This window comes from Podarcis melisellensis (genome assembly GCF_964234715.1).
Source record: "Podarcis melisellensis genome assembly, chromosome: 4".
Lineage (NCBI taxonomy): Eukaryota > Metazoa > Chordata > Lepidosauria > Squamata > Lacertidae > Podarcis > Podarcis melisellensis.
In genome coordinates, this window is record NC_138531.1 from 80,832,490 (window position 1) to 80,904,578 (window position 72,089).

The 72,089-nt window shown below is 43.1% G+C and overlaps 2 long non-coding RNA genes across 3 annotated transcripts; one reads left to right on the forward strand and one right to left on the reverse strand.

The window, feature by feature from the left end:
* Positions 1–31,350: 31,350 nt before the first annotated feature.
* On the reverse strand, positions 31,351–56,177 carry LOC309369001. Of its 2 annotated transcripts, XR_014167995.1 has the most exons (4): positions 55,044–56,177; positions 47,679–47,956; positions 42,410–42,626; positions 39,842–40,777 (listed from the first exon to the last, which is right to left on the reverse strand). It is a non-coding gene; the product is annotated as an uncharacterized lncRNA (long non-coding RNA). The 2 variants fall into 2 exon arrangements; XR_014167994.1 differs by lacking the exons at positions 47,679–47,956; positions 55,044–56,177 and adding an exon at positions 31,351–31,507 and having other exon boundaries at positions 40,178–40,777; positions 42,410–44,326.
* Positions 56,178–62,255: 6,078 nt separating this feature from the next.
* LOC309369004 lies at positions 62,256–63,248 on the forward strand. The gene is made up of 2 exons (XR_014168000.1): positions 62,256–62,525; positions 63,009–63,248. It is a non-coding gene; the product is annotated as an uncharacterized lncRNA (long non-coding RNA).
* Positions 63,249–72,089: the final 8,841 nt, after the last annotated feature.

Here is a 72,089-nt window from a genome sequence, read left to right on the forward strand (position 1 = left end):
AGTTTGGGGCCAGGTTGATCTTCCTTTGCTGAAGTTCTTGGTAGGATGGAAGTTGAGCAACCAGCTAGTAGCCATTGGTTTTCTCTGGTGGGTCACCATTCTACATACATGCCCAATCTCCTCTTTGCAGTTACAAGACAACTAATAGCTGAAGCTCTGTTGGTGCCGAGTGTGAGGGAAACACGCTTCATGCAGTTGTTCGTTCTCTATTTATGGGCTAGGACTAGGCAGGTCTCCCCTTTGCAATGTTTTCCTACTGTTTACATTGGTATCAGCTTTCCTCTCTCCCCACCTTGCCCCTCCCTCACCCTCTAAAATGCCCCTGGGGAATGTTAGTTGTTTGCATTTATACCCAGATCTAATACAAATCACGGGCATGTTATGCACTTTGTTTCACAGCTGAAAACAGGGACTGAAAATGTCACGCCCCTGTTTCTATCCCAATGCACATTTGAGACAAGTTTCATCTAGTCTCCTCCTCTTGGAAATCTAACTTCTAGAGTCCTTGGGAAGGAATCTGCACAAACAAGATTTCAAAAAGACACCCCCTCCCCGCCACAAGACAAACAAAAGGGACAAAATAAGAGCAGTGATTTACCAGGTAATAAAAATAGGAACTACCCCAGGCAAATTAAGACAGCTGGAGCACACGGTACACAATTTCCTCTGACATAAGTGAGGGTGACTGGGCAATGCATGAAATGAATTTAAGAGAAAACCAGTGGGAGCTGCAACAAAACATTGCAGCATGGAGTGCTCCTGTCAGTCATGCCTTTTTACAGAATACTCTGTTCTGTTCTCCCCAATGTTCTCAGCACATGCTCAGTTCTCACTGTGCTTTTTTAAAAACCAGCTAGGTTTCCCCTACCCTTAAGATGATTTGTGTTTTTGCAACCCTTAGAGCATGCTGATAATTCCCCTTTCATGTCTCAGTAACTCTGTTTTGTTTCCAGTCCTGTTGGCACTCAGCTGCGGAGTTCTCCATTAGAGGCAGTGACAACTCACACAAGAAACACTTAACAGAATATGGCTAAGTGCTTTTGTTGGGGGGCTCTCTGAGTCTTTTATAGCTTGAAAGGTTTTGATTTCCATTTGTCAATAGTTCTGGGTTGCCGGTACATAAACCAACAGCACTCCATCCTATTCCACCCCTCTAAAAATACACTTTTGATTCCATTTGAAAATCTCACCCCAAAAAGCATCATGGCTGAATGAATAATAATCTAATTCTCGGCGCTTCCTTTCATTCCATCTGCCATTCATTCCCTCTCCCTGAGCACCTATACCGGCCACCAGCATAATGGCTGGATACTGAAGAGGAATTTAAGTTCCATCATATTTGCAAGTCCAATGGCACCTGAAGACTGGTTATTAGCCAGCTGGCAGGAAGTCTGCAAGAAAGCTCTGTCTGCAATTCTTTTTTTAAAACTTGGTTGCTATAGCATGGATATTAAGCTTTTGACTATCTGGCTAAAGTTCTGTCAAGAGAAAACTACTGCTTCTACTGATTCATACATTCACATTCATCACTTGATTGCTGGAACTTCAAGCGACGAGTTGCCATGGTCTTTGGGGCACCTTGTTGTTCTCCCAGTACTTTGAATTGCCACCCATCAGTTTTCTGTACCACATTGTACTGGTTTTGATTGTTTTAGCTGCTGCATTTTATGCTGATTGTAGTTTCTTTTTTGCTGGGCTATCAGGCATTGGGATTTATTTCAGTGTTATAATTTGTTTTTTAACTGTACAGGATAGTCTGCGAGTATCATTAAACAATATAAAACAGGAATGAGGCGTGGGATAACAATAATACAACAAGCAATCCTTTTGTGGGCAGAGAATTTAGGGGAAGCATCTCACTACATTTCTTTAGGAGGAAAGTAAATTCTCCAAGTTTTCCTGATGCCCAGCATTCACACCTCTTAACTCACCCCAGTGCTGTGATGAAGCAGGCCACTGGTAGCTGAATCTTGCCCACCACTCTCAATCTATGAGATTTTGGCCTTGGGCTGCAATCCTGTGACTTACCTGGGAGCAAACCCCTTGGAACTCTATGTGCCATCAAGCCTGCTTTCTGAGGGAAGAACTCTGTGTGAGAAACGGCACTGTCACCAGTTCTGCTCCTCAATCTGATCTGGGAGGGGGAAGAAGAGCTCTTATGGGGAGAGACTGCTCTTTCATCAAACAAAAGGCAGCCAGAACCAGTATGTGATGTTGGAGAGGAATTGCTATTCTTCTAGACAGCCCAGATCTGCATAGACAGAACTATATAACTGCACTATAATTATAAACTGAGACTTGACGAACTTTTGTTTGAGCTTGTTTTCCTCTTCTCCCTCCTATTCCATTCTCCTCTTGTGCCATGTCTTTTAGATTGTGACTGAGCTTAAGGGCAGGGACCGTCTTAGGGTTGATCTGGGATGTAAACGCCATTATATATATATATATATATATATATATATATATATATATATATATATATATATATATATTTGTTTTCGTAGATTTTCACGGGTACAGGAATGCAGGTTTTGGTGTCCTCGGGTGTCTTCCCGTGTAAAAGTTGGGGTGTCTAGGCGACGTTTCGACGAGGTCTCACTCGTCATCTTCAGGCTGGTGCTTTCGGCTTCTTGTTACTGGAACAGAGCAGGATCTCAGTGTTTGAGTTCCTATAAATACTGTTGAGGGGGTGTGGTGTATAGCCTCCAATGTTCTGGGCAGAGAGGAAGTTCCCAGGCTAGTGTGCCTTTTCTTCTTTTGTTCCTTAATTACTTGAGGGATATCTTGAGTGATTTCTTGAGTGATATCCTGAGTACCACTTAGGTGGGTCATTAGGTGTGGATTAGTTGCTAAAGTCTTTGTGTCTTGACCTCTTGAACTTTGTGAAGAGTTTTTCTGAGAAGATGGCTGTACTGCACTTAGTTGTGCTCTGGCTTGGCTTCGTGTATAGGGGCGAGCTGTGGTTTTGTGGCCTGTGTCAGCCAGATCTGTGTAGGGATTGCAGGGGGGTGCAGCATCCGGAGGTGCCACCATGGTTTGGCTACTGGATGGTGTGTGTAATTTATCTGTGGAGAGGGTCTGGGTTTGGGTCTGGTGTGGTTGATTGGTGATGGCGTTCTGTGTGCCTCTGGATCTGGTGTCAGTTTTTGTGGGGAGGGCTAATTTCCAGATGTCTGGCAAGCGGGATGTGTCGTCACGCTTGTTCATGTTGTGAGGGTGTTTCTCTATCTCGATGGCTTCCATGATTATTCTCTTGTGGTGATGTTCCATGTTAAAGAGCAATTTGGAATCTGCAAAATTAATTTCGTGTCCTGTTTCTTTCATGTGTTGGAAAAGAGAGGAAGTTTTTTCTTCTTTTTTGACGGCATTCTTGTGTTCTGCGATACGTGCATTTATTCGTCTGTTTGTTTGTCCAATGTACGTGGCTGGGCAGACTTTGCAGGGTATTTCATAGACCCCTTGGTTTTCCAACTGGATTTTATCCTTGGGGTTTCTGAGGATATTGGCTATTTTTTGGTTGGTGCAAAAGGCTGTTTTGATATTGTGTTTATGGAGGATTTTGCTAATTTTATCTCTAATTTTATCCGAAAGCACCAGCCTGAAGATGACGAGTGAGACCTCGTCGAAACGTCGCCTAGACACCCCAACTTTTACACGGGAAGACACCCGAGGACACCAAAACCATATATATATATATATATTTAAAAACTCAATAAGACTAACATTTGAATACACATGTGTAGAACTGCACTTTGGGGGTACTTTTGTTTTTAGGTGACAGTGCTCACTAATTTCTGCTAGATATGATAAAAGGGACCCCTGACCATTAGGTCCAGTCACGGATGACTCTGGGGTTGTGACGCTCATCTCACTTTATTGGCCAGGGGAGCCGTCATACAGCTTCCAGGTCATGTGGCCAGCATGACTAAGCTGCTTCTGGCAAACCAGAGCAGTGCACGGAAATGCCGTTTACCTTCCCGCTGGAGCGGTACCTATTTATCTACTTGCACTTGACGTGCTTTCGAACTGCTAGGTTGGCAGGAGCAGAGACTGAGGAACGGGAGCTCACCCCATTGCGGGGATCTGAACCACCAACCTTCTGATCAGCAAGCCCTAGGCTCTGTGGTTTAGACCACAGCGCCACCCGCATCCCTGATAGTAAAGTAGTTTATGTTAATATGATGTACTTTCGAACTGCTAGGTTGGCAGGAGCAGGGAACGAGCAACGGGAGCTCACCCTTTCATGGGGATTTGAACAGCTGAGCTTCTGATTGGCAATTCCTAGGCTCTGTGGTTTAACCCACAGCGTCTTCAAATATCTAAAGGGCTGTCACATGGAGGATGGAGCAAGCTTGGTTTTTCCTGCTCTGAAGGCCAACGGATTCAAGTTACAAGAAAGGAAATTCCAACTAAATATCAGGAAGAACTTTCTGACTGTGGAACAGACACCCTTTGAACGTGGTGCTTGCTTGGAAGTTTTTAAGAAGAGATTTGATGGCCATCTCATGTATGATCTAGTTGAGATTCCTGCATTTCAGGGGTTTGCACGATGTGACCCATGGAATCTCTTCCCGCTTCCAATAGTTCTATGATTCCATCACAGTGGAAAGTTGTGTCACGTTGCACAAATTTCCCTCACCTTTTCATCATCTCTCCTGGAACGTATCCTTAGATTCACCATGATTATTTAAAGGATAAAGCAGTACTTGTGCTTCTATAAAAACTTTTACTTTGGCAAATTCAAAATATGGTTAAGGAATCCTGGAGAGATCATAGGGCAAATAGGGTGGGTTTTTTTGTTTTTGCAAGAGAACAGTTTTTCTCATTACAAACCACTGGAGGGGAAAAAACATTAAAAGCCATCCAAATTTCACAGGTTCAGGACATCTGAAATGAACCCAAACACCACTTGTGTTTCTATTGGGTTTTTTAGTTTTGTTTTGAAATTCTGAGCTATTAATACATAGTATTTCTTTGTGACTCTTTTATAGACATTATGTCATTGTTCTGCCATGTTTTACTATTGACTAGTGACATTGTTGCCAGATATTATAATCATGCCATGATGCTATGAATGGAAAATGCTAAAATGTTTTCGTGGGGCAGGGTGGCAGTTTGGCTCAATGCAAGCGATCCTGCATAAAAAGTTTCTTTTAAAGTATCTGGCATGTTATATAGCACTGCTGCTTCGTAAGGCAGGGCTGGGCAACCTGCAGCCTCCTAGATGTTGCAGGACAACAATCCCCATCAACCCTGACCAATGGCTGCGGGTGATGGGAGTTGGAGTCCAACAACATCTGGAGGGCCAAATGTTCCTCAGACTTGCCCTAAGAGGACACAGGCAGCTCAGGGGGGGTGGTCAGCAAATGATTCACTTGTAGGTGCTGCAACCTGAAAAGCTTTTAACCTGTATGACTGGGGTCTTCTTAAAGTCACTTTAGGGCCTTTTTGGAACAGGGATAGACAACCTGATGCCCTCCAGAAGAAGTGGACACACGTGACAGAGCTTTATAAATTATTTTGATTCATTTTCTTTTTATTTCATAAGAATTATGTATGGTAGGGTAGGAGAACTAGAAAAAAAAATATCCACATCTGGCAAACAATACGCCCCTTTGGTTTCAGATAGTACATGGGTTGATGAGTCTTAATTTCACACAAATTCCACAGCCCTCTACTGGCTATGATAGCTCACTTACCAGAAATAATGTATTTAGTGTTCACTCCGGAGGTGTGTACTTGATTGTGACCAAACAAGTCTCCTGGTGTATATTTGGCTCTGGGAGGCTTGGTTTGGTCAGAATCAGGTATACACTTCCAGAGTTAACACTAAATACATTACTTTTAGTAAATGAGCCAACATAGTCACACTAGAGGGCTGTGAAAATTTGTGTCCCAGGCTTTTTAGACTCATCTACCCATGTATTTTCTGAAACCAAAGAGGTGCATTGGTTTGCCAGATGTGAAATACATTTGCATTATTTCCAGCTCCGCTACCCCACTAATACTGCTTTTATTTTTTACTAAAATCTCAACGTGGCTTACAACAAGAATAAAACAATAACATCACCAATAAAAAACAATTTAAAGCAACTATTTAAAACATTTTTAAAAATAATTAAAATCCACAATGAGCTAAAAACCAGATGAAAATGCAGGTGGGTAGTCTACATGTCTGGATAGATTTGTCCAAAAAAACCATTTTTTTAGCAACCACTGGGTACAATTGTACCTTGGATGTCGAATGGAATCTGTTCCAGAAGTCTGTTCGACTTCCAAAACATTTGGAAACCAAAGCGTGGCTTCTGATTGGCTCCTGCAGGAAGCTCCTGCAGCCAATCGGAAGCCGCAGAAGCCCTGTCGGATGTTTGGCTTCCAAAAATAGTTCGCAAACTGGAACAGTCACTTCTGGGTTTGCGGCGTTCGGCAGCCAAAATGTCCAAGAACTAAGCTGTTCGAAAACCAAGGTGTGACTGTAAATTTTAAATATGTTGAACATCATTGGGCCCAGGACAGAGCCTTGCAGCACCCAGCTTGACACTGTGGCACCCTACAGGACATCTGGTAGGAATATGGCTGCTCTACAGATGGGCTTTTGGTCTGATCCAGTAGGGTCCTTATGTCCACCTGGAGAGGGGCAATTCTCTCCCCAATTCATCCTCAGTGTGCTGGTCCCGGGGGCTAACTGAGAGGCGAGGTCCGAGTCCAGTCCAAGGTCAATGGTGCAGTATGAAGGCTGTCAATCAAAGCTGTAACTGGGTCCAAGGCGGGGAGTTGGGTGGGATCAGGAACTCTGGCAAAAGAGCAGGTCAGGGTGCAGGCAGGAACAGGCTAGCAACAACGTTGCTCCTGCAACCTGGGACTGGGGCTGACTGGCTTTTATCTGCCCCGAGGCATAGGGCGGCCCCAGTCCACAGGTGACTCACCTCTCCTGGCCTGGAGGCGAGCACTCCCCCTGCAGGAACTTAGTTTCCTCCGCCTCTCTGCCCTGAGCCTCTGCAGCTCAGGAGAGGCTGGAGGGTTACCGGACCCAAAGGCAACCTCAGCTTCCCCTGACGGGGCTGAGAGTGGAGCACCTGCAGGCAATGGTTCCTCCATCACTTCAGGCGCCAGAGCAGACTCAGCTGGTGCCTGCACCTGAGGATCCAGCACAGGTGAGGACCCTTCAGGCTCAGCTGGTTCTGGAGGCGGGGACTCCTGTGCAGGCTGGGATTCCTCAGGTTCAGCTTCTGAGTCTGAATCCTAGGCCATCACACTCAGCTTGCACAATGGAAAGTTCCTCACCGTCTCCATAGCCCCCGTCACCATCAACTGCACTCAGTGGGAAAGCCTGGTATCTCCATGTTCCTTCCATCCTGAGACCCCACACCTCATGGATTGAAGGAGACAGATGGCATACCAGACGTCTAGCCGGTGCAAGTGCACTGTGCATCACCCTCAGAAGCATGTGTCAAGCAAAGGGCAGGAGTTCACCTTGAGCAGACCTTTCCTACTTCACCTGGGGGATGTTATTGTTTGGGAGGCTCTGAATCCTCTCTCAAATACCGTTAGCATAGCTGAAGCAAATGCATCAAATGCCATCCTCATCTCTGCAGAACTAATGGCTACCAGAAGTTTTCTTGAGCGTATGACATAAAGAGAATGAACTTTGCCTTATCCATCCTTGGAATTCCAATAAAAACAAGAAGTCTCACTTCCTCATAATAGAGGTTGGGGGCTTGAGCGGGGGAGAAAAAGAGGGGGAAACCACACGCTATATACATATGGTGCTGAATGACATGTGAGTGAAATGTGGGAGAACATAAAACAAAATTACAGGAAATGTTACTTGAGGAAACATGTTTTCATACGGCAAGAAAATCGCATATACTAAACCTTCTATTACTCATTATTAGCTAGCTACAGATCTGGTCTACGAAGGAGACACGGGGCCTGCGTGCTGCGGGCAGGGCGAGGGGTGGGATAATAAAAATGACATTTAAAAACATGTGGTGCTAAACCAACAGACCACTACGGTTTGCAATCTGCAAATCGTTTGAAGATATAGAACTGGTTTCAAGATTCTGGGGACAGCGAGTTGGATCTACGTTAAGTCAGTCACACTTTAGTCCCATCAGAATTATTTATTTATTGTATTTATTACAGTTGCTTATTATACCCCCCCCCCCACCACCAAAAGTGACCCAAGGTGACTTAACAGCCAAATTATATACAAAGAAGTAAAATCGCTTAAAATCCAAATGAAAAACAACGTACTGTTCAAAGTTCCTCAAATGTTCATCCAGCTAGACAATAAAAAGGACCATACCCCATTAAAAGATGAGCAGCACAGTGGAAGTTAACTTCACCATCAAAAGCCTGGGGAAATAAATATATATTTGCCTCAGTGTTCGAAATTCGCAAGGTGCCAGGCTCATTTGCACCTTCCAAATGGCCACCTCATGAGAAGAGAAGACTCCCTGGAAAAGACCCTGATGTTGGGAAAGATGGAGGGCACAAGGAGAAGGAGACGACAGAGGACGAGATGGTTGGACAGTGTTCTCGAAGCTACCAGCATGAGTCTGACCAAACTGCGGGAGGCAGTGGAAGACAGGAGTGCCTGGCGTGCTCTGGTCCATGGGGCCACGAAGAGTCGGACACGACTAAACGACTAAGCAACAGCAAAAATCCTCCACTTGCGACCAAGTGAAGATCCCCAGGCTGATGTCTGGTACCTGATGTCTCCACCATCTGGAGGTAACCCCAAACTCTAGAATGAATGCAACAAGATTATCAATGCTTGTTCCTTTCAGGTTGGTGGCAGACATACAATTGGTTTTGTGGAAAAGTTGCTTCATTTACAGAATTGTATTCCTGCTGCTATTTAAATTCTATGAGTTGTTTTTTCTTCCATTTTAATGTTTTCTTAGACATTATTTATACCAGCCACCTCAAGCTTTGAAAGAGGTGTGTATAAATCAGTCATAAAAATGAAAACATGGTCCTCTATGGGAATTCGTTAGCATATCTCGGCCTGACATGTGCATCTCCGCTGTCAGTGTATGTCATATAAATGCCAGGCATTTTATTTATGTATGCATTTATGCACTGCTTTCCATTAATGAATGAAACGTCCAGCTACACTGAGTGATTATGTTTCGCCAATACTGATGAGCTAATGGAATAATTTATCTCGGCCAATTGAAAAGAAAAAAAAAGACTGATACAAATCAACCCCTTGTTAACGCAGAACTCACTTCTCTCAAGTGATTGTCAGAGTTTAACTTCTTCTTTATTCCAAAGCTGAATTTATTAAGCTCTTCTTTCTTGCTTTAAGCTGCTGGTGGGAAACCTTTATATGTCTGGGGGCCACATTCGCTTATGGACAACCAGCTGGGAGGACCAGATACCAGTGGAGGCAGAGGCATAAAGTGAAAGAAGCCAAAGGCACAACTAAGCAGGGCCATGGATATGACTTATGCCTTTGTACAGTAGACTGCATCCCAACTGAAGTGTAGGTGGGTTCCCAAGAGGCAAGACACAGTGATAACAGCATGTACCTTATTAAACTAACAAAAATGGACAACAGGGGCAAAGCAACTGCTTATATACATTTCTGAAGGCCTGGGCCACTCCCACTCGTAATGTGATTGGCTGTCTAAACTCCCAAGCTGCGTATCATAACTCAAGAGTTTAAGGGCCAATGGCAGAGGCTCAGATCCTGAAAAGTCCTGTGACTGGATATCATGTACCGAATCGGAGCACAGGGGCTCAGAATCCTTAGTCCAGACTCAAGCTCAGGCAAACCACTGAATACATAACACCAACCGCACAAAGGTCAGCGGTTTCTACACTCACATACATGCACTTCTACATCCAGACAAGCAAGAGACATTAATACAGCTTAAGGTTATCTCCAGCCACGGAAAAGCACTCAAGTGGAGAGTGGAGCTGGGCTTGGAGAGAGGAGGTGTGGCTCAAGGCCAGATAGTGGAATTTGGAGGGCCACATTAGACTCCCAGGCTTAAGGTTCACCACCTATCCTTTGCATCTGCATATGAGAACAGAAAGGGATATGTTAGTGCTGTACCAAATATGTATTTCTCTATTGCTGCCCTGTAGGCTTGCAGTGGCATCCCAGGGCACCAGCCTACATGACCACACCTCTCTTACTTCCTTTAAATGTCTCCTCCAAACCAGCATTCTTCTGTGGACACAGAATAATGGCTGCCTTATGAGGGGAAAAGCCAAAGGGACAGTGGAATGGCGTTTCCTGAAAGAAGGCATGGCTGGCTTTCACAGTACAGTTGTACCTCGGGTTAAGAACTTAATTCGTTCTGGAGGTCCGTTCTTAACTTGAAACTGTTTTTAACCTGAAGCATCACTTTAGCTAATGGGGCCTCCTGCTGCTGCCGCGCTGCCAGAGCACGATTTCTGTTCTCATCCTGAAGCAAAGTTCTTAACCTGAGGTACTATTTCTGGGTTAGCGGAGTCTGTAACCTGAAGCGTATGTAACCTGAAGTGTCAGTAACCCGAGGTACCAGTGTAACAGGAGCATCCAAAACTGCAAGTCCCACTTGTGAGTCACTGTTAGTGAACTAATTCACCGAGTATAGATTCGTATGTTATCAAAATTGCATTATACACACACAAACACACACACACACAACGTGATGTCAAGTATATATTATACGGCCAGATGCTGTGTCACTGAGCATAGGAGAAAAAACTGAGAAACCAGAGCAGCACTTTCTCACAAGGGTTTTGTGCTGACATGACAGCGCTTGTGGAGTTCAAAATCAATGCAGCTCCCCTGCTACTCAGTTTAAGATGAATCCGCATGTGTTGCAAATGGAATCACATAAATTATACAAGTTGTAAGTAATTGTTTCTCGTGCCTGCTTCTGGCACAGCAGTTAACCATGTACTGACAAAGGACTGCATCTCGGGCCATTCATCCTTGTTTCTCTTCATGTACCTGAAAGGCGTAAGTAACATCAGAGTCAACCCAAAGATGCATCTTTCCCTTGCAAACATTAGGTGCTGAAGTGCCGCTGTGGTTTGTTATTATTTATTAAACTTCTATACCTCCCTTCAGCCAGGGCGGTTTACAATATAAAAACACAAAAATGCTAACCACTGTAAAAAAACAAAAATAACACCCCCCCAGTTTAAAAGGCCACATAATTGTTTAATTAGCCAAAGGCCTGGGAGAAGAGGATTGTTGTTGCCTGGCACCTGAATTTATGTCACAGAGGCACCAGGTGAGTCACTGTTTAAGGAGAGAGGGATGTGAAACAACTCTGCACACCTGGGATGATAGACCTTCCAAGTGTCCCTATTTTCTAGTGGCATCCCTGATTTGATCCTGAAATGTCCCACTTTTCCTCAGGATGTCCCTGTTTTCACTGGAGAAATGTTGGAGAGTATGGAGTTATCTGACCCCCCGAGCCATCTGAAGGCAATCCCGTATAGGGAATTATTTTTTAAAAATGTTTAATGTTTTAAATATGTTGGAAGCTGCCCAGAGTGGCTGAGGCAACCCAGTAAGATGTGAGGGGTATAAATAGTAAAATTATCATTATGGAATGGGACGTCCCTTTTTTCATTGGAGAAATGTTGGAGGGTATGGAATGGGAATTCTGTGCCCCCCTGCCAGCTGATTCCCATCTGAAATGTACATTTAAAGCAATGTCTTACTCCTTTATACAGCCATGACTTCTCCTGAAGAATCCTGGCGGTCTGGAGTTTGTTAAGGGTGCTGAGAGGGGTCAGGGCGCCCCTATACTCCTCACTGAGCTACAAGTCCCACAGCGGTGGAACAATCAATCCCTCTTCCCAGGGAACTCTGGGAATTGTATATCTGTGAGGTGAATGGGGGTCTCCTAACAACCCTGCAGAAAGTAAAAGTATGTAAAGGTAAAGGACCCCTGGACAGTAAAGTGCAGTTGAATTTGACTATGGGGTGCAGCATTCATCTATGCTTTCAGGTCGAGGGAACCGGCGTTTGTCCACAGACAGCTTTTCCGGGTCATGTGGCCAGCATGACTAAACTGCTTCTGACACAATGGAACACCGTGACGAAAGCCAGAGCACACGGAAACACTGTCTACCTTCCCACCACAGCAGTACCTATTTATCTACTTGCACTGGTATGCTTTCAAATTGCTAGGTTGGCAGGAGCTGGGACAGAGCAACAGGAGCTGACCCCGTCGCACAAATTCAAACTGCCAACCTTATGACTGGCAAGCCAAAGAGGCTCAGTGGTTTAGACCACAGAGCCACCCGCATCCTGATATAAAAGTATGTAATTCACATTCAGCAGTGAGGTTTTGGGGAAGGAGAGAAGAGTATTTGCATTTAAAAGAATTAACCCTTGTGCCAGTTTCTTCCTATTAGCCTCACTGAGGCTGCATCCACCTCAAGAACACTGGGGGTTTTCGTTTACCTCTCACAGAGCTGCAATCCTGACACCTTTAACAAACAGCAGTTCCCAGGAATTTTTTTGGGGGTGCTGTGCTTTAAATGTGTGATGTGCACCCAGCCTCATGCTTACATATCTTAAGAAACAGCTTGTTTTGCTATCACTGTAACATGACAAATAGATCTCCTTTATAAACTGCTTAATCAAAGATCTCTCTAAATGGTGACCTTTACTTAAAAGCCATCTAAGCTCCCCAAAACTATACACATAAAATAATTATCTTTAAAACAGATCAAAGCAGTAAAACTTTAAAAACAAATATAGGTAAGTAAATTGTGTGTGTGGCTAGCCTTGCTGAATATTTTTTTTAAAAAAAATGGTTTTCAACAGGTGTCTAAAGCAATATAGGTAGAGAGGAAGCTTGCCTAACTAGCAGGTAGGGGTTCCCATATAAATTAGATAAATCCTTTTATGACAATATGCAAGAGGACAAGGGGTCTCATACTCAGACCTGCACTCCTCATACCCAAAAGATAATTCTTGCACTTTAGGCAATCACGCCATGTGCTCATGGGGATGGGCCATTAGTAGAGTATTTGCTTTGTGTTACGGTATGTACTGAAGTTCTCACCCTGGGCCAGCAGGGGGATACTGTAGATAGTTTTCACTCAGGTCCACATATGCAAGTAAGGGATTGAAAGTGATGTTCAGTGATTGGATAGTTGCAGAAAGTTGTTACAGTTGCGTTGTAGTGGAGTTCTATATAGTTACAGAAAGTTGTTACAGTCGCGTTGTATGGAGTTCTATATGTAGTGGAGCTCTATATAAGCAGGCTGGCTGAACCCTTCAGTTCAGTTCTGTTCTGGCCTGTGAATAAACAAGAGCTGTTTGAAGAATCGCTGTGTCGTCCGATATGTTCACCCACAACTTAACACTTTGCATACGAAGACCCTGGGTCTCCAATCCATGGCATCTCCACAGAGGGATGAGAGAGAGAGAGACCCCTCTCCAAAATCCCAAAGAGTTTCTGCCACTTCGCAGAGACAACATTGAGCTGGAGGAATCAGTGGTGTGAGCTGGCATGAGGCAGGTGTGTTCCTAGAAGCTAGCACCTGACACTGCCTTAATAAAGTGCGGCAAAAAAAAAAAATGGGCCATATTGGCAAGCTTATTGGAACACACTAAGATGGTGGAGCATTGAATGCCAACATACTCTCCTTCTTCCCCCTCCCTGTTCAAGCATGTGTGATGCCAGGAAGGAAATTCAGGCAAAGTATTATTAGATATATAAAAATATGACAAGACCACCGTGCGAGGGAGTAAGTTTACATGTGAAACTTGTCCTTTTAATAAAGCCACTGTAGAGAGATTTGTAATTAGGATAAAGCCATTTCAAACAAACCCGCCCATAATATTGAGGATCTCCATAATGCATGTTGATAGGCTTTTGATTTGCGATTTTGAAATGTGCTAGAATAATATACAACAAGCTGGCGAACAATGGCGGAATTGTTCAAAGGATACAAGGGAAATGTATTTGAGAAAGTCAAGCAATGCCTCAGGATCCTGACGGAAAACAAGCTTAAACAGAAAGTGATCTAACAGAAAAGTCTAGATGGAAAGAATATTAATTTTCTTTGCCTTGGCATTCCTCATGACACATCACCTCACAAGTTGTTCATATTAAATTAATAAGCTTCAAACCAGCCATACCTCAGGTTTGCGTTGACAGGCCTTTTCTATAGGTATGCCAGACTAGAGAATATATGCAGTTTTGGAATGCCTTTTTGGTCACCAACGGCTTGCAGTATTTAATCTGCACCTAACACATTTTCCCTGGTGCCATCATTTACTGCTATATTTACCTGTACAGGTGTCGCCAACTTTTTTAGACCTGTGGGCACATTTGGAAACTGTGGGCACTTTCACAGGCACTACACACACCACAACCAAAGCACACACCACAACTTTGCGCTTGGTCCGGAAACTGCAGTTAGCAAAAGTATTCTGACAAGAGCAAGATCCTGCCAACATATTTACACCTCTGTTCAGATACCTGCACGGGCTGCAAATTTGTTACCGGGCCTTTTTCTCTCCTGGTTTTTTTTTAATAGAACTGTAGGAATTGCAAATGCCTTCTGTCAGAAGAACTGCTGCTAAATCAACAAGGTGAGTTTAAATAGGATGATAGTGTTTGTTTATTTATTTATTAAGACCTTTTTTATATCACTGTTCATGTTGCATCCTATGTTGCTGTGCAGAGGAATAAAACATATTAAACAATTTAAGGCAATGAAAATCCACAAAACAATGAAACACAGCAGTGATCCAAGGCAATATAGAACATGATGCTATATGCTGGAATAATTAAAAAACAACAACAGTAAAAGCTTCAAAACATGCATTTCCAAAGCTATTTCCCATCAAAATATGCTTGTTAAAATAATGCTTTTGTTTGAGCTGAGAACTGAATTGGAAAAGTCTGGAAGCCCAGGTGCCCAAGTTTCTCTCTTCACTTCAGTCCAGGAGACGTGGATCAGGGAATATTGGAAGTCACAAAGCCTAAATTTCCTCAAGCATTCCTTTCCTGGGTTTATATTATTGTATTTAGCAATATTTATACACCACTTAATTAAAAAAAACACTTCTAAGCTGTTAACCTAATATTAGAAATATTCATTAATATATAGTGATAAAAACATACTTTTTTTAAAAAATGGGCCAAATATAATAATCAAAACAGCTATGAGCTGAGACCCTCTTTCAGTATTCCCGCTACATTGAAGTCTAAAGCTGGATCTACAGCAATCTTTAAAACGTTATGAGAACAATATTAGATGCAACGTTCTATAACGTTTAACATGCATTTTCCCTCTGCTGGTAGCTAGCTGCTCTGCAGCGCCCTCCCGTGTCACATTGTAATAATGCATTGTTAATGTTATAAACTGCAAGTGTAGATCTGCCCTGGGTTAGTTTACCACCAGAAGGAGGGCCTTGTCACTGGCTGCAGAACTCCCTCTCAAGAGAAGCTCAGATATCAATATAAGAATAAGTAAAATGAATAATTATTATACTAACAACCTTGTAGTTGATGCTGCTCAGGAATTCTAATGAAAAAATCAGTGCGGTTTTGAAACCAGTCGTTTTTGGAATCCCCCTTTAGACTCTTGCAGTGGGCTTGAAAAGGTCTGCATTGGAGCCAGTGTGTGCTGGAACATGGAAGACAGGTCTTGCATATGTGCCTCCCCACCCCTTCCCCTGAATAGGGCTTTTGGGGCTTCGCATGAGGCATGAAGAAGGAACTTGTCATTTAAGCACTCCTTACAAGCTCATTTTCCAAACAAGAATGGAACTGGTTTTGACTTCATGGGAATGGGTTAACAAACCAGAAAGTCTCCTCTGAAGTTGGATATGTGAAAAGAGGTGGGAAGGAGAATAGGAAAGGAGAAACATTTGAGGTTTAAGGTGCTGGTTTTAACCTTTAAAGCCCTATATGGCCTAGGACCCTCATACCTATGGGACCGCCTCTCCTGGTATGTCCCACGGAGGACCTTACAGTCTTCAAACAAAAACATCTTGGAGATCCCGGGCCACAGGGAGGTTAGGCTGGCCTCAACCAGAGCCAGGGCTTTTTCAGCTGTGGCCCCGATCTGGTGGAACGCTCTGTCACAAGAGACTAGGGCCTTGTGGGACTTGACATCTTTCCACAGGGCCTGCAAGACAGAGCTGTTCCACCAGGCCTTTGGCCAAGGCAGAGTCTGACCCCCTCCTTTGGTAATCCTCATAGACCTCTAGCCCAATGGTTGCCATTACTTTAATTCTGAATTGATTTAACAATGAATTGATTTTAGTATGTATTTTAATTAATCAATTGTGATTCTATGTAAACTATGTTACTTTTATTGTTGTTAGCTGCTCTGAGCCCGGCTTCGGCTGGGGAGGGCAGGATATGAATAAAATTTTATTACCATTATTATTATTATGCCTGCTCCAACAAACCACGGTTTCTTGGACTGAGAACCAGTGGCGTACAAAGGCAGGGGTGAGGGGGACGGGACGCCCCGAGTGCCTCCTTGGGGGGTGACAAGATGGCCCACTGCCTTCCCCCCCCAGCTATAGAGCAGCCAAGGGCGCATGCACAATATCCGTATGGGCTGCCGCACGTGCGCAGTCCTGCCCCGGGTGCTGGAGAGGCTTCCCCTGCCACACGGTGTCTGAAACAAGCCATATTGTCTTAATTGAGGCATTAGTTTTAGATCTGCAAAAGACAATTTGGTCATTAAGGCACTTGTAAAATATGCAGTTGCTGTATACTTTTTTCTTCCTTCCAAAGCCTCTCTTGCTTTAACAGCATTCATGTGTAACACGAAAGTGCAAGAGCGAAAGATACGTGATACGTTTCCTAGGACTGCGAATGAAAACGCTGTTAAGATTTCTTGATTTCCCTCAGCCATTGTCTGCTTGAAAGCCCAAGAAATAAATTCTCACCTAGAATGTATGGAGCTGATTTTGCGTCAAACTTAATTTTCGCTCAAGAATTTAGGAGTATTCCCCCACATTACTGTTGAACAATGAAGAATTTTAAAAGGAGGTTAAGAGATCAGGATCCCTCCCTAGGTTCCTCTAGAAACACATGACTGCATTTGAAAGCTAAAGGTGGAAGAAAAGAAAAAAAAAAACCTTGTCAAATTTGGGAGTATCCTGTCAGCTATAATTAGAGGTGCCAACTACTGACAAAAAGCAGCTTTGCATGAAACTTCTCCATGGAAACAAAGAAGCTTTGCAAGGAAGGTGTCAAAAAGCAAGAGGGTTTTTCTTTCTTCCTTTCCTTGAGCTTTGGAGCAACAATTCCTTCAATAAGAATAATGGAAATCCAGCGTAAGTATTGAAGGTTTGGCTTTACAGTTAATTTGACAGCTACTGCATTTGATTTCTCTTTAGTATCACAAAAATCTACAAGTGATACCTCACAAAGCCTTACAATCCCTACACATAAGAAGGGATGAGAATTATTTACCTCAGAGACCACATTTTAATACCTTGTGTCTGGTCAGATCCACTTTTACTACACCTACTCCTGATATGTGGCTCAAGAGGGCATTCTTATTCTTATTTAAATTTGTATACTGCCCTACTCCTGATATGTGGCTCCATGAGGGCATTCTTCTTATTATTATTATTCATATTCTTATTTAAATTTGTATACTGCCCTATACTAGCAGGTCTCAGATGCTTCACAACAATATAAAAACACAAAATGCATAATAAAACCAAAACCAAGAACAACCCAATAATCCCCCCTTCCCTGAGTAATGGAGCCCTCAGGCTGAACAAGGTTTCCTGCAATATCACAGCCCCGTCCGCGCTATACATTTACAGCAGTATTATGCCACTTTAAACCACCATGGCTTCCCCCAAAGAATGCTGGGAAATGTAATTTGTTAAGGGCTTTATGACTTTAAATAATATGACTTTAAAGTGGATTAGACAGGTTTATGCTGCTGCTGCTAGCCAGCCTATCTGTCAATTTCACTAGGATCTCGCCCATCTTACAAGGAGGTCAGTGTACAGTGCATAAGAGTTTCCTCGTGTTCTTCTCATGCCTGCCCTGTGAGGTAGGCCAAGCTAAGTAACCATAATTCCCAACTGCGCTTATTCCCAGATAAGCAGGTACAGGATTTCAGTCTTACAGTGAGATTCGCTGGATCGCTACTTAGAAATAAACACCATTAAGTTCTATGAGACTTACTTCCATGTATGTATGCAAACCAGGAATGGAAAACCTTTTATTTTCAATGATTTCAGCATCCTATGCATGCTTACCTTGGAAGTAAGTCTTATTGAACTTAATTGGACATTTTTCGGAGTAAACGTGTAGGATTGCACTGTTCAATATTCAGTTTTAGCAACGGGATCGGGAGTGTGGGAAAAGGTTTGGAAAGAACAAAGTGTCAGCAATTTAGAAACATATTGTTAATCAAACTGACTCATGCTAATGGTATTGAGTCACTTCCCATGGGATTTATATCAATGGATATACAAACAATGCAAAGAGGAAATTATGTTAAACTTTCGAGTTCCCAGCATTCTAAGAGTCTGGGGTTCAGGTTAACTGTAAAATGGGAGTTGGAGACCAAGACTCAACAAAGTCTCCAATTTGCCCTACAGGTATAATCATTATTTTTCCATGAACAGTTTTTGAACTCTTCTACCACATTTTGCTTGTTTTCTCTTTGGGAGGCCCAACCCTTCCTCAGGCTCCAAAAATTATGCTTTGCAGAGATAAAGTCATCATAACACATCTGTTAGACCGTAGATAGCAAGTCATTGATCTGCAAGATGACTTCATAGAGATTTTTTCCCACTTGGTTATTGCTCCTTTATGAGAGGAGGAAAAATAATTCTGCAATCAGTGGGGGTGTTTTAGGGGTGATTTTTTATTTATTTGTATTTTTGGTAATTGAGTCTTGCAGTTATCCCAATGCTTGGAATTAACTGGTTTGGTTTCACAAAGTTCACTGAATTGTTTAAAAAATCTCAGAGCTGTACCTGAAAGCAGTTCTCCTAATTGCTGGGTGAAATGTTCATTTTGGTGTTGATGAACAGTTTCTAATTCATCTTCAAGTTACAAATCCTTCACCCTGAGGTCCTGGCAGGGGGAAGTTACGATATTAAAACACAATAATAAAACATTTAAAACAACTAACAATCACACAAAAATAAGTTGGGTCCTAAAAATATATTCCTCAAGTGTTAAAAGGTAGGGTAAAGAGCTGCATCTTCTGCTGATTAATTCTTATTATAGAATTAAAGTTACTTAATTCTATTAAATTGGGTTTTTTATTCTTTAGACTATGGGCCTTTAAAGATCATAATTGTGGGATAAATAAATAAAAACAATTATAATAATAAATTAAAATAATCTGTGAATTAAACTAAAATACTGAACAATAAATTAACAATTCACTTCCCAATGTTTAGATGTTTTCTTAGTCTCCTTAAGTATATTTTATACTTTTGCAAAGCGACTTGTAACATTCTGAATGCTGGAAAAATGAACTGGAATTGAACTGTGAACTGAACATGAACCGAACTAGTTCATCTTGTAAAGGGAAGGCCGTGAAGTGGAACTGATTCATTTTGGGATGTGCTGAACTACAACTAGTCCTTTTTTAAAATGAACTTTCCAAGCTCTGAATTATTCACAAATATTATGCAAAGAGGACTGCCTTTAAAATGTTATATTTCTGAACAAATCTTGTCCATGCTTTGGAGACCTGTTGCAATTATTTTAATGCCAGAAATAAAATGGGGAGCAGAGAACTTTTTAGTTTTTGTTATTTCGAGGTAGCTTCAGACTTTACCTTATGCCTCCTCATGGTATTGCAATGTCTTGGAGGACTTCTCCATAAGACCTGTTAATTGAACCTTTTATCCTGATTTGCTTACACAAAGCTTATGCAGTGGTTAGTCTATGCTGGTTCTTTAATGAGCATCTGTTCTGATTTGTTTTTAGGAAGCTTATACAATAACGAGTATATAAATTCTGATTTGCTTGCATGGTGTTTTTAGTAAAAGGCGAAAGATTTATACGATCTGAAGAGAAACCAGAGTATGCTTGCATGGTGTTTTTTATGTCTTCCTGTTAATCCTTTCGTCATTCCACATTTTTCAGTACATTTCCCTATGACATTCCTAACCACAAAAAGTCACTTTTTTTTTAAAAAAAAAGAAGGATTTGTTGTGACAAAGCACTTTAACATACTTCAACAGCAGAAAGCTAAAATTCTGGTATGGAGTTGAATTCATCTTGCAAAATACTGACAGCCTGGGAGACGCGTTGTTGTTGTTGTTGTTGTTGTTGTTGTTTTAGAAGCCCAATTAAGGGAATCATGTGCAAAGCACATATTTGCAAATAGGGTTCCTGATCCAGCAGGAAAATGGTGTTTCCTTAGGCTGCAATCCCTGTGTATACATCTGCAAGGAAGTAAGCTCCATAGCATGCAGTGGACTTACTCTCAGAGAAACACTCATGACATTGTGCCCTTGGGCATGCTCTTGGCTGGGAGTAAGACCCATTGAGCTCAGTGGGAATTACTTTAGAGTAGGCATGCACAGGATTGCACTGATCTAGAACACCTGCACAAGACAGCTTCCTATTGATTTACGAGTGCCACCATTTTGAAAACAGCTTGGTTCCCCATTACTTGGAGAGGATGAGAACGAATTCAGGGACTGCTATAAAACAGAGAGTGCACCAGGCTCTCTTAAGAACAAAGTGCGTGTGGCCAAATGGAAAGCTCTACTAAAGCCAGTAAGCTTCAGTCTTGTTCGTGGCCTTAATCCATTCCTTGATTAATGTCACATTTAACCTGGATTATGGATGTGGTTATGAAGTGCTTTAAACAAAAACCAGACCGAAATGGAGAAATAGCTTACCCAAGCCACTGTGCTGTCTAAACACCAGAAGATTGGAGATATTGGCATAGAACTATGTGCTACTTATTTTATATTTAATTATGCACATGCTTTTCTGCCACATGAGTTCCAGCAGGTAAATATATATTCAAACACTCCATGATATCCCATGCTTTCAGTCCCTCAGTCCTCCTAGATAAGGGATGGGGAACCTTTGGCCCTGGGGGGCCAAATGTAGCCTTATATCAAGAATGGGGAACCTGTGGCCCTCCAGATGTTTATTAGACACCAGATCCCAGTCAGCATTGCCAATAGTCAGGGGGTAATGGGAATTGTAGTCCTGCAACATCTGGGGGACCACACCGAATCATTTTCAGAGGAGGGAGAGAGGAAGCATGTAACAACAACAACAACAACAAACAACAACAACATTGGATACTGATAAATTCTGAAGTTACAGGAGCGAGAAAGTTCAGTTCAACATATGAGTAGAATCAGGAGAAATTGTGCAATTTGTTAATAATTGGGTTTGGCTTTCCGGAGTGTAGTTCCAATCTTTATTTGATTAATGTGAGTCTTTCTAGCATCACTGAATTCTTGTTTCATTTCTTTTCAAATACCCAGGCCTTCAAAACATGATAATGGAAATAAAAATGCTGTTGACTTTCTTTTTTTGGGTTTTTTTTTTTTGCTATGTTTTGTTTTGTTTTTTTTACTTCAGTTAGGCTTTATTTCCATTTCAAAGCTGAATGTAAATATCAAAACCAGCAATACATCTGCTTTGTCTGTTCTTTCTGCCATGTATTATTTCCTGAATGAAATGTATGAACGTGTCAAGGGTCATCTGGGGATAGCAAATGCCTGCCTTAAGTTAACCCAGTTGATGTGTATGGACCTGAAATCGTTGCAATGCACAGTTTTAAACAAGCACATGACTCTGTGAGAAAGAGTCACTATGACAAGTTTCATCTCTCCTCTGTTTGGGGACTTTAATAAATGCCAATGCGTTAGTTATTCAGAACCAGAAGTTATGAAAAAATTGAGTCTCATCTTATGACAGGAGCACTAAGCAGTCCTGGTCCCATTCCTGACATCCCAGGCAGGTTCTGTTATTCTTGTACGATCTGCAGTGCTTTTATGAAAACAGAACATATATACACACTCAAATGCACCTATCAACACAGAACAACTTTAGTTCCCAAATGGTTTAGCAAAACAGTCCAGCAGTCAGCATGGAAAGAAACAGTGCTCTTTACTAGGGATGGAGGAGAAATTCAATACAGTTCAATACAGTTCATATGCTAAGGCGAACCTACCTAATCCACACTTTCTAGAATGGTTTGCAAACAAAAATGCGCCTATCCTTTGAAAATCACAATTCTCAAAATTTGATGATGCAGTCCTCCAACCTAATAATGCATACAAAAATGGGTATATTAGGGGAAATGTGCATAAAATGTGCATGTCTTTTTGAAAGTAATTCAAAAATGCATTATATTAGTGGGTATTTGCTTTGCGAAAATGTATAGGTTAGGCAAAATTTCTTTTAAATGTGGCTATTAGGAAAAGCTTGCACTAAAATGTTGATTGGTTTTTATGAGATTTTAAAAAATCTCAAACTGACACGGATATGTGGAGAACTGAATGACATTTGGAAAAAGGAGAAAAGGAGAAAAAACTGAAATTGACAAATTCACCCGTCCCTACTCTCTGCGTAGGACAAAACAGGTATTGAATAAAGCACGATGAGCAGATGCCCAAGACTGCCATCATATGCACATTTGAGAGGAGGTGAATTTAGTGAGACTTACACCCTCAGGAAACATGAAAAGGACCAGGCTGTAAGAGATGTTGTGAGCACCCAGTTTTCAATTATGAGATCCAGATATCAAAGGAAATTCTAAAGTAGTGAGTTTTATGCACCACAACTGTTTGTCATATCATTTGCATTGTATAATTCCCAGATTAGTGTGTTCAGAATAGGAATGGTCAGATCAAGATAATTCCGGATTGCACCACTTTTGCATGTGTTCATTATTAAGTCTGTTTCCACATTATTAGTATGTAATATTCAGAGAAGAGCAAGATGTGATGGGCAGGGATGTTTTGATCTGTTTTGATCTGTATACTAGTCCAGAAAGTTTGGATTAGGTCAGCTCATAATACAATATGAACAAACCAAATCCCACATGCACCCCTGTTTGGGAAGAATGGCACAGCCAAATAATAATAACAACAGTAATAATAACAGCAAAAACCAATCAGTGATAGTTTAAGGGTTGCCCTACTATTTCATTCCTGGCAGTGGTGTAGCGTGGGTTGTCAGCACCTGGGGCAAGGCAAGTAATTTGCGCCCCCTAACCCGTGGATTTGCACCCCCAACCCGTGGATTTGCACCCCCTAACCTGTAGATTTGCGCCCCCTAACCCTAAGCCCCAGATGTTGCGCCCGGTGCGGCCAGCCCCCCCTGCACCCCCCACGCTACGCCACTGATTCCTGGAGTGAATCATGTCTCTGTTTTCACTAGATCATATGCTGATTGTCAGGATAGATTAATTTTTATATGTTTTTTCTTTCATCTTAGTTGCAATGCTTTTAATAATGTTCAACTGTTTTTATCACTATGTTATGATTTTCTGGCTTCGATTAAAATAAAGCAACTGTCAAAAGATTTAGCCAAGGCTTAGGAAAATGCAGTCTTTTATCAGTTATTGATTTATTTCCTGTCATTGCTGCACATATCAGTTTGATTGATGACTACGCATTGATATTATGAGTTTTGAATCTTTCTTGTTTGCAGTTGAGCTTGAACTAATATTAACCTTTTCTTAAAATCAAACTTAGAGATAGCGTTCCATGTACCTTTTCTCCTTTTCTCCATTCGCATCATGGGAAGCACACAATGGATGGGATTCAACTGAATAGTCCTACAAGCAAAAGATCATGCAGGACTTCTCCTAGTACAATGAGGTTTCCCCCACTTTCTTCATCCTGTCTCCCCCCGCCCCAGGGAAATAGGTCAGAGGGGCTGGCGGAACCCTCAGAATAGCACACTTGCTCTGATGGAACGGTGCTATGTTGAATTCCTCCCACTTCCGAATGGGTTAAATCTAATGCTAGTCCTACTCAGAGCAGACCTATTTAAATTACCGTATTTTTTGCTCTATAAGACTCACTTTTTCCCTCCTAAAAAGTAAGGGGAAATGTGTGTGCGTCTTATGGAGTGAATGCAGGCTGCACAGCTATCCCAGAAGCCAGAACAGCAACAGGGATTGCTGCTTTCGCTGCACAGCGATCCCTCTTGCTGTTCTAGCTTCTGAGATTCAGAATTTTTTTTTCTTGTTTTCCTCCTCCAAAAACTAGGTGTGTCTTGCGGTCTGGTGCATCTTATAGAGCGAAAAATATGTAATAAGCATAACTAACTGAGGTCCATTCATTTTAGTAGGTATTATCTCAATCCAGCAGAAGATGAATCTCTACTGCCTGTTCTGCCTTTCGACTGATTCAGAGCACCTCTTTCTTGTCTGGATTGAGTTTCAATTTGTTCACCCTCATTCAGACCATTACTGATGACAGACATATACTCTCTCTCTGTGTGTGTGTGTGTGTGTGTGTGTAATATATATATATATTACAAACATACATAAAACAATTATTTAAATAGGTGCCTGGAATGAGTTAGTCCTTCTGCAAGACATGCACAGATTTCAGAGACTAGAGCCAGAGGACAGATTATGCGGAATGAAGAAGTTGGCTGAAGTATTAAAATTCCACATCAGGCTACAGTGGAGTCCATGTGTGTCATATATTGGAATGCTCTACTGCCTCTTTTTTCTTTTTCTTTTTAAAGTCCAGTTTGTGCATCAGAGAGATATGCTGTGCTTAACCCTCTCCCTGATATATTAGTTGGGTTTTGTTTGCTTTTTAAAGTTGAATAGTATCCTAAAATAGGATACTGGTATTCCCACTGACATATACCAATAAAGCATTTGGAGGAAATGTGTGGGGGCTTAGTGAAAAGTGAGTGCGGTGATACACCAGGCCCCACCCTCTATGTCCTCAAACAGGCTGGCTCCCTTCAGACTATTCTGCATCGGGAGGAAGGCCTGAAAGGAGATTTTCATCACAATTATCTGGATGTGCTTAGAATTCTCCACACGATTTGGAACCCTATTCAAGCAGGACTCCCAATCAAAATTGAGGTTCTAGGCCAAGGGATAGGGACCTGCAAGTCTCCAGATCCTCTGACTCCCTACTAATATGGCCCAAGATGCGGGACTTTGGGAGTTGAGTTAGAGTCCATCCACATCTGAAGCTGCTTTTAGATGAGTGCACTTAAAATCTCCCCCTCAAGTGCTTTTTGTATCTTTAAACTCTAATAACGCTTCTTGCTCACCTGTACGGAGGGAAACATGTGCATTAGAAGCATCTGACTTTCACCTGGTTGGAATGTAGCCAACTATATTATTATTTATAATTATTATTATTACAATTAATTAATTGCCTTCCGGACCACTGCGTCAAGATGACTTACAAACAAGAAAATTAAAAAAAATACCTTGTGGTAAAGACCCATTAAAGCAGCTGGGAAAGCTGGAACAAAAAAGGCCTTCAACCATTTTCTGAATGTGCAGATAGTGAAAACTTGTTGTACCTCAACGGAAATGCTATTCCAATAGGCAGCCACATTGAAAAAGAAAAACCCTGCTCTGAGTTACTGTGGTGCAGGCTCTGAGATCTTGCAAAAGAAACTCTCATAAACCACAGTGATCTATCAGGTGCATAAGGGATAAGTCAGCCTCCCAAGCAATCTGGTTCTGAACTGTAGAGGGACTTATATGATTACAGGCATTTTGTGGCATTTTGGTGTCACTTCCAAGCTCGGCCGATGCGTGCGTGCGCAGTGGCGCACATATTGGACACACCTAAAATGGTTGTTGTCTGTACCAACGTGTTGACAAGCATAAGAATAAGTGTTGCTCTGCTCATTCATGGCTTAGATTTACACACTTGCGCCCGTCTGATCTCACCCACTCTGGCATGTTGTCTACCGAAGGTTGCCCATGCGGGAATGCAGACCTCAGCCTGAAAACGCTTGCCATTTGTTTTGGAAATCCATAGCTACATCATATTGCAACTCCAGAACTGGATCTTTTTTTAGAAACTGTGCAATCTTGTGTGTGTGTGTGAGAGAGAGAGAGAGAGAGAGAGAGAGAAGGAGCTTGTGGTTTGTTGAGAAGAGGAGCAAGGGCAAAGAAGATTTTTGACCTATAAGATGCCTCTCATCATCTCATCCCAAAAGATGCTGGCAAAGTGAGCAGGGGGGAAAGGTAATGGAAGGCTTCCCAAGCAGCACCAAAAACATAGAACATCTGGTCTTTACTTAGCATGAGAGGGAGAGAGGAAACCACAGGGAAGCTTACCACAAGATAAGAATACTCTGTGCGAATGTGTGAACAAGTCTTCGGATGACAAGTGAGGAATGAGAAGCATAAACAGTGTTGGGAGATTATGAAATGTTTAATGGTTGCCTGTGTGAACTTCTCGAATTAGAAAAAAAAGTTATTGCAAAATGTTTCTTTTTATTTACAAATGTATTGATATGAAATTTTAACAACCCCAGAAACTATTAAGAAGCATCTAGTGGGAGAGAGTAGCAGTCTACTCCCCACCACCAAATGTTTGGCAGTGAAAGAGCTGTGGAATTGGAAGGAGTCTGGGCTTTCAGACAAGTGCCTGTTGGCTGTCCTGTCCTAAGAAAGCTGTTTACTGGCAAGGATACACACCCAGAGTGAAGACTTTGCTCACTTTCCCACCAAGGTTCCCTCCCGCTCATGATTAATTTTTCAGAAGTAATTTAGGACCACAAGTTCAAACATAAATTACTGCAAAACTTAAAAGGACTACATCTATATTTCTCTTTTCTCACTCTCTCTCCCACTTCTTCTGCCACAGACAGACTACATCTACATACACATTTAAAACATTCCCCCATCGTGCATCGCTCACTCTCTGACATTTATTCAGGGCCCCAGGCTGCAGGACCCAAACCTCTGCCCTGAAGCGTGGCCCTAAAAGTGTCACTTTCAATCTGCTGGGGCTGCCACCGCTGCATAAATGCCTGTTATCCTGCTGTTAAAGCACTGCTGCTGCTGCTGCTGCTGCTGCTGCTATCATTACTTCTGCTGCTCCTGCCATGCTGACAGCCATGTTTTGAACAATCCTAATCCATTTAGGGCACAAGGAAGAAGGCTTTTGCATGCATATTGACAGTTTAGATATCTTATGTAGGGATAGATAGAAGGAAAATTTGGTTCTGCTAGTCCCGATCTACTAGTAGATCTCTGGGTGATTTGTGGCAGATCAACAATGTTTTCTGACTCCCTAACCACAGAAACAACTAAGAGTGTTCCTCTCTTCTCCTAAATGAAGAAGATACCTATTATGTACTGAAGTTCTCACCCTGGGCCAGCTGGGGGATACTGTAGATAGTTTTCACTCAGGTCCACATATGCAAATAAGGAATTGAAAGTGACGTTCAGTGATTGGATAGTTACAGAAAGTAGTTACTGTTGCTTTATAGTTGAGCTCTATATAAGCAGGTTGGCTGAACCCTTCAGTCCAATTCTGTTCTGGGCCTGTAAATAAACAAGAGCTGTTTGAAGAATCGCTGTGTAGTCTGATATGTTCACCCACAACTTAACAATACCAGAAATGAAGAAACCAGGGGAGTGGATTTTTTGTCTCAGTTCTGACAGTGGAAACAAATTTGTAGGCTAATATTATGCTCAGAGACACCCTGCTCTTTTCCTGCTATGCACCTGAGCTGGTATTTTGCACCTGACTCCACCTTGGGGTTCAAGCTTTCAAAAAACCCCACAACAGATTAGATCGAACAAGTCTGCAGTCTTCCCAGTTCTAATCTAGTGGAATTCTACAGCGGTAAGTAAGCATAAAGTATAGGGTGACCATTTAGGCATCTGCTGAAACAGAGGAAATACATCAACGAAATAGAAGACAAATGAAGACAAGACACACACACACTTGCACAGAATATTAGCATGCTAACCAATAGGTATAAAGTGAAAGTTTAAAAATAATTGCTGTAATACAAGCATAGGCAAACTCGGCCCTCCAGACATTTTGGGACTACAACTCCCATCATCCCTTGCTAACATGACCAGTGGTCAGGGATGATGAGAACTGTAGTCTCAAAACATCTGGAGGGCCGAGTTTGCCTATGCCTGCTGTAATAGTAGTATAGAATAGAATAATTGAAACGTAATACATTTCTCCATAGTGGAGAAGATTGTAACCAGGATACAGTACATGTATACCTGCTAAGTCTACTGCCTAGGTGCTCACTGTCAATGGTCCTTTTCTCCCTCTTTAGAGTTCCTTATATATCAAGTTAGGCTTGAACTGGACAGCCTTTCAAATAAAAGACCTCTTCAAAATGAGGACTGTCCCCTGTAATGTGGGCAGGGCCAGATTTAGGTTTGATGAGGCCCTAAGCTAATGAAGGTAATGGGGCCCTTTATATGTCCAGCTGTCCCTTGTCAACAACAAATTGTCACTGTTTTTTGTGTTGGCTATATTCTATATGGTAATTTATGGACCTAACAGGTATCTAAAGCCATTTGCCCGTAACATATAGGAGCCTACACCACACAAAACACTGTTGCGTGGCAAGTTTCCTCCCCCAGATGAAATGAAGACACAGACACATTGTTTTAAGGTTAATGGGCGTGAAAGGCCACAACTTTATTGATTACGGAATTGAAGGTATTGGCCTTAGGCATTGGCTTCTATCGACTACCCGGCATGGTGACCAGGAAGGGTTGAACACACCGCAGGAGTCCTGTTGAAGTACGCCAACTAGGATCCCATGGGTGTCACCGCTCGGGGGCGTGCCGGAGGCCCTACCTCTCCAGGCTTCGGACAAGGCCACGCCCCCCCTGGGAGTCCTCTACCGGACTACCCCTTCTCATTGGGGGAAGGTGATGGCGCTCCCTTCCCCCCCTCCTTTTTCCTATAATTTGCCCCATGCCAATGCCTAACCGCCAATACCGTGAAAGTTGTGACGATTGCTACGAGGTAGGCGAAAAAACCAACAGGCAGGAAGTGCGCCAAATTGGAAAAATTCCTACCAGGCCCCTTGCGGCGACCAACCGAAGTCCATAGCAAGGCCAATTCTAGCTAAACCTAAGGGTGGGTGGGATGGGAAAACCGCTCAGCTGCTGGGGCGAGGGGAAAAGAGGGCGGTCCCTGGGCGTGCCTGGCCTTAAGTAGCCCAGGCCGCGCCTCCCCTCGCCCGCCGATTGGCGGGCTGGGTTGCAGGCACGCCCAGGGATTCCCCAATTCTCGCGGGGGCGAGGGAAGCCCCCGCGAGTGTGGGAGGGTCCTGCCCGCAACACCCTCTCCTCTGCGAGCTCGGAAAGGGCTTTGCTGTATGTAGGTTTTATTTTATTTGTTTTTTGTATTATATTTTGGAAATGTACATCCAGTTTTTTTCTTTAAATTTTTGGGGGGCCCCAAGAGATTGGGGCCCTAAGCTATAGCTTGTTTGGGTTATATGTAAATCCGGCACTGAACGTGGGCCCACAATACACCTGTTTCTCCCTTTTCTGCATGGCAACATAATGACCCACGCTTCTGCCTGCTGGGGGGGGGGACTTCCTTCTTTGGACACCATCCCCATACAAACTCTGCAACAGTGGTGACACTTCTGCCATACAAGAATAATGTTCTCTTGATGATTCATCTGTATTCACATTCTCATGAAAGCTCCAGGGGTGGAAAACAATTTGCTGAACTAGATAGGCAAGAGGCAGGAAAACTGTGGCCCTCCAGCTGGGGTTGAACTAGGTAAAGGTAAAGGTACCCCTGCCCGTACGGGCCAGTCTTGACAGACTCTGGGGTTGTGCGCCCATCTCACTTAAGAGGCCAGGGGCCAGCGCTGTCCGGAGACACTTCCGGGTCACGTGGCCAGCGTGACATCGCTGCTCTGGCGAGCCAGAGCCACACACGGAAACGCCGTTTACCTTCCCGCTGGTAAGCGGTCCCTATTTATCTACTTGCACCCGGAGGTGCTTTCGAACTGCTAGGTTGGCAGGCGCTGGGACCGAGCAACGGGAGCGCACCCCGCCGCGGGGATTCGAACCGCCGACCTTTCGATCGGCAAGTCCTAGGCGCTGAGGCTTTAACCCACAGCGCCACCCGCGTCCCCACACGCGGTTGAACTGAAACCCCATAATTCCTGATCACTGGCCATCCTGGCTGGGGCTGATGAGTGTTGGAGTCCAACTAACCTCTTAGATAGGTCTTTGGTCTGACCCCACAGGGCTTTTACTATGTTCTTAAGCTTGCAGGGAATAATAAAAGCATAGTTATGTATGCTGCTGTCTGTCAATGTTGTTCCAAAATTCCCATTTGGCATTTCCATAGCTTTGAAAGGAATAATCTGATTTTCAAGAAGAACAATGACTACAGGTCCATGAGAATTTCTTTTACCAATTTTTCTTTCCCTTACCAAAGTCTTCAGCAATTTACCACACACACAGTGAGAGGTCTTCATTACATGATGTTACAATTAAGGAGAAAGCATCAAAGCATATTGTCACATTCGAGTAGAAAACAATGGCTTGTTCCAGAATGCATCTGTTTCACATTAAGGACAGATGTGAAATGTTGATAGAAAGCATCACTATCATCATTGGTGTTTTTACTTTCCTTCACTTTGTATCACTAAGGACCTGACTAGTTCAGACATCTTTCAATAAAATGGATTTTAATCCAATTAGTCAGAAATAGCTTGGCATTTGAAAAGCAAATGGCTACAGTTTCAGAACCCTTTTCATCACAAACATTTGGCCAAAGTCTTTTCAAATTCAGCTCCAAGACACATTTGCCAACAGTTGGTTCCAGAACTTCTGGCACAAAGATTTTCTCCCCCAGGGACCTAAGGGCATGGTGCCTCTGAACTCGGGCAGAGTACCTTTCCCTTGTAAAGGGCCTGTGTTTTCAAAAATAAATAAATCCTTCAGGAAACCTGAGATAGAATACACCCTGAATGAAGACTGTACCTCTTCAAGTTATATTTGAAATGCCACTAAGGGCACCTTGTTTTTGTTTGATTCTTATCAGATTCTGTTGGGGGAACTAGACATGAGCACACATTGCCCCATGTATGAGATAAGCCAACAGGTGCATGGTCAGCCAAACCAGTTGCTATGGCAATGAGCTAGTGCCATTTATATGAGTGATGAAAGCATGTCAGCTCATTAGTCAGTCAGTGAGTCGGTATGTGAGTTGGAGTCTGTGTTACGTCTTGAAGCTGGAGCAAAAGAGATACTATGTGCTTGTATATATCTGCATCTGTATCTGCAAAGCCTACAAGCTGTATGTCAATGTCCAGAACTGTATTTCTGAAGCCTTATCTTCTTCAGCAATAAACTATTTTGGACCTTAAGCTGCCTCTATGTGGTGACTGGAACTAGAGACAACTTCTCACTTCAGATTCCCAACAAAATTGTCTTTATTACTTCTTTTTAAGAAGTATGCTATGAAAGAATTTTATTTAAATTCCAACAGATTTGCTTCTTTTTAATGTTCATCTTATCTCAGCATTTTTCAGTTGTCCTTGATTCCATTCCATTGTCTGGACCACAGTCCTTTTTTCCAGATCTGTGAATGGCAATGGATGAATGAAATACGTTACAAGTTGAATTTCAGCTCATGCTAAAAGATAAGCCTGAGAATCCTTAAGCAAAACACTTTGGCATTACTGTCTTGTAGCTATCCTTGGGGAATTAGGTATTATAGAGTTCTTATAAGAAATATCCTGAACTGTACCACTTCAACTATTGTGCAGGTTGTAAAGGTAAAAGGTAAGGGAATGCGGGCGGTGCTGTGGTCTAAACCACAGAGCCTCTTGGGTTTGCCAATCAGAAAGTCAGCAGTTCAAATCCACTCAACGGTGGTGACATCCAGATGCTCTGTCCCAGCTTCTGCTAACCTAGCAGTTCAAAAGCACGCCAGTGCAAGTAGATAAATAGGTATCGCTATTTCTGTGTGCTCTGGCTTTCAGCATGGTGTCCGTTGCACCAGAACCGTTGCACCAGAACCAGTTTAGTCATGCTGGCCATATGACCCAGAAAGCTGTCTGTGGACAAACGCCAGCTTCCCTCGGCCTGAAGCAAGATGAGCACCACACCCCTTTGACTGGACTTAACCTTTACCTTTACCTTTGCAGGTTGTAATTTAGCTATCCCACAGATGTTGCCCTTCTGTGACACACCTCTTGGCAATTTAGACATACCAAACTATGCAAACAAATACATATTTTGAGAGAAAGTACACATTTAAATTGCATTTTGAAGGAAAATGCGCATTTAAATGCTACAATGAGAGGAACAGTTCAAAAAGGTGATCTGCGGGGGGGGGGGTGTGAAATAGAATGGAATTATGGCTAAAATGTGAACATAAAACAGACATGAAACAAGGAGATCCATCCACCCTAAACACATTTTCTTGAATACAGTGGTACCTTGGGTTAAGTACTTAATTCGTTCTGGAGGTCTGTTCTTAACCTGAAACCGTTCTTAACCTGAAGCACCACTTTAGCTAATGGGGCCTCCTGCTGCTGCTGCGCCGCCGGAGCCCGATTTCTGTTCTTATCCTGAAGCAAAGTTCTTAACCTGAAGCACTATTTCTGGGTTAGCGGAGTGTGTAACCTGAAGCGTCTGTAACCTGAAGCGTATGTAACATGAGGTACCACTGTAAAAGTAACATTGAATTGCATCTAAGCAAATGACCTTAGGGGGTCTTATAGCTTAATGATAATGTGGCAAGTGGCAACCTTTCAGCTTTACAGTTTGCTGAATTCGGGTGAACTCCTTAATGAACATAGCTGTACACCTTTTTGAGGCATTAATTAGAAAGAGATGATGCTCTCTCACACCAGCTGTTCCCCATTGAGGCCTTCTTTGCATGACTTATGGGCAAGTTATCATTATGGATCACTGCATCATTAAATTTTACGTTCCTTACGTTACCTCCCGGCAGCCAAGGCATATGAAAGTGCAGAAGAAACATGAGGAGATGAGTTTCTCAATTGCTGTAATAAAGTTTTACATCATTGCACCGAGACATGTTTTCCCCACATATGGGAATGGTTAAATTAAAATTGTAATGACTGGATCCAGAAAAGCCCTTTTAGGCCACAGAAAATTAGTTTAATCTGCAAATGTGATTTATGCCTGTCAAGAGACAAGCCTCACGATGAACAGTAAAACTAGATATAAAAAACAGGGTGTTTCCCCCCCTATTTGCTGTTCTTAATGGTACCTGCTTTTCTTCTCCAGGCAAATTTCCTAAGTGCTTCAGTAAATCTCAACTTGAGGCTTGCAAGACCAGGAGAATCCAATGTAGTGCCCTTCAGATTTTTTGGGACTACAACTCCCATCACCTCTGAGCACTGGCCATACATGTTGGGGCTGGTGGGAGTCAGAGTCCTAAACATCTGGAGGACACCATGTTGGCTCTCCCTGCCTTTGTTGTTGTTGTTTAGTCTTCCACTGCCTCCCACAGTTTGGTCAAACTCATGCTGGTAGCTTCGAGAACACTGTCCAACCATCTCGTCCTCTGTCATCCCCTTCTCCTTGTGCCCTCCATCTTTCCCAACATCAGGGACTTTTCCAGGGAGTCTTCTCTTCTCATGAGGTGGCCAAAGTATTGGAGCCTCAGCTTCAGGATCTCTCCTTCCAGTGAGTACTCAGGGCTGATTTCCTTAAGAATGGATAGGTTTGATCTTCTTGCAGTCCATGGGACTCTCAAGAGTCTCCTCCAGCACCGTAATTCAAAAGCATCAATTCTTCGGCGATCAGCCTTCTTGCTGGTCCAGCTCTCACTTCCATACATCACTACTGGGAAAACCATAGCTTTAACTATACGGACCTTTGTTGGCAAGGTGATGTCTCTGCTTTTTAAGATGCTGTCTCCTTGCCCTAGTTTCTTCTATATTTAGGAATATTAGGAGCATGATCATTAAGTTGTCAAGGGTGGGGAATCCTTTGCAGCCTAAGGGCTGTGTTCCCTTCTGGGCAACCTTCTGAGGATCACATGCCAGTGGTGGGCTGGGCCATTGGCAAAAGTGGGTGGAGCAACAAATGGAAATTTTATCTTTGTACGGTAGACTAGTTTTTACAACACATCCACAGGTCAAGGACACATTCCAGCCACACTTGGAATGCAAAGCAGGACCAGTGAATGGTGGAGTTTGGGGAGAAAGGGGCATGGCCTGGGACGAACAATGAGGACCATGCAGAGAGGCCCTGGGGCCTAGGGTTTCTCAACCTTGGTTTAAGTGATAGGTTAATCACCTAAAGTCTGGAACATGGTGTAGACTGAGAATTAAGGGGTCACTTGTTAAAGAGGGCGTGTCTGTCTGTCTATCTGTCTGTCTGTTTTGTTTTAGCAGCTTATTATTATTATTATTATTATTATTATTATTATTATTAACTGATAAGTGTAAATAGTCTCTATCCATATATTTAGTTCTCCTTCCCTCGTCTCCCATAGTATGACTGGTACATTACAGAGGGAGAAATCTAAGTGAGAAGAAGTAGATCAAGACAAAAGCATGGAAACCTGCTTTGGCCATGTCAGCCATGGGTTTTCCTCAGAGAGGACTAGTGCAAGTCTCCAACTAGTTGCATGAGAACTATTAGGCAGAGACTTGTCTGTACATCACAGCCCAGTTCTGGCTCTCTCCCAACACTGCCATGTGCTAATACCAGGCCTGCTCTTCAGACTTCTAGATGAGAGCTGATCAAGTTATATTCTCTGCCCCTATAAATACTTCTAAACAGAGACTGCTCTGTCCGGCCGTGGGCTTATCTTCTCTTTCTCTGCCCTCACCTCATTCCACTGCGATTGACCAAGTGGCTCAAGGGATAGAGCTCCAGCTTAGCTCCCGAAAGCCTTACAGTTAAAATGGGGATGAATGAATTCCATTCATTCCATTCTTCCTTTACAGCTCTTCTGATTCACTCTCCTATTCCCCCGTTTTGCACTCCAGTGTACTCCAATTTAACTTGGGGGATGCACACGTGGAATTAACCGGAAATATTTCTAATGATAATTCCTAGATTTGGAGCACAAACTATTGGCTGCAGTTTCCATTTCCTCCATCTCCTTTCTCCCTCTAAATTACTAGTGAGATCGGTGCATTGATAAATACTGGCAAAAAAAGAAAAGAAAGCCAATCTCAATGTACTTACTATTGTCATGTGCCCATATACTCATGCACACAATGTTAAAATGCCACATATACAAAGTATATTGATGCAACCATAGGTTTCCTCAAAGTTACCCTGCTACGCAGAAGCCTAAAGCTTATTATATAGAGTCTCAGTGAACAAGGTCACACCAGGTAATGTCGCAATCTGTAGTATCACATCAGGTAAAGGCAGATTCAGGAAACTGCAGCATGGTGCATTCAGGTTCAGGCAGACCATATCAGGACCATGGAAAGCTCCAAGGGAACTTGTATTAGCTCAAGAGCTTTTCTTTCCCCCTTTTTAGGCAATGTTGCCTCAGCAGAGAGTTGAAGCCTCCTGAAGCCTTCTAAATTTAGGCAAGTGCTCTTCTGCATTAGTCTCTGCCTCTCTGAACAAGCTGGCTATGTTCTTTAGTGGGTCTCTGCCTGATTCTGTATCTCCTGACTTCTTCAAGCTTGAAGAGATGGAAATTGTGCTGGGGACTGGTGGGGACATATCTTCCATCGGGGACGGCGTTGGTGAAAGTTCCTCCTGGTTGCAGCAGCCAGTGCCTCACCCCACTTTCAAGTCTTCCTTGGGTCCCTGGAGGGCCTGAGGCTTCATGGATCATGAGTAATGTGCACATTCATACCAATTCCTGCAGTTGCCATTCAACATAGGCAATTGCTATTCAACCACCATTGCATAGATTTTAAAACATTGTAAGTCTGATTCCAGTCCTTATGATTTCAGACAGAAGGATGAAAAAAAGTTATGAAAACATTTCTTATGGATCAGAAACCGGAAGGAAAGAAAACAAGCCCTTCCATGCAATGTGTTCCACTGTCTATAATTTCTCATTCCACAACTGTGATATTTTTTTCCAAGGACTGTCTTCAACTTCTTTTTACATAACAAGAGAAATAATTTCAGAATGGTGAAAAGGCACCAACACACACACACACACACACACACACACACACACACACACACACACACCGTTTGTCCTTTTATTTGCCCAAAGGCAAGTTTCTTTGCCTTCAGGAGGAAGGAAGCTGAGGTAGCAACACAGTGGACTTTTTTCAAGTGCCTTTGAGGCCTTTGTGTGTGTTCAGCTGGACACAAGTCTCAACCCTTTTCAGGGTGAATACAGAGATGCTCATGCATGGTTTCCCAGGACATAGTCTAAGTACATGATGCAGCTACCTTACAGGTTTGGGCCAGATCAGTTGCTAGATGGGGGAATCACCTGGAAACCCTATGTTCACTTCTCTGAGTCCCATGATGGAAGAAAAGTGGTATAAACATGTGCTAATAAAATAAAATAGCATGCCATGCACTTGCTCTAATTTCAATATGTTTGGACTGCACACAAAGCCTACAGAGCAAGGTTCTGTTGCAAAAAAAATAAATCCTAGTTTGTGGACCAGTTTCTCACATCCATCTTAAATTTAATCAATCAAATTAAACCCAGTCAGATGGACAGAGTACAAATAAATTATTATTATTATTATTATTATTATTATTATTATTATTATTATTATTATCTATTATGGCTGTGCGAGCACCTTTGGTAAGACCCAAATCAGCCACATTCAAGCTGCTTCAGGTCTTGGAGCAGAAGACTTAAGTGGCTACCTAGGCAGTTGCGACTGCAACCACTCTTCATCAACTGCAACTGCAGTTTCATCAAGGTGAAAGTTGTGTTATTGACTGCTAACCCATGAATGGAAGAACCTAGATCCAGCAAAGACTATTGTAAATGAATGTGTGGTGAGGATACGGTTTTCACTGATTCCCCATTCCCTTTGCAGACCCCTCTGTCTCCTCCCATGCTTTACTGGACAGATTCCTTAATTCCAGAGCAGATTGGGGTGTGGCAGGGACAGGAAGTTGCCAAGGTAAATGGCAGGAGTTTGGTGGGCTATTGAGAAAGGGTTGATGGGCCAGCTCTGTCCTATGAGCTAGTGGTCTCTCACCCCTTATGTAAATGGTACTCTTGCTTATCAGAACCCTGGCTATTTGGACTGAGCTTTTGTTTTGTGACTAAAGCATTCTTATTTTCATAGCTAGTGTCATGCACCATACATGAACAAGGCTTCCTTGCTCTCAGATGTATCCAAGAAGTAGTTGAGTTCCCCCCACCCCACCCCTGACAGCCACCACATATTCACAATAATCATATTCTTCAACTTTTGATTCAGGCTATTTCTATTATTTCAATTACAAGAACAGCTAATTTACAATGTAAAAAAATAAAAATAAAAATGCTTTGTTCACCATTCCTTCAAAATTTAGGCTTATAGTATTATGTTTCACTAAGACAGCTTGTGATTATAATGTAATAAGGAATGCATAAAGAAGGCATGCTATGCTCAGCCTGTCTTTGAAAGGAATTATGATGAAAGTGTTTTGTAAAGTTCCCAATAAATAAGATACCATGCTGAGTATGGTTTACCATACTTGTGAATTCGAGCTTTTCCAGGCCAATCCTGCTGTAATCCTACATGTGCCTCACAGCTGGTAGATGTGTTCCTCTGCATCGGCTGAAGTTCAGGAATTTTCCTTGGGTGGAGGGAAGAGGTACAAAAGAACTAATCTTCTGGGAACTAAAGTCACAATTGCTGGTGAAACTACCCTTTCCCTAGTAACAGTAACAAGATTATATTAAATAGTTACTGAACCATTTTCCAATTAACCAGGAAGGCCGAAAGGGTTGCCATATGCCCTTCATTTAATAGCATCATCAGAGCAGCTTTGTAGGAGCAAGGGATATGAATGCTATGAGTAATTTGCACATATATTAAGTCAGGAGTTTTTTGCCCCCTGAATCTTGAGAGATTTTCAAATGAAAAGGAGGAGGAGGGGTAAAGAAACGCTGTGTTATTAAAACACTACCCTCTGCAATGAATCTCAGCAGATACAATTTCATTTTCTTCCTAACGGCAGAGAAAAATCACAAGGTTAAAACAATAGCCATTAATTTTTTAGAAATATTCTAATGCTGGATTTGAACATGTAAGAGCTCAAACTGTATTAAAATATCCTGCAGCGATGACACACACCATTGAAGTGCGCGCACACATTATATACGGTTTTGGAGAGTCTCTTTTCATGAAACTGGGAGAGTTAGAACTGTATATAGCATGTGGATTGTTCAGCTTGAGATAATGGAGGCCCAATCGGCCATAAAGCTTTGTGGGTGACCTTGGGGCCATTGATTGTCCAAACAACTGGTATTCAGAAGCATACTGCATCCAATATCCTGGCTGAGGTTGGTGGGAGTTGCAGATCAATGACATAAGGAGAGCCACAGGTTCTTCATCCCTGCCTTTAGGTCACTTATAGATTTATATCCAACTTCTACATCATTTTTTTCACTATTGTCAAGAATGAAGCCAAGCAGGACACTGCCTATTTTGACTGTTTCATCTGAAGCAACATGAACTTGTGGTTCATTGGGATCCCACTCAACATGTGAGTGGAATTCATTTTTTTCATGGCACACACAGGTAGAGGCAGCAAGATGGCTACCCTTCTAGAAGCTTCCACCTGAAATGGCTTACTTCATATTGATTCATAAGGTTGGCCATGAAATTGGCATTGTGCTTGAAAGAGAAATTAAGACTTAAATGATAGCCATCAAATGACTACTACAAGTACTACTACTAATAATAATAATAGCAATATCAACAGCAACAGGTCTTCAGTGAAGTACTCCCACAGAGTACTCTTGTGCTCATGAGGGTGAAAAGAGCTAATTGAAAACCTCCACATAGGTACATTTTGATTTGGTGGGGTTTTTCCCCCTCCTTTGGATATGTGGAGCAGAGAGCAATAAAAACTTGGAAAAACCTACTGAAGGAGCCAACTTTCTTCTTTAACCCTTTGGCACTGAGGGAAGAGTGTCTGGAAATCTTGACTTCTAGTGTCAAATGTATCAAAACAAAACAAAAAATAGCTCACCACCTCCAAAACTTGGCAAAAAGGAATGGAGAACATAAAAGCTGTGAAAGTGAGTCTCACAAATATGTAGAAGGGCTTGAGACTGCAATTCCACACCACTTACACCCGAGAGCATGCCTCACAGAGCTCAGTGGGACTTAGTCACCCTGCATTTTTCATTTAACAAACTTCATATGCCGTTTACTAGAGCAAAAGACCTCTAAGACAAATTGCACTGTAATATTGTTACTCCCTCTTCCCCCTGGATTGTGTCCATTAGGGTGACTGGGCCACTGTCCCATAAGAGTAAAGCAAGTAATAACTTAAGAATAATAATGTCATTCTGCCCTCATCCAGGCCCACCTGCACGTATTGACTGGAACACTATGGAGGTCTCTGTGTTGAGTTCACAGATTCGTTCAGGCTTTAATGTGTTGCAGCTAGGGATGTAAGAAGTCACCCTTGCCTGTTCCACCCTGTATTCATCACATGCAACACTGTTTCTCTACCACTGCAGTTCATTTTCTACGAAAAACTACACTATTTGTTTCACTGTCCACTGTAGCAGAATTATATAACTCATATGATTTATGTAATTAATTATGCAAATTATATACATGATGTTGCCATTGTGTTATTCCACCCCATTCATTTAAATGCAAAGAAACACGATGCAAATGGGGTGTGCGATCAATTACATATCGTTTGCAGACTGAAAACAACAATAACAACAGATCATAGTCACTGGATTGTCTTCCGTTCCAGACATGAGGTGGATATTTGTTTGTTTGTTTGTTTGTTTGTTTGTTTGTTTGTTTGTTTGAATTTCTGTACTGCCCTTCATCCGAGGATCACAGGATGGTTTCAAATATAAACACAAAAAATACAAAGCATAGTAATGAACAAAACAATACCCACCACTTTAAAAGGCCATAGATGGTTTAACTAAGCGAAGATTAGCAATTTCTCCTCCCATTTACATTTTTATCAGACTTCTTCAATATTCCTAGTTGCAAGAAGTGTGAACTCAAAAATGGAAATGGGTAATGTGACCATATCAGTACTCCAACACTTGTTAAAGTTGTTCTGGTTAATTGTAACAAAACATTTAAAATGCTTACAAAATAATACAGTAACCACCGAAATTTACCTTAACCGAAAAGTTGCACTCTGGGTGAAAGCGGAAGTCTGGTGTGATGATGACTCATCAGAGGAAACCTGAGGTGCAGCTCTCAAAGTAGGTGAAGAAACTTGAGAAGTCAGAGATGGCTAGTATCAGCAGCAGTAGCAGAGAAGCTTTGCAATGATGAACAAGCTATAATCTCTCTCTCGGACCATGAATTCCATAAAGAACTTAAAGGACTGAGCCACATTGCTAGTTTGCAACATATTGCTTTGTTATATTGTCCATGCAATGTTTATATGTAAATAGTTTTAAGACTGTTCTACGGTAAAGCTTTGAAACTCATTCTTGACATGTAAAGCTCATACACAAGGCCCAGCTCAGGGATTCCACTGAACAACTTTAACAGTATCCTGAGCACAAGCATCAACAATGATAATGTGATTTGAAAACTGGGATAGCGGGTGCTAATAAAATGTTTAAAAATGCAGTCTTCTAGCTCATAGATGATTCAAAGTATTGTTGATGCCTTGATGGTGGGAACAAAATGAATTATTTTAAAATAGCTTTGAGATACATAGAATTCTTCTCTGTGCTTTGGAAGAAAATCACTGGAAGCCTCTAGACCTAGATGGCATGTGAGAACAAAACAAAACAAAACAAAAAAAACTAGGTTACAGCAATTGTGACTCTGTGATCTGCAGGTGTGTCCCAGGATCACAGACAGAGCAGCTGGAAGGTCAGGAAATTGCTAGTTGTGCTTTGGAACATACCATATAATAAATATGAACTAAAATGAAACCATCTCTTCCCTTTGAAAAAAAAATATCAAAAGCATTTGTTCAACCTCCTAATCAACAAATTGTATATTTGACCTGGAGTGAATTTTTAGCAATTGCACTCTTCCTTCAAATTATATTTCACTTAGAGAATTTATAGCACTGTTATATCTTTGATTTGTTTTCACCTCCCAGCCAAAATGAATCACTAAAATAGTTTTTGCAAACTGTAAACAAATGTTAAGCCATTTTTTTTCCTTTAAGAAATCCGTATGGAAAGTAAACTATGTATATAATTTGGCAATACACCCACCTGCAAAGAGTGTAGAAGATGAAGATAAAACTGAGCCTCCAAAACACACAGAATTCTTTTTTCTCTTTACCCTTTTACATTTTTGGAATTCCCAAAGAAGGGCTAAGGTGCCTCTTTTTCCTCTCCATTCTCTGCAGAATTGGAGGCAAATGTTGCAAGGCGTGAGCGGGGGACCCTAGAACCCAAGGCCACCAGACCTCCCTTATCTGGCCCTCAGAACTCCTCCTAAACCATGATACTCTCCCCAGCACATCCTTCAAAAGCATGACTCCACACCACACCTTGCTTGAAGGCTTTTGTCTAGCTATGATGTGTCCTTGGGCTGTGATTATCAATTAATTATATTTTTATAAAGCAGATTGGATACCTTCCAACATTTCTCAGATGAGAATAGGGATGTCCTATTCGAATCCCCGCGATAGGGTGAGCTCCCGTTGCTCGGTCCCAGCTCCTGCCAACCTAGCAGTTTGAAAGCACGCCAAAAAGTGCAAGTAGATAAATAGGTACCGCTCTGGCAGGAAGCTAAACGGCATTTCCGTGTGCTGCTCTGGTTTCAGTCTTCCATTGTGGCTTAGTCATGCTGGCCACATGACCTGGAAAAACTGTCTGCGGACAAATGCTGGCTCCCTTGGCCAGTAAAGCGAGATGAGAGCCGCAACCCCAGAGTCATCTATGACTGGACTTAACTGTCAGGGGTCCTTTACCTTTACCTTTTTATTCAATACTACTACTACTACTACTACTACTAATCTTATTATTTGCAAACTGCCCATCTAACTGGGTTGCCCCAGTCACGCGGGGTGGCTTTCAACATATATAAAAAACATAATACTGCCTTCAGATGTCTTCTAAAGGTTGTGTAGTTTCTTATCCCTTTGTCTCAGGGGTCACATAACTCCATGCCCTCCAACATTTCTCCAATGAAAATAGGGACATCCTAAGGAAAAGCAGGACATTCCGGGTTCAAATCAGAAATGGAGATGGCTTCTGTAAAACCAGGTCTGTCCTGGGAAGATAGGGAAACTTGGAAGGTGTGGCATTGCAGAAATCCAGCCTGGAGGTTATCAGTGCCTGGGCAACAGTGGTCAGGCTACCCCGGTCCAGAAATGGCCCCAGATGTCTTACGAGCCAAAGCTAGTGGAAGGCGCTCCTAGTCACTGAGGTCACCTGGCGCTCTGGCAATGAAAGTGGACCCAGGAGCACTCCCTGGCTACTCTCCCTCCTTGTGATTCCCAGGAGCTGGTTTTCAGACCATCCTGCCTCCAACAATTGTGGTCAAACGTAGCCATCATGGGTTAGCTGCCTTGTCTTCCATACCTCCGTTCTTAAAGGCCAGCTGCACTGCTGACTCAAGCTGTCAGTCATGGTTGCAGTCAGCCAGTCTCTGGGAAATAGAAGGAGCATAGTAAGAGTGGAGAAACAAAATCCCTCCTTTCCTGTTAAACGAGGTGAAGACATGGGGGGAACAATGCAAACATGAACATTTGTTCAGAACTTTGACGACTGTTAAGATCCTTACCTTAATCCTTCCAGTGGTCATGCCCATTAAGGATATGCAACACGTTGATCCTTTGCTTATGGGATTGTGGAGAGCAGGGGGGGCGGGGGGAGAATGAGGGAGGCCAGGGTTGGCATAAACGGATTCCAAGCAAATTTCAGCTAACTCAATATGTAGTTTTTATGAAGCGTGTTTGCTTTAAGTGGGTTGCAAAAAGCAGTGCTTTGTTTTAACAAATATGAGGGGGACCTGTTCAGCCAACTCTCTTTCTGCTCCTTCTCCAGCAGTCTACTTTTAACTCATGGTACAAGGCAGAATTGCATGGTCTCCAAGACCCCAGTGGGCTGTTTGGGCCTTCTCCTCCCCAAAGGGTTTTTTCCTAAATATTTTTTGTACTTTGGGACACATTTGGGATCCCCAGTAGATGCTTGTCTATTAGGGCAAATGGGGCACTGCCCCTCCAATTTCAATCTGCACCCCCTAGCCATTTACATCTGCTTGCCTTCTTGCAACCAGGCCAAGGGAGAGCCAGTGTGGTGTAGTGGTTAAGAGCGGTGGACTCGTAATCTGGTGAACCGGGTTCGCGTCTCCGCTCCTCCACATGCAGCTGCTGGGTGACCTTGGGCCAGTCACACTTCTCTGAAGTCCCTCAGCCCCACTCACCTCACAGAGTGTTTGTTGTGGGGGAGAAAGGGAAAGGAGAATGTTAGCCGCTTTGAGCCTCCTTCAGGCAGTGATAAAGCGAGATATCAAATCCAAATCCAAGGGGGAGTATGGGGACAAAATTAGAATTAGTTGGCTCTCCCTGTCAATGGCTCTTAGAAATAAATAGTTTCTAAATTTAACCCTCTCATGGCTACATCAACCCACCTGATAGGGTTTGGGCAGATCTTGGGCTTTCTTGCAACGTGGACCTGCAATCCAGAGAACCACTGGGTATGTATGCACCCTCTCAGGAGCTTTGTGAACCTTCTGTTTTTATTGCTCACCCATGATTACAAAAATGGGGTTGCAAGATACCTGGCAAGCTCGTGGGCTACCTTTTGCTTGGTGCGCCACACATTCCTAAGAGAAGCCTCTGTTCCCCTTTTCAGTAGTTCTCTTGGCAGAATCCAGCCATTCATACTCCAGTGAGATGGAGTTTATATCTTAGAAGGGAAGGATTTTGAAAGAAAGGCCATATTTGCAATGCAATTGAAGCAGATGAGATAGGAAGTGATTATGGCATGAATAGGGTATTCATGAAAGGCAGAGAAAAGGCAAAGACAAATTCCAGTAATTTTACTGGAGTGGTGACAGGTGGACTTACAGCTCAGGGAAATGAAAGAAGAGGGAGCCGGGTGCGGGGGATGGGGAGGAGAAAGTCTTGACTCTTCAATTTATGGATTCACCAACAAATTAAAAGGGCCAACTTGTGAGGAAAGTTACATTCAGGCCTGGCTAGATCAACATATTGATCTGCCATATATATATATATCCAGAACTTTAAGCATCAGATAAATAATAATAATCAAAATAATAATAATTTATTATTTATACCCTTCCCATCTGGCTGAGTTTCCCCAGCCACTCTGGGCTGCTTCTAATCGAGTGTTAAAAACAATACAGCATTAAATATTAAAAACTTCCCTAAACAGGGCTGCCTTCAGATGTCTTCTAAAAGTCTGACAGTAGTTTATTTCCTTGACATCAGATGGAATGGCGTTCCACAGGGTGGGTGCCACTACTTAGAAGGCCCTCTGTCTGGTTCCCTGTAACCTCACTTCTCGCAAAGCGTGTTCTCCAATAAATGAGAGCACGTGTTGCGGTGTGGGCCACCAGGCCAGACCTCTTGTTGCCAGGCAGGTTAATAGTTGTTGCCTGGCATTGTGATTGGATAACTGGGTTGCTGGGGCAAATTGTATGTTGCAAATTGGGTGGGTGGGACCATGGTCTTTAAATATTGGTGCACTCTGGTTTCTCTTTCTCTTTGCAGAGTGCATCGGATCACCCGCCCGCCCGCCCTCTTTTCCGGTTGATCTTGCTTTGCCTGTCATGGGGTCGTCTGCCTTGGCGCAGGGGCCTAGTAGGAATTTTGCCATTTGGTGATTGGCTGTGCCGTTTGGTTTTTGCCTACTACTCAGCAATTCGTCACAACTTGTAAGGTTGCGGTTAGGCATTGGTTATAATATGCTGGTGGTGGAGGGGTCAGGCTGGGCCTGCCCCTCCCATTGCGCTGAAGGGAATTCCGTTAAAGGAATCCTGGGGCTTGCCATGATTTCGTCCAATCCCTGTCATGGGACCAGGGCCGCCCAGTCCCTGTCATGGGAATCCTTGTCATAGGATCTGGGCCGGCAAGCTTTCGGGGAGCTGCTGGGGTGAGCGGCGTGGGTCTGACGCTTAGCTCAAATGACCCCCAGTTTGACTTTCTCTTCTACTGGCTACCGATCGGACCTCGGGATGTCAGTTCTGTCCCAGGCGGGGGGTCATAACCAATGTCTAAACAACTACTCACTGATTTTGTATTTTAATAAAGTTGTGGCCAAAATAGTGCCCCAAAACCAAAACTAAATTACGTGTTATGTGTGAAGTTATTTGAGGGGTGGCCTGGGGACCTACACACGCAATGAGGGAATCGCCAGAAGGCCCTGGGCGCTGGATTTCAGTGTCCGGGCTGAACGAAAGGTCAGCACCAAGTTAACAGGTTGAGTGGTATATTAACAGGTTGAGTGGTATATTTGATAAGCGAAACAGAAAGTGAGAACTTTGGGAGTGAGATTCTTCAGCCTAGGCTGAGAATGCTGCAGTTGCTTGAAGTTCTTCTACGACATGGTGATGAACAAGGGAGTGAGCCCAGAGTACCTGATCTCGCCACAGGTTTCTGTGACTATAATCCAGAGACCCCCTGCCTTTAAAGCATGAGGGACATGAGAAGCAGTTGGCAAATGCATGGGCAACAGCCACCCAACCTGTTTTTCTCTTCTGCAGGTTTTCTCCTAAGCCTGGGCCCCTAGTTCTTATCCTAACGGCCGCTCCCATTTGAATAGCCTGAACAGCAGCAAATTAGCAGAAATGCCTGTCTCTAGAAGATTGTGCTTCCTAGCACCAGCCACTGCTTCTAATTACATCACCATCTAATTATCTCCCAAAACAAACACCTCCCGTGTGTCTGACTGGCATTTGAAATGTGAATGATCTCAGCACCTTGTACAGCACATATTCCTCCCTTTCCAATCTCTTTTTTTAAAAAAAAAAAAAAACATAACTTGCATAAAACTTAGTCTGGAGAAAAGCTATAGGAACACTCAGAAAACACACCTACCTACCCCATTTTTACCAGCAAGTTTGTACCCCTCTTCAAGTCTTCAATATGTGAAGTAAGAAGGCCTTCCAAGTTTAAAATCAGCATAGAAATCCATTGGTAAATTAACAAATCAATACCTAAAACAAAAAAAATTCCTTCCAGTAGCACCTTAAAGACCAACTAAGTTAGTTCTTGGTATGAGCTTTCGTGTGCATGCACCTTTCGTGCACCTACTTAGCCCAAAGCTAAGTAGGTTGACATTTACACACTGCCAAAATGCACAAAATATACAGAAAAAACTTTCTGCCAATAAGAGCTGTTCAACAGTGGAACAGTCTCCCTCGGGAGGTGGTGGACTCTCCTTCCTCGGAGGTTTTAAAGCAGATGTTGGGCAGCCATCTGCTATGGATACTTTAGCTGAGGTTCCTGCATTGCAGGGTGTTAGACTAGATGACCCTTGGTCCTCTTCCAGCTCTAAGATTCTATGATTCTATGATCTCCCAAAAAGAGAGCGGCACACTGATTTGCATACAAATTGCATGCTAATTTATATTTATAGGTGCAAATTTTAAAATCACTGTACTTCTGATAATAATAATTTTAATTTAAATAGAAACGCACAAAAATCTCACCACAGTGGGGTAAATTGTGACCAATTGACCTGTAAGCAAGTGTTAAGCAAGTGATGTACGTTTGGGCAATATATATATATATATATATATATATATATATATATATATATCTTAATTTCACATGGACGCTTATAGGATCTGAACTGGTGGTGAGTGACCAGACTGTGGTATCTGTGAATAAAGGCGAATTCTACGCTGGGACCCATTTGGAAAGAAAATGGAAATAAAACTCCTTTATACAAATCTACGTAATGACTGCACTAGGAATACTGTGTACAATTCTGGTCACCTCACTTAAAATAGGAGATTCTAGAGTCAGAAAATGTTCAGAAAAGGGCAACCAAAATATTCAATGGGATAAAGTGACTCCCCTACAAGGAAATGATGTAAGATTTGGGACTTTCTTGTTTAAAGAAAGGTGGATATTGGGGAGGTGAGTGAGAGAGATGTGTAGAATTATGAATGTTGTGGAGAAAATGAATTTTACAAAATCTCCCTCTCACATAATATTGGGAACATCCAGTGAAGCTGAATGTCGGAAGATTCGGGATGGACAAAATTCTTCACACAGTGCCTAGTGACAGTAGTGGGGAAAGAGCTAGCGATAGTCACAAATTCGGATGGCTTTAAAGGAGGCTTAGACCATACCTGTGGTCCCAAGTGGCTCTCCAAGCTAGATCCTAGCCTCAGACTCTGAGCATACCAAAACAAGCTCCAGAATCCCTGATGTGGCACGAAGTGAACATTTCTTGCTGTGTATATTTGAGCGAAGCCGCAAATATCTAGAAACAGAGAGGAGGGACTGTATGTTCAAAGAAAATGCCTGGTGCAGAAGAAGTTTCAAATCATGGTTAGGTGGGCGGGGAGATGTTGCCTTGAGACATGACTGATGTTACACCTTATATGATGCCTATATTTTAACTGTTGACAATATAAAGGGGACTCAGCGGCATTACCTTATCCTGCCTAATGAATGTTATCGTGAGGAAAAGGTAAATCAGTAACAGCTAAGATCAAACGTACCTCTCTTCTTTTGAACACACAATGCCCTCATTTATATACATTTTCACATTCTGCCAGCTTTCCTCATTTGGACACAACAAATGAACCCACAAAAGGCTAGCACAAAAGGCCTTCGCATCTCCAAATGCCAAAGGACAGCTTGAAATAATGTCCTGAGTGGATTGTTGGGCTGACAAGCCACTGGACTCTCCATTAGCTGGGACCGTCCTTCCAGCTGTGACGTAAACTGTTGGTGTTGGCAGAAGCAGCAAAGGTCATCACACCTTCTCTTGTCTAGACTAAAGGAGAAAACAATTCTAGTAATATATTATTTGTTGTTCCTTGCCAGTTTATTCCTATAGAGACATATCGGGATTTTTGCTTTTTATTTGAGAAGATCAAGTACTTTATTATGGAAACTGGCTTCCATGCGCACATTCTGACTGGCATCTGATTTTTCACTTTCTGCATTGCTGAAGAATGTCACGAGGCCTCCAGAGACAGGCTGGGTTTTGATGAAATGCTCTTTTCTAAGCGAGGCTGCTTTGTAAAAGCAAATGAACCCAACACTTTCTATAGAACAGTTCCTTCCCTTCCCAAACCATTTCTTTTCTTCTTTTAGAGAACTACTCTCCACTTAAGCAGAAGGACAATTTACTTGTTCATATTTATTTATAACCCTCTTCAGGCATTCTGGAACAGTGTATAGTAAACACGTGGGGGTGGGAGCAAGTAGTGCTATTTTTCTAGAAAAAGAGGTGCTGGAACTCACCACAAACACCTCCCTTGTTCTCTTACAATGGCAACGGCGCCCACCTGAGAGGTGCCAGAACTGAGTATGATAGCTCTGGCCCTCCCAGTGGCGTAGCGTAGGGGGTCAGGGGGGGCCGGCCGCACCGGGCGCAACAACTGGGGGTTAGGGTTAGGGGGCGCAAATCCACGGGTTAGGGGGCACAAATTACTTGCCTTGCCCCGGGTGCTGACAACCCACGCTACGCCACTGGGCCCTCCTCTTTGTTTCTTTCATCCCCCTCAACCCCTGGAAGTTGGAGGGTGCCTGTGTGAAATAGGGAGCCTTCTAGAACCAGGGAGGCTCCCAGCACACGTTAGAACTCTGATGTTTCAAGTCAAGGAGGGCACAAGGTGGCCAAAGGAAGAGGACTCATTCCTACTGCCACCCCCCTTTGAGTGCTTACTGTACGAATTTCCAAAATGCTTGAAGAGAGCCAGTGTGATGTAGTGGTTAAGTGCGGTAGACTCGTAATCTGGTGAACTGGCTTCGCGTCTCCGCTCCTCCACATGCAGCTGCTGAGTGACCTTGGGCCAGTCACACTTCTCTGAAGTCTCTCAGCCCCACTCACCTCACAGAGTGTTTGTTGTGGGGGAGGAAGGGAAAGGAGAATGTTAGCCGCTTTGAGACTCCTTCAGGTAGTGATAAAGCGGGATATCAAATCCAAACTCTTCTTCTCCTCTATATTTATACAGACATTTGTATTCTGTCCTCCTAGTTCAGAACTGGTACTGCTACAGGTGCCACGTAATATTTCTTCTGCATTTGTAAGAAACCAGGGGTGTCATCTCCTGGGGGCTGAGTCCTTCTGCCTCCCCCCAATATTTGGCACAGATGTGAAGCAAGGAGCCGAGAACAGTGTGGCTTTAGCAGCCAGCTCCTTCTGCTGCTGCTGCCATGGAGGGAAAGGAGGGTCAGAGGAGTGTCCCACAAGTGGTGGCAGCAGGAGGAGGTGAAGTCCTAACGTAACATGCACAATATTGCCCCCTCCAATTGCCCTTGCAACATTGCCCTCCCCCATCATCCTCCATAAGAAATCAATATTTTAGTGTGGCAGCGCCCACACTTCGAAACTCTCTGCACCTTTGCTGTACTCTTCTTTTGAGCACCTGCAAAAACCTTTTGCCTTTCCAGACATTTAGTATGTTGGCATGTGTTTTAATCTGTTTTTTAGCTTATCGTTGATTTTAATTATTTTTAATGTTTTAAATAGCTGATTTTAACTGATTTTTTTCTGATAAATTCATTATTTTATCATTTTTGTAAAGCGCTCTGAGGATTTGGGTTGTTTTTTTACAATTAAGCAGTATATAAATTCTGTGAACTAGAGCTTATGCAACATTCAGGACAGTCAATGATTAAAACCAACTATAAAAGACAATAAAAATTCTCAAAATCTAAGAAAAACAGAGGAGATGTTTTATTCAATTCTGAAAATGGACAAAAGAGGGGAGGACCTTGTAAATGCAGGTGGTCCCTCTCACTTTGCTGTTCCAATTTATTTGAAGGACCTCAATGTGTATGAATAATCTGCAGTCTGAGAAAGTGTTCGCTCTTTGTCGTACCCTCAGCCACAATCCATAATTAATAATGATAGAATTACATCACTGCAGCTGTTGATGTAGTAGAAAATCTAAATCTGGGCCTGTTGAAGGAGTTGGCAGCGGGGGCATTTTTTTACAGAGATCCTTCTTTTGCTACCTATCCAGCCAATTTTGGAGAACAGCATTGGATGGTGCTGTTATCTAAAACGTATTTATACTGCCTTTCAGAGCAAAAGGGCTTCTCAAGGCAGTATAGAAGTAAAAGCAAAAATGCAAGAAAAAATATACAATATATAATTGAGCACAACAGTAGCATAAAATGTAATGGGGGGAATTAGAGCACCGTGAGCTGTTGCCTGCTTCTCACGTGGGGTTGGCAGGGCATTGTGAACTGTTGCATGAGAGGGACACAACAGGCATGTGCCCTGCCAGCCCCATGCCACTTTTGTGAATCTTGCAAAGCGGTTCTGGGCTCGCAGGGCACCGTGAGTGGGCCGGCAGGACTTCCCATTGCACAGCTGGGCAGGCACCACAGCATGGCCCCACTTGGCTCCAGTGGACGGGGTTCGCTCTGGCAGCTTGCCCCGCCCTCACAGTGCACCCCACCCCATGGTCCCAGTGTGCCCATCCTGGGCACCAGCAAGAAACTTCCCTCCACTGCATTAGATCTGTGTGCACCCCAAATGACAAGATGAAATTGAATGATTTGGGGAAGGTTCTCACACTTCTGAGTTGGATAGTCCAAGGCATCACTAGGCAGATCAGGGACTCACTCAGCTTCCAAGAGGCTCTATGGTCTCAGCTGTAAAAAAAAAACACCCTATGGCGGTTCATCCTGACCCTCTCCCCCCGCGGACTGTGAAAACGTTTATATAATTTAGCAGAGTTTAAATGATCCCGTTTGAGTTAATGCAGCGACAAGCGGGTTGCTAACTTGTTTGAGTCCTGTCAATAATTATACCTTCCTGGCTGATAATCCCTTTCTGTCCCTCTTAAAGAAAACACACATGAATCTGAATCATATTAACATAAACTACTTTACTATCAGGGACGCGGGTGGCGCTGTGGTCTACACCACAGAGCCTAGGGCTTGCTGATCAGAAGGTTGGTGGTTCAGATCTCCGCGATGGGGTGAGCTCCCGTTCCTTAGTCTCTGCTCCTGCCAACCTAGCAGTTCGAAAGCACGTCAAGTGCAAGTAGATAAATAGTTACCACTCCAGCGGGAAGGTAAACGGCATTTCCGTGCGCTGCTCTGGTTCGCCAGGAGCAGCTTAGTCATGCTGGCCACATGACCCAGAAGTTGTATGCCGGCTCCCTTGGCCAATAAAGCGAGATGAGCGCTGCAACCCCAGAGTCATCCGTGACTGGACGTAACGGTCAGGGGTCCCTTTACCTTTACTTTACTATCAGATTCATTCAGGTTTACAGAGTTGTTCCTGAATGCAGGCTTAGGTTACATAATAGATAAACTATATGCTAGATAGTAGTCAGTCATGAGAAGACTGCATCTGAGCAGTTACCAGTTAACACTCCTTGCAGCAACCAACTGACGAAACTGCCTGCCACATAGAGGCAGTTAGTCCTCTCAGTATGTTGGACTTGACTGACAGCTTTATATCCCACATGCAAGAGAAATTAAACCAAGCTAACTGTGGAAATGTCCAGAGTTTGAGAGGAAAGCTGTGGAAAGAGGAGGGAACATTTCCTTTTCATGTGCAGGTCTAGCTTTCAATCACAGTGAATTATTTTCCCAGGGCACTCCAATTACAATGATTTGAGGGGGGAATTAAAAACCATATTTGTTTTCCACATGGATTTGGGGTGTGTGTCATAGGTGCCTTAGTGACAGAACCACTGCAGCTATCATTCTGAAATCTGGTAGCCTTTGTCGCTTTATGGATGAGGCAGTTGGATGTGGCCAAAGCTCAGTTGTGTAGGAACTGCCAAATCCAGTGTATGAGAAAACATTCCTTCTTCATCCCTTGCTCTCGCCAGCTGTTCTTCAAGGTTTTCGTCTTCAACTCTAGGAGAAATATTAGTCACCTCTGCAAACATACGTGGGCTGGGATATAGAGTGTAGGCTCATTTGCTTTCAATCAGCAAGCACTATATTGGGAAGATTCATCATTGTTGACCAAGAGAGGAGAAGCCAAGATGTCCCTTTTGTTTATTTAACCTAGAATCCTTCCTCAGAGAGAAGATGTCAGTATTTGGTCCATGCATTTGCCGAACCCTAGACAGCATCTTAAAAAGCAGAGACATCACCTTGTCAACAAAGGTCTGTATAGTTAAAGCCATGGTTTCCCCAGTAGTGATGTATGGAAGTGAGAGCTGGACCATAAAGAAGGCTGATCGCCGAAGAATTGATGCTTTTGAATTATGGTGTTGGAGGAGACTCTTGAGAGTCCCATTGTAGCCTTATGAGGCTTTGCCCTCGAGTGGGAAAAATATTGCGCCTGGGAAAGGGAAGTGGGAGTCAACAGACACTCAAGGAATAGTTTCGGAGAAAAGGCTTTTATTTCTACCACCCATGAACTGGTAGAAGGAGCAAGTGTGATAAGTCACAAAAAGCACGCACAAAGTTCACAGTCATGTGCACAAGCATATATATCCCTTTCCAGTTCCCTCCTCCTTTCTCCTCCCTCAGGAGTCCTCTGAGCATGAACAGAAAGCAGCTTTGGGACTATTGGACTCTTGGCACCCTTCCCAGGAAAGGGGTTTCAGAGTGTTCAGATATGTTTCAATCTCTTGTGGTTCTGTCATGGTTCCCGGACAGAAAGTAAGTTGCTATGTGGTTCTTTAGCAAGGCCAGAAGGCATCAGAAAGGCCTGAGAAACAATGGACTGTGTTCCCTACCTTTGTTGCAATCTTTTTAGTTACAGCAAGCGGAATGTTTCTGATGCTTAGCTGCTGAGAAAATGATTTTGAAAAGCTTTGAGCCTGCTTTGGTGGGGGGTGACTTCGGGCCTAGGTGAGGTCACCTGTCCTCACCTTCCTTCACCATGGACTGCAAGAAGATCAAACCTCTTCATTCTTAAGGAAATCAGCCCTGAGTGCTCACTGGAAGGACAGATTGTGAAGCTGAGGCTCCAATACTTTGGCCACCTCATGAGAAGAGAAGACTCCCTGGAAAAGACCCTGATGTTGGGGAAAATTGAGGGCACAAGGAGAAGTGGACGACAGAGGACGAGATGGTTGGACAGTGTTCTCGAAGCTACAAACATGAGTCTGACCAAACTGCGGGAGGCCGTGGAAGACAGGAGTGCCTGGCGTGCTCTGGCCCATGGGGTCACGAAGAGTCGGACACGACTAAACGACTAAACAACAACAACAACAATTTGCCGAACCTTTTCTTCCTTTCTTTTCCAATTTAATATGGCCTTTAATTACAGTAATGCTTTATTATTATTGCTTATTTGTTTGTTTACTTATTTATTTATTTATTTTGCCACATCTTCATACTTCATGAGCTTTACAAGGTCACTGTGAGTTAGAGCCACAATAAGCAAACAGTGAGGTCAGACAGTTTGCAAAAAAAAAAGAGAGAGAAAGTTCATTTGCAAAAGCCCTACCCTTTCCTGGACATAATGACATGTTTTGTTGCTGGGGTGAGGGGTGAGAGAAAAATACCACAAGCCTGACTTTTTCACATATAGTGGCAACATTAGGAGATAAATGCAACTGCCAGAGCAGCAGGAGAAGTACTGTACATGGAACAAACTTTTGTTTTGTTTTTCTTTTCCTCTTTTATATGAGATCCGTAGCAACGGTGGTATACAGGAGTTTTTCTTGCTCTAATGTTTTTTCGGTGCGGCAGGTTACATGAGGTGATCCAAATAATTCAGCAAGCTGCGCACCACGGAGGAGGCAAGCCACATATAGGCTCTCACTTGCTTGCGTGTGCTGGCAATTGGTAGCGCACTGCTTTTACCTCAGTGGTTTATCCTTTTCCCTTCAAGCTCATGCAACTTTCATGAATATTTGGGGTGCACGTTCAGTTACAAGGTGTACTATTTACAGAATTTGTGGCCAAAATAAAGGGATGGGAATAGGTTGGCAGGTATCCTCCCCCCCACCCCCAGGATTTCTGCTCCGTCTTCTGGCACATCTTTGCTTCCTCCAAGAGCAGCAAAAACAGGATTTCTCCTGCTCTGGAGGTTAGAACCTCAACTGATGGCTTCAAGTTATAAGAAAGGAGATTCCGACTAAACATCAGAAAGAACGTTCTGAACAGAACTGTTTGACATTGGAATGGACTCCCTTGGCAGGTTGTGGACTCGAGTTTGGATGGCCATCTTGTCAGGATCTCATCCTACTCTCGAGTAGGACCCTGGCAAAGACACATGCCTGACTGGCATGTTCCCTCCCTCCTGGTCGATCGGGAGCTTCAAAAGCTTTCTTCTGCCCAAACATCACAGCGACCGATGCCAACAGACATCGGCACACTTAGGGATCCGCAAAGTCTTTGCAGCTTGTGTAACAGACCTCAGCAACTCAGCATTTTAGCTAATCTACTTTATTTACATATAAACACACATAGAGCACTAAAACATGGCTCCCTCTCTCTCTAGCACCAGACAGCAAAGAGAATGAACAAAGGACAATAGTCCTACTTCATGGAGCACAGTAACACAAACATCCTGTCTCTGTCACTTCCCACTCTGTGGAGTCAGAACATACACTATCATGTGAAAGACAACAATCCCATGACTGCAATCACAGAGCAGGAATGCTAACACATCTGTCATGGATGCTTTAGTGAAGATTCCTGCATTGCAGGGGGTTGGACTAGATGAGCCTTGGGGTCCCTTCTAACTCTCCAATTCTACTGTATTTTACTAGCACACTGCTATGAAATGTCATATGATTAGCAGTTTCCAAATGACTAAATAAAGCAATAATAATATTCAATATCAGCATGCTAAGCTCAATGCTTTTACACCTTGTATTGGCCTAAAACACCTTTCCACAGCGAGCAAAACTTAATTCTGCAATATATAAAACCCAAGCAACGTGATTACAGGACCACATAACATCTGTCATACCACTCACCTATTCATCTTCAGTTATGCCTGTCAACACCTGCCAACAACGTCCTTTTGCAGTTCTTACCTGGAACAAATAGATTGATGTCAGTATAGAAGAATGAATGCCTGTATATCTAACACAAAGGAGCAGCTCACCAGGTGGAGCAGAGATGCTACACTAGCTTCTTGGTAGGAAAGTCACTGTCGCTTACCGGGGGGGGGGGGTCAAGGTAGCAAGGAGGCTGGTACATTGCAAATGCCCTGGAAGGGAGTGCCAGATTGCCTGTGCCAATGTGTTTGCACTGCACTGGCCTCCTTATCCCTCCCTTTCCTAGTAAACAACATTGGGCCTCCTGCTGGGAAGCTAGCATACCATCTCCAGCTCTCCACGTCTGTTCAGTAGCAGAACATTGAAATCTCCCAGGGCATTCTGATGCTCAACTGGAAATCAACAATCTTTGGGTGGCTGGATGGAAATTCAAAGGGAGACTGTAGCACTGAATTAAGATTTGTGACACTAGGCCCTATCAGCAAATTTGATTTCCCAGCATTTGTTTTACTTTACTTAAAATCATTTATATACCACTTAATATTCCCTCCAAAAAATCTCTTGGCGGTGTACAATATGTAAATATGATTAAAACGTTAAAGGAAAATCGACAGCATAACCTTAAATCAGTAAAACAGGTATATAAAAACACATGACAGCATACTAGAGTGAATAAAACAGAATTTCAGAAGATTCAAACATGTAAAATGAGTTCCGATTTCTTACAGGTCAGGGAAAACCTCAGCAAAAAGATATTTCTTTACACCTGAAGCAGCTGTAGGCTGTTGCTTCCCACACGTTGTAGAGGGAAGCATTCCTTCCACAAGTGCAGCAGCAGAACATGCCTGTTTTCATGTTACCGCTCTGTGATATTCTGTATAGTGTGGGTCCACATGGAGAATTTCCTCAGATGATCCAAGTGATCTTTCAGGAACTCAGGACTCAGTTAAAATCAAGGTTTTCCTGTCCATTACAAGTGTTAAATTAATCTAGGAAGACAGCAACAATTACTGCAGTTGTGAATGGCGTAAAGATACCTCTTGCATTTCATGACTTTTTGGCCCCACTCTTTATATTTTTTATTAATACTGCAGTGTGTAGCTTTAGATGATAGATAGATAGATTAGATAGATATAGATAGATAGATAGATAGATAGATAGATAGATAGATAGATAGATAGATAGATGATAGATAGATAGATGATAGATAGATAGATAGATGATAGATAGATAGATCGGCAGGCAGGCAGGCAGGCAGGCCAGTGACACTAACACTTCATGCATCTGATGAACCCAAAACACCTTTAGTCTTTAATAATCTGCAAGACAATTAAAATCAGCAAAGTTAACAGCTAAAACAAGAGAACTTAATGGCGACCGCTTTATGGAAAGACTTTTTTGAACTATTTAAAGAAATATTATAGTATGATGAATTTGCGAGCAGGATTTGAACTGGGAGCCACAGAAGAATTTAGAAATTATTGTATTGTTGTTACGATATAAGAGAGGGAAGATGGGGTGCAGCAAGGGGGATAAATAAATAAAAGCACCATGGAAAATGGGGTGGGAAGTCGACAAAAGAAAAATCTATTATGTATTGGAATGCTTGTTTGAAATTTTTGGAAATTTAATAAAATATATCTTTTTTAAAAAGAGAGAGAGAGAAAGAATCTGCAATGCCTTTTGGAGGGGTTGTTATGTGCTGTTGTTTCTCTAATTAGTAATCTCCCCCAAATTAAACAATTTGTCAATATTTATTTAATAAAGCTGTTTGGAAGCAAATTTAAGGCAGGATAATCTGGCAGCGGGTGGGGGAATCACCAAAGGCATTTCATCTCCTTGATTACAGTTTGCCATGCTGTTGTCAGATGAACTGAAAATTGTATTTCATTTAAAGGGGAAGAAAGGACGAGTTTGGTAATGTGATCTTGTACTTAACCTCGCCCACAGTGGTGAGAACAGTCAGGTAAAAGCCATTACAGAAAGAATTTCAGAGCTTCCTTCTCTAGAGCTTTCAGCAACAATGCAACCCATTGTTTACATTTTAATTAACTTCTGTGTCACTGATTTATAAGGAAGATGGATTAGCCTTATGCTTTCAGCTGAATTATTGCAATTTGAACCTATTTGTACCTTCAGTTAAACTCTTCAAAGCCCGGGGAAGATTGTTTATGTACAGGAAATCGAATTAGTAATGCTGTTACTGTGATTTAATAGTGTTTTGGTGGCTCCCTCAATGAAGAACAGTAATTGGAGAATGTCTGCATTCACATCCCTGGGCTTTTCCTTTACCTTTGCGACAGATACAGCAAGTGTGTTTGTTGGCTTTTCCAACTAATATGGGGAAATAAATAGGCACTGTGATTTTTAGAACGCTGGAAGCCTACAAGTTCAGACCAGGGGCAAGAAGGGGAGTGTTGAATAAACACCCACAACCTGTTGAACACCAAAGAAAGAACACAGCCAAAGTTTATGTGGCACAGGGATAGCCAATGTAGTGCTAAGGTTTTGGACTATGGTCCCCATTAACCTCAACCAGCATGGCCAAAGGGCAGGGATGATGGGAGCTGTGGCCCAGAATTTCAGAGGTCATCGTGTTGGCTATCCCCAGGTGTAGCTCAATACACCAGGAACCACTAGACAGTAAATAAATTGTTGATCATGGATTCTACCTTACAGAGGGCAGTCTCGTCTTCAAAGGACTCCTCACCAATCCAGTTTCAGTTTAAAGATACAGTGGTACCTCGGGTTAAGTACTTAATTCGTTCCGGAGGTCCATTCTTAACCTGAAACTGTTCTTAACCTGAAGCACCACTTTAGCTAATGGGGCCTCCTGCTGCTGCCGCGCTGCAGGAGCCCGATTTCTGTTCTTATCCTGAAGCAAAGTTCTTAACCTGAAGCACTATTTCTAGGTTAGCGGAGTGTGTAACCTGAAGCGTATGTAACCTGAAGCGCCTGTAACCCGAGGTACCACTATAGAGAGCTGTAAGAAGGAGGAGGAATCACGATGTTTTCCATCAAGGTTTAGCACATGGGCAGCAGACTGACCAGCCACGTCACTTGGACAAATAATAATAATAATAATAATAATAATAATAATAATAATAATAATAATAATTTATTATTTATACCCCGCCCATCTGGCTGAGTTTCCCCAGCCACTCTGGGCGGCTCCCAATCAGTGTTAAAAACAGTACAGCATTACATATTAAAAACTTCCCTGAACAGGGCTGCCTTAAGATGTCTTCTGAATGTCAGGTAATTCTTTATCTCTTTGACATCTGATGGGAGGGCGTTCCACAGGGCGGGCGCCACTACCGAGAAGGCCCTCTGTCTGGTTCCCTGTAGCCTCACTTCTCACAATGAGGGAACCGCCAGAAGGCCCTCGGCGCTGGATCTCAGTGTCCGGGCTGAACGATGGGGGTGGAGACGCTCCTTCAGGTATACAGGACAGAGTGGTATTCAACTTAATAATTGTGCAATGGGACTCTACCCCCCTCCTCACCCCACACACTTCCTAAATGCGTTCTGGACAATCCCACAACCCTCCAGAGCAGATCTGCGGATGGCACAGAACACGAAATGGGGGCAGAAGAGAGACTGGCATAGGGACCTATAGGAACCTGATTGCTGCCCCAGCTCAATTGTCCTGTGACCAGGCTGTGGATTCAGCAGTGGCTTGGCTGCTCTTACAGAGCCTAGACAGTGGGGATTTGGATAGGACTAGAAAAAAATGGCAGCCTATATTTATATATCTGAAATAGGAACCAAATATAAACACTTTTAATTCTCTTTTGCTTTAAGCAGAGAGATGCCCTCTTCTCGGCTTGCCCACTTCTCCCTTTGAAGTCACACAGAATCTTAAAAGTAGCTTAACTGTCGACTATTCTTTTCCTTCTTAAACCAGAGGGCATGATTTGGACACAGCCCAGCACAATTAACCCCTAGAGATTTCTGTGGCAAACTCGAAACCCGTATGAGAAATAAGCGGGAGAAATGTGAAAACTGATGGAGAAAACAGAAAGAGAAAGAAAATATTTGGCGAGAAGAATGAGGTCCTGTGAGAAAATGTAGATAATGTGTTTCTGGATCATTTAAGGTTTCAGAAAACACAAGGGAACAAAAGATTACTGTAATGCAATTCAGCGCCAGGCCTATTATTTAGTAGAGGCAAATTGTTCTCTCATTTTCTGCACTAAGCTTTAAAACTAGTGCTAGTGAAAAATTGCAGAATGGCTAGATTTCCCAGAAGAGAAAGCCAAAAGGCCAAAGTCCCCGGGGAGAAACAGTAGACTTGGCAAGCCTCAACATACTACAGTAGTTTCTTCAGCATATAAGAGGTGTCAAACTCAAACTTACAGAATAAGACCCTAAAGTTCTCCTAAATGGATGTCTGGTAAAATGTATAAATCCACTCTCTCTCCACACAGCACAGCGAAAATAGCTGACTGCACTCAAACATTGCTAAACTGATTCAAGGCTACTCGCATTTGCAGTGGACCAACACATTTCGACGGCTTTTATTGGGGTTTCTATTAACTTATTACAGCAAAGCATCAACATCACATTCTGAATGCTTGCGACAGGTCTTCAACTCTGAAGGATGGCAAGGGCTGCCCTTCCACACAGGAAGCGATTTGTGTGAAGCTGTTCCTCCACAAAGGCATGGCAATTTTAATAGTACCAACAAAACCACCTAATGTGATTAAGCTTGCAGCATCCCTGTGCAGGAGATGGAGCCAACTTTGTACATTGAACTTCCTATGCAAAAGGGCATCTATTCATTCACACAGAAATTGGGCAAAGCTGTTCTTCCTTCTCCCTCTTACATAACACAGTACAGTCGTACCTTGGTTCTCAAACAGAATGCGTTCCGGGAGTCTGTTCCCATTTGAAAACCAAGGTGTGGCTTCCCATTGGCTGCATGATCATACAGTGGCACCTCGGTTTAAGAACAGCCCTGTTTACGAACGATTTGGTTTATGAACTCCGCAAAACCAGAAGTAGTGTCCCAGATTGCGAACTTTACCTCAGTCTAAGAACGGAATCTGAATGGTGGAAGGGCACCGGCAGCAGGAGGCCTCATTAGGGAAAGCGCACCTTGGTTTAAGAACGGTTTCGGTTTAAGAACGGACTTCCAGAACGGATTAAGTTCATAAACCGAGGTACCACTGTACAACTGTACTAGGATTCAGAGACCTACAAGGAAGCTCAATGTTGGAAGAGTCAAGGCAAAAAAAAGTACCTCTCCACACAGTTAAACTATGGGATTCACTTCCATGAGAGGGAGTGATGGCTACCAAATTGGATGTCTTTAGAAGAGGATTAGACATTCTCATGGAAAATAAGGCTACTAGCCGACCATCAATGGCTACTAGCTGCAATGGCTCTGAACAAAAGGTGCTAGGCTAGGACAGTGCTGTTGCGCCCAGATCTTGCTGGCAAGCTTCCCTTTGATATCTGGTTGGCCACTGTGACTACATAGTGCTGGACTACATAGGACTTTGGTCTGATCCAGTAGGCTCTTCTTACGGTATTTATCTATGAATTGCTCTACCACTGAGCTATGGCCCTCCCCTTTTGCAGATCTTTACTGCAGTGTCTTCCCCAGTCAGCCCCCCTCCCGCCGCCACACGGCTCTCAGCAGATTTATACACAGACCAGGAACAAGATGCTCTCTCGTACATATAACCGCCAAATACACATTCAATAAAATTATAATTTCTCAAATCAGCAAGGCAATTTCGTAACGCAGCGCACGAAAGCTTCAATCAAATTAATGAGCCTTAAACGTGTTTGAATTAGCAGCTGAACTGCTCGGCTGGATTGGAGCCCCCCCCCCCTCCAAAAAAAATAAAAATCAGTGGCGGAGTCAGGAATAGAATTCCTGAGCTCGTTGCTGTGAAGTGAGTGCCTTTGCTTTTCTGCAGAACCGATGCAGAAAAAGGAACAGAGCAGCTGCATGGGAGGGTTCCTCCCTCTCTCCCAACTGGCCTGCTTGCCTGAGCAAAGGGGGTGGGAGGTGGGCTTGAAATATGTGAGTAAAGATTTAAAGAGCTAAACGCAGACAGCAAACTCAGCTGAGCTAATGGGGCAAACATAAAAGTGGACAAGTATTTGCAGCATAAATAGTGAAAGGAGAAGGGAGGGCTATTTAAAGGCGTGAAAAATGGCCAGTGGAACGAAGACACTTCAGAATGTCTACTGAAAAGTTCAGGAAATGTACTCACTCGCCATAATATCCAGCTTTTATAATACAGTGGTACCTCGGGTTACAGACACTTCGGGTTACAGACTCCGCTGACCCAGAAATAGTACCTAGGGGTTAAGAACTTTGCTTCAGGATGAGAACAGAAATTGCGTGGTGGCAGCAGGAGGCCCCATTAGCTAAAGTGGTACCTCAGGTCAAGAACAGCTTCAGGTTAAGAACGGACCTCCGGAACGAATTAAGTTCTTAACCCGAGGTACCACTGTAGTGAAAAAATGGTTTGCAGAGTACTTATTTAATATCCAAATGTCTTACTGTGAAACAGCAAATGCGGCATTTATTGCACTCATCTTCTCTCCACAAATACTGGAGGCGCAGGAGAACCACCATCCTTGAATAGACTCCCGCCTCTGTTTCGATTATCAGATGTTGAAAAGCAGAATTTGTCATAGGGTTTGTATCAGGTGTGGTGAACTTTGCAGCCAGGGGGACCACATCCTCTCGTGGACCATCTTCCAAAGGTCACATGTCAAGTGGTGGGTGTGAGGTCAGAAGCAGAGGTAGCCACAGATGTGGCTCTTTTCTTTGTAGAATAGGTGACGTTTCAGTGATGCAAAATATAGGTTTCTACAAACACACACAAAATCTTTCCATTCTGCATCCAGGCAAGGAAGAGGGATTGCCATAGTTCAAGGACAGATGACTTGTGTGTCTGGCAGATTCACAGAATCATAGAATGATTGTATCTTATTCTCCCTCCTCCCCAGCTAATGAGCTCATAGCAAAGGCTGGAACCACCCCCCAAAAAACCTTCCTGATTCAACTTAATTGTCCCTTCCCTCCCGTTTGTCATGTCTGATTGGTCAATACTTTTTCCCATGACAGCTGAGCAAGATAGGAATTGTGGCATCATCATTTCATCATTAACCAACCATCTCCCACCACAATTGGCACCATATAAATAAATAACTGGGCCCGCAGCATAGTCACTGGGCGCTCTCCTCCTCTGTAATTTGTACAAGCAGCCATCAAATGAAACTGTAAAACAAGCTTTACGGTGAACCAAAATAATAACAGATGTACTGTAAATGTTCCCAGGCTCAAAACACCTTGGAGAAAGTTTGGGATCACATTCATCAGGTGTGACTGCAACTTGAATAGTTTTGCTGTTGGTAAACAGTTATGGCTGCAGTCCTGACCATGTCTACTCAGATGTAAATACCATGAACTCCAGAGGGACTGACACCCAGGTAAGTCAGGTTAGGATTGCACCTTAAGTTGTGGAAGTCCATACTAAGTCAGCTACCGTCAGAGTTGTTGTTAAAAATATCATTTTAGTTTAGGGAAACAGACTGATTTGGGTTTATTCTTCTTTCTATTGTAACCAAGTTACAGTGGTACCTCGGGTTACATACGCTTCAGGTTACATACGCTTCAGGTTACAGACTCCGCTAACCCATAAATTTTACCTCGGGTTAAGAACTTTGCTTCAGGATAAGAACAGAAATCGTGCAGTGGTGGCACAGCGGCAGCAGGAGGCCCCATTGCCTAATGTGGTGCTTCAGGTTAAGAACAGTTTCAGGTTAAGAACGGATCTCCAGAATGAATTAAGTACAGTCACTGTGAATGTGTTTGAATAAAGAGTATTCCTGTGTATGCCTGTAGAACTATTATTATTATTACCATCCTGGGTTTACCAGGATGCTCTGCATAGTGATTCTATTTTTTTCTAGAGCATCTGAGCAATCAATCTGCTTTTCATTTTGGTCATCATTTACAAAGTAAAATGAAGTACTTTCAAGATACTGAATGGACTCCTCCCCTAACATTGACTGGGATCCGAAACAAAAACTACTTTAAGCATGCCCAAGTGCTTGGGCATGACCAATGGGATTTTTCTTTCCCCCGCCCCCTCTAAACAGCAGGCCCCTCTGCCGTGCAAAAAAAAGAAATAAAAATGTTTTTGAAAGTTCCCTTAGTTGCAGAAGGTTTTGCCTTGCACGAATGGGGGGAGGAGGCTGCCGATAAAGGCACACAAGCTCAAAGCTTGCTTGGGTATATGGAAATAGCTGCGTGGTTCCTTTGATTCTGGTCTTGGCTTCCTATGTCATATGCCAACCTACTGCCCTCCAGATGTTTTGGAATCTAACCCCCATTGGCCCCAGCCAGCACAGCCAATGTTTAAGGATAATGGGATGTATAAAGGTAAAGTGACCCCTGACCACTAGGTCCAGTCGTGGCCGACTCTGGGGTTGCGGCGCTCATCTCGCTTTATTGGCCGAGGGAGCCGGCGTACAGCTTCCAGGTCATGTGGCCAGAATGACTAAGCTGCTTCTGGCAAACCAGAGCAGCGCACGGAAACAATGTTTACCTTCCTGCCGGAGCGGTACCTATTTATCTACTTGCACTTTGACGTGCTTTCAAACTGCTAGGTTGGCAGGAGCAGGGACTGAGGAACGGGAGCTCACCCCGTTGCGGGGATTCGAACTGCCGATCTTCTGATCGGCAAGTCCTAGGCTCTGTGGTTTAACCCACAGCGCCACCCGCGTCCCAATGGGATGTATAGAATAGGTGTAATCAGATCTGGGCCCTGGGCTGATTTGAGGGTTTTGCAATGTCACATGGTTGCAGGGGGAGAAAGAGATGTGCCCAAGGACATGTTTAAAACAGGGAAAAGGAGACACATGCAGGCTGACTGTGGAGCTCCTTCTCCCCGCTCCTTATTGCTAGACCACCATCCCTTTTGACAGCCCTGAATTGCTCCAGGTGGAACCAATCTGACCCAGGGTGATCCTGGGCCTCCTTAATCCAATCCAGCCAAATCTTGGGCTTATCCAAATCAGACCAATTCAGTTTGGGACCCTGGATTAAGCTGGATCCAATGCAGAGCCCTAATTTGTAGTCCACAGCACCTGGAGGATGAAAGGTTGGAGTAAGTCTGGAGTAGATGATGCAGGGATAGACAAAGAATCTGACCTAGTACAAAGCAACTTCATATATTTCCAGATTGTGTTTGACTTAATCATCCCCATAGGCTGCAGTTCTCTTCCCATTAAAAGCAAAATGAATTTTAATATTATGTCAATGGAAATAGACTGGAACTCTTCCAAGAGTAAGTAGGCTTTGTCTGGAAAAAGAAACTTACACCCAGTTATTTGGATTACCACCGTAAGTATATTCATGCAAAGAGAGCAAGGGTGGCAAAACGTGCTGTGCGACCACAACTTTAACTCTGCACCAAAGTCATATTGCTCCTCCTACCCCCACCATTGCCATCACTATGTTGAGTAGCATTAAAACTTTTCTATCCATGGACACCCTTATGCATACATTGTTTAGAACCCTGGACAGGGGCAGAAGGAACAGTGTGACTTTGAAGGTACAGAACCCACAGGTCATTTCACCACACTTGCCCTCGCTGCATGAGCAATGCATCAACAGGCTTTCTCTTAAATGAAATTAGGTCCATCTGTCCCAATTCGGATTGGATGTTAGTCCTACCCAGAGTAGATCTATTGAAAATAATGAATATCCATTGAAAATAATGAGTACGACTAACTTAGCTCTGTTAATTTGAGTGTGTCTGCTCATAGCTGGATGACATCCCATGTTCCTATTTCACTTTCAGATGCTGGATTTTATCATCCTTCTCTCATTTATGCCTGCAAAAAGCCATATATGAACAGTCTATTCAGTGTGTGTAAATATACACTCCAGGGCCACCCCATCCATGAGGCAAGGTGAGGTGACCACCTCAGGCAGCAGGATCCATGGGGGGGGGCAGTTGTGGCCTCCAAAGAATGCACCACTTCCATAGTGGCAGCAACAGTAGCGGCACATTCCTTGGAGGCTGAATCTGCCACCACTTCAGTGGCCTCTTGACCCTGGCAGGGCGGAGGGCGCCATTTTGTGGTTTACCTCATGTACTAAAATGTCTTGAGCCAGCCCTGAACACACACACACACACATTACGATGAGTCCAATTTAATGTAAGGATTAAGATTATTGTCCCTGGTGAAGGAGTCAAATGCACACAGTATGCTCAGTATTAATTGTACTAACAATGGCCCCAGCTTTTATGTTAGTTATGTTTTTATGTTCATTATAAACTAAAGAATACAGTGGTACCTCAGGTTACATACGCTTCAGGTTACATACGCTTCAGGTTACAGACTCCACTAACCCCAGAAATAGTGCTTCAGGTTAAGAACTTTGCTTCAGGATGAGAACAGAAATCGTGCTCCGGCGGTGCGGCAGCAGCAGGAGGTCCCATTAGCTAAAGTGGTGCTTCAGGTTAAGAACAGTTTCAGGTTAAGTACGGACCTCCGGAATGAATTAAGTACTTAACCTGAGGTACCACTGTAAATGAATAGGACTGATTGAAAGAGGATGCAGTTTAAATAAAATGCAATGCCTAATGCCATGGCCAAATTGGGATGGGGGCTGCTGGAGAGGGGAAAGAAATGATGCCTGCCCAAGTAACTATTCTAACTAAAGACAGATAATATAAACCACTAAGACACAGACACTAGGGGACGCGGGTGGCACTGTGGTCTAAACCACTGAGCCTTTGGCTTGCCAATCAAAAGGTTGGTGGTTTGAATCTCCGTGACGGGGTGAGCTCCCGTTGCTTGGTCCCAGATCCTGCCAACCTAGCAGTTCGAAAGCATGTCAAGTGCAAGTAGATAAATAGGTACTGCTCCGGCAGGAAGGTAAACGGTGTTTCCGTGCACTGCTCTGGTGTTGGTGTTCTGTTGCACCAGAAGCGGCTTAGTCATGCTGGCCACATGACCCGGAAAAACTGTCTGCGGCGAGGGCAAATGCCAGCTCCCTTGGCCTGTAAAGCGAGATGAGCGCCACAAACCCAGAGTTGTTCGCAACTGGACTTAATTAGGGGTCCCTTTATCTTTAAGATACAGACAAGAAGATAGATGATGATAGATGATAGATAGATATAGATAGATAGATAGATAGATAGATGATAGATAGATAGATAGATAGATAGATAGATGATAGATAGATAGATAGATAGATAGATAGATAGATAGATAGATGATAGATAGATGATAGATAGATAGATAGATAGATAGATAGATAGATAGATAGATAGATAGATAGACAGATGATAGATATAGATAGATAGATAGATAGATAGATAGATAGATAGAGATAGATAGATAGAGAGATAGAGAGATAGATAGATAGATAGATAGATAGATAGATAGATAGATAGATAGATAGATGATAGATAGATAGATAGATATTTGAAGAAGGGCCTGGCATGGACTGGTAGGAATGGAAAACAAAGTGGTAGAAAAGCTGGGTTGAGGAAAAATAACAGGCAGGCTGAATAAAAATACCACCAATGAGCATGGCAGCATTTCAGTTTCCATATTGTTTTGGAAAGCATGCATGAGGCAAGTTTAAACATGAACGTCTCCCATATCCCTATCTGGAAATACTACAACATAAGGACATAATCATAACTATTGCTCCCTCAGTTACTAAGTGTGCGATAATTACAGACAAATGGGAAGGAATTTTTGCAATAATCTCCAAGTCTTGCCCATCCAGTTCCTTCACCTTATTCTTTCAAACAACAGTATTCATTCAGTACAAAAAATACATGATACATTCTTGGTTTAGTAATCTGACCTCTTCCCCCCCCCTCCAAACACACACTTCTTTTTTTACCAACTCCTTCATATAGTATATTTGGCCTTCCTCCTAATCCTCCTAGGAATTCCAGACACATTTTGCTTATTATTCTAAAGATTTATTTAAGAATATTCATTGGGAGTCAGTTAAATAGACATGGAACCCCAAGGAACACATTCACTGGTATATAACATCATACAGAATATTGGTTTAGCTGGCTAACCTATGCCTTGATCATCAGGTATAATAATATTTGCTAGTGGATCTGGTGTAGGTTTAGGTTGACCGCCTTTCATAACCAATATCTCATTTACGAAAGTAAATTACACAGCTATGCTCTTTCCCCCTTCTACCTTGAAATAATATTAGCGTAAGAAGGCCAGCCTCACTGTTAGGTAGGGTGAGGCAAGGTGAGAGAGTTTCTGAGATACTGAAAGAAGGCAGCAGATTGTGAAATATTTACCTATTATTATACTTTGGGTGTGGCACCATTTAGTTTTTCTGCCATGGGCACCAGAACACTGCCGCATATAAGAGAAAGAATCCTGTTTCAAAGCAGCTATTTTGTTTTTTGTTTTTTTAATTGCGTCTTTATTTATTTGTATGCTGTTTACTTGCCATTTGCAAGTATAAAGCCACACATATAATAGAAATACACATTAGAACACTTTCTTCAAAATAAACACCCACAATGAAAATGCAGAATAAAGCAAGCCCAATAAAATGGCAAGGAAATCAGTGCTCACTGGAAGGACAGATCCTGAAGCTGAGGCTCCAATACTTTGGCCACCTCATGAGAAGAGAAGACTCCCTGGAAAAGACCCTGGTGTTGGGAAAGATGGAGGGCACAAGGAGAAGGGGACGACGGAGGGCGAGATGGTTGGACAGTGTTCTCGAAGCTACCAGCATGAGTTCGACCAAACTGCAGGAGGCAGTGGAAGACAGGAGTGCCTGGCATGCTCTGGTCCATGGGGTCACGAAGAGTCAGACATAACTAAACGACTAAACAACAACAACAAAATGGCACAACAATTGAGAGAGTTGAAATGGTTGATCTGGCACATTCATTGCCACACCTGCAGATGTAAAGAAGAAGCAGAGTTGCGTGTTATCAACATATTGCTGACAATGTATTCCAAAGATCCAGGTGACCTCACTCAGCAGTTTCCTGGAGATGTTAAACATCACAGGGGTTAGAAATGAACCCTGTGGAATCCCGCACAAAAAACCCCATGGGAATGAACAGCACTCCCAAGCACTACCCTCTGAAAACAACCATCCAAGTAGGACTGTAACCATCACAAAGTGGTGCCATCCCATCTCGGGTAACCCTATTCTAGAGTTGTTAATGGCTTTATATGTAAGTAAAGGTAAAGGGACCCCTGACCATTAAGTCCAGTCATGGCCGACTCTGGGGTTGCAGCGCTCATCTCGTTTTATTGGCCAAGGGAGCCAGCGTACAGCTTCCAGGTCATGTGGCCAGCATGACTAAGCCGCTTCTGGCGAACCAGAGCAGCACACGGAAACACCGTTTACCTTCCCGCCGGAGAGGTACCTATTTATCTACTTGTACTTTGACGTGCTTTCGAACTGCTAGGTTGGCAGGAGCAGGGACTGAGGAACAGGAGCTCACCCTGTCGCGGGGATTCAAACCGCCGACCTGATTGGCAAGCCCTAGGCTCTGTGGTTTAACCCACAGCGCCACTTGCGTCCCTTTATATGTAAGTAGCAAGCCCTTGAAATTGGTTCACTGGCTGATAAGCCACCAGCACCTATTATGATGTTACTGTTTTCTTTTTATATGCCACCTCAAATCTGTATGGAAAGACAGCCTGCAAATCACAGCATAAAAAACCCTCCCGGACCCAGAGGCTTTCTGTTTCTGCTGTCGGTATTAACACCATCTCCAAGATTCTAGCAAGCGTTGCATTGCTTGCATTAACTCTCAGGCATTAAAAATGTGTGTAAACGCCGCAATGACAAGTGCTCGCTATCCACAAGGCTTGTAAAAGTTTACTTCAAACAATTGGCGCTATCAGATTATTCAGTCCGTGGAATGCAAGAGCCCCCTTTCTTTGCCTTTGTTTTTATGTTTTCCTTATTTTGAAGTGGTTGAGTGGTTCATCTACCCACCGAATCGTTTCCTTACAAGTTTTCGTTTTAATTAATAGACTTGTGAATAACCACAATTGCCTTGTGGGACACACAAAATGCTAAGCAGATGACTAAGCTTGCAGTGGAGCAATCCGCTCAGTACAGTTTTGCCTTAATTTAATTCATACATGATCGAAGGCGGCAGAGGGAAAAGAGGCCGAGAGGAGCATGGCAATTATGTTGCTTAATGTATAGCTCTGGTCCTGTTTCAAATTAAAAGGAGTCCCTTGTGTACGGAACCTAATGTTCATAAAAGCAAAAGCAACGTTTTTGATTTATGGTCACCTGTTTGCATGCTATTGAACTTGGGAGGGGATGGGCATTGGAATGCATCTCAAGGGGGGATGGGCGTTAAGGTAGCATTTCATAGATCTTTGGCAATTTGCCCATCAACTAAGGGGGCATGGCTCAGTGGGAGAGCATCTGCTTGGCACGTTCAATCCATGGCATCTCCACGTGGGAAACCCTGGAGAGCCACTGCCCATCAGTGTAGAGAACACTGAACTACATGGACTAATGGTCTGACTCAGTAGAAAGTATGTTCATATGTTTCCACCTGTTCATATGTTCCTCCCTGAAATATCACATGCATAGATTTAAAAGATCACTTAGATTATCTGAGGAAATTCTACTCCTGGTACCTCACTCTACATTTTCAGGTTCTTCTTCTTTCTTCTTTGGCAATCACACATAACCAAGAAAGATTGTCTTCCATAAACAATATTTTAACACTGAGTCTGTAAGTGATTGTGGAGGCCAATTCTGGATCCACACGTCCTTCCACAGTGGGGGCATAGATTTCCAGGTGGGAGTTGATCATGGGAGGGTTTGCCAAGCGTGCCTTCCTCTTAGCACATTTCTCCCTTTCGTCCGGAGTCTGAGTGTCTTCAAAGCCCATGACACCTTTGGTAAAGGCTGTTCTCCAGTTGGAGCGCTTGCAGGCCAGTGTTTCCCAGTAATAAGGTGGTGACTTGAAAATGGACATTTTTTTATTTATTATGGGATACCTTTCCCTGCTTCAGATGTTTTCTAAATACCATTCACCTTCGGTGAACAGATTTTTTTAAGGCAATGGTATTTCAAAAAATACTCTTTTCAAGAGTAAAATTTAGGAGCATCTAGAGATCTGGGTTAGTTGTTAGCAACATTAGACTAGACCTATGGTTTTCAAATTGGAGAGCTAGCCTACCTCTCAGAGGTGTAAATCAGTGGCATGCTTCTTTCACATGGCCTCTGTGGATTAAGATGCCCAGGACTGAACCGAGGACCTTATGCAAGCAAAGTAGATGTCTGCTACTGAGCTAATAGTAACCCTGGGATTCTTCAATTGGTTGAGCTGGGAGAGTTCAGTCAACCTGCTAAGACATCCTGCTGCTTTCTGAGGAGGATGCTGAGCTCACTAAAACGGGCAGGCAGAGAATCATCGCAGCGTCCACAGTGGCCCCCATGGATAAAACAATTTGAGGAGGCTTAAATGTTTGCTTTCTTGAATTAGGCTTGCCAACTCCGAACAGTCTGAAAAAGATGCATGTTGGCCTGTTTCTGACAACACTGCATGTAGAAGAACGTTAGGAAATTCCTCTACTTGAGTAACATTTTGTTCATGCTTAGGAGGTCTTGACTGTAGGGTGTTCAGAAGTTATGACTGTGGGGAAAACCAGTAAACTCTGAAGCTGGTCACTGGTTTGGCACTGGAACAGTAATAAGCACATACCTTCCAATGTTTCTCTGATGAAAATAGGGCTGTCCTATTCCATAACAACAACAACAACAACAATAATAATTTTATTATTTAGACCACACCTATTTGACTGGATTGCCCTAGTCACTCTGGGCTGCTTCCAACATATATAAAAACATAATAAAACATTAAATATTTTCAAAACTTCCCTATACAGGGCAGTCTTCAGGTGTCTTCTAAAGGCTGCATGGTTACTTATCTCCTTAGCTCAAAGGCTGCATAACTCCATAATCTCCAATAGTTCTCTGATGAAAATAGGGACGTCCTAAGGAAAAGTAGGACATTCTGGGATCAAAAATAAATCTGGGGCTGTCCCTGGAAAATAGGGGCACTTGGAGGGTCTGTAAGCCAATGCCTTGTCCCTTAAAACCACTGCCATGTTCCTGTTCAGGCTGTGGGCAGGAGCTGCCTTTGGATGGTTTGTTAGAAACTAGCTGGAGGGCAGTCCAGCTCTGTGGAACTACAGCTATCTAATTGGTTTTGCTTGTGTGTGCTGTCTTTGCTTTTATTATGGGGAAACACTACGCAGCCCTTCTAATTAGATTGTTAAACATAATAGCCAAACGGCACAGCCGTGAAGAATGTGCTTCTACCCTTTTGTTAAATGTAGAACGGGACTCAGCCAAGATCCAGGATTTTTTTCCAGCCCATTTCCCCCCATCATCAGATCTGATGGTAATGAGACTGTTTATTTTTCTTCTTCAATTAATGCAGAAGACTGTTGCCTTGATGAAGTCCAAAATAAATGTCAAAACACAATTCCAGTAGTGAACACATATCTTTCTTTATTCTGTTGTCCCTTCCTCTATTTGTTTGGAATACTCAGGCCGTGCACTAATTAGTGCCCTTGTTCACTGTCTCCACACAAAGGACAAACACAGAGAGGCTCTCTCACCCTTGGGGGTTGGCCTCTCTGAAATGGGCTTGAGAAGGCACACTGGTGGTGTGACGGCAGACATTCCCAAGGTACCGTCTGCGCCGTGCTGGATTTTGAGATAAAGAGCTAAAGTTAGTAAGGGAGGATATGTCGGGTTTAAAAGAAGCTGTGATAACAGGCGGGCCCTTACAGCATCCAGGGAGAGATCTATAAATCTTGGGGGCTCTCAGAACTTTGGAAGCAAATTTGGGATTTTAGTCAGTCCATTCTGTAGCAGCGGCTTCTGACAGGCAACAGAGAAGAATTGTTGTAAGCTGCTCACTCTACCCACAGGGCCAAAAAGTGGTATAAAAGTGTTCTTTTAAAATATGAGTTAATAAGATT